General features: G+C 49.6%; 2 protein-coding genes across 5 annotated transcripts; both read left to right on the top strand.

Moving 5' to 3' along the window:
- Nucleotides 1-6151: 6151 nt before the first annotated feature.
- On the top strand, nt 6152-13389 carry ZNF853 (zinc finger protein 853). 3 transcript variants are annotated; one of them, XM_063090846.1, is made up of 3 exons: nt 6152-6624; nt 7286-7403; nt 9988-13389. In XM_063090846.1, the coding sequence occupies exons 1-3, from the start codon at nt 6613-6615 to the stop codon at nt 11991-11993; spliced, it is 2136 nt and encodes a 711-aa protein (XP_062946916.1). In that variant the 5' UTR covers nt 6152-6612; the 3' UTR covers nt 11994-13389. The 3 variants fall into 3 exon arrangements, with proteins under 3 accessions (XP_062946916.1, XP_062946917.1, XP_062946915.1); XM_063090847.1 differs by having other exon boundaries at nt 7281-7403; XM_063090845.1 differs by lacking the exon at nt 6152-6624 and adding an exon at nt 8056-8173 and having other exon boundaries at nt 7292-7403.
- A 21384-nt stretch (nt 13390-34773) lies between these two features.
- Nucleotides 34774-52022, top strand: ZNF316 (zinc finger protein 316). 2 transcript variants are annotated; one of them, XM_063091441.1, is made up of 7 exons: nt 34774-34869; nt 38260-38438; nt 38900-39411; nt 39646-39761; nt 40606-40732; nt 41290-41403; nt 47839-52022. In XM_063091441.1, exons 3-7 carry the CDS (start codon nt 38928-38930, stop codon nt 50112-50114), a joined length of 3117 nt encoding a protein of 1038 aa, XP_062947511.1. In that variant the 5' UTR covers nt 34774-34869; nt 38260-38438; nt 38900-38927; the 3' UTR covers nt 50115-52022. The 2 variants fall into 2 exon arrangements, with proteins under 2 accessions (XP_062947511.1, XP_062947510.1); XM_063091440.1 differs by lacking the exon at nt 38260-38438.
- Nucleotides 52023-69934: the final 17912 nt, after the last annotated feature.

Here is a 69934-nt window from a genome sequence, read left to right as displayed (position 1 = left end):
AAGGTGCCTCTATTTGTCAGTTCAACCCAGCCACCTTTGGTTCCAGTGTGCCTCAGCTCTAGGTTCCTGGGAGGGAGAGAGAGTGGTTTGCCCATCTTTGGTCAGATGCCCTACTTGTGTGCACACTGAATAGTTTTTGCTACATTAGTAGGTGTAACATGGTATCTCCAATTTGACTTCATCTGTTAATTCATTCAACAAATACTTACCGGTACTGGGCGTCACTCTGAACTTATTCTGTTTCTGGCAGCTGCCTGGAAAAACAAAAACAAAAACAGAAAACTTATTGGTACTAAGTACTGGAGAGATGAGAGTGACCAACCCAGATAAACTCCCTGCCCTGTGTAGCTGGCAGTCTTGTAAGGGAGGCAGACCCCAATCAGATTGTAAAGTCAGAATCATGCAAGTGTGCATTAACCTATTTGGGCTGCTATAATAAACTAGCAAACACTGAGTGGCTTAGAAACAGCAAAAATTTATTTCTTACAGTTCTGGAGGCTGGGGAGCAAAGCGCCAGCAGATTCAGTGTCTGGTGAGGACCTGCTTCCTGGTTCACAGGTGGCTGCCTTCTTGCTGTGTTCTCACACGTTGGTAAGAGAGTGAGATGGCTCTCTAGGGGCCTCTTTCATGGGGGCAGTAATCCCATTCATGAGGTCTCCACCCTCATGACCTAAACATCTCCCAATTGCCCCAGCCCCTAAAACCATCACATTGGGCGATAGATTTCAACATGTAAATGTTGGGAGGACACAAACATTCACTCCATAGCAAAGTGCTACAGGTACTTGGTGCTTTGAGAGTGAACACCGGAGAGTTGACCTGAGGAGTGATGTCTGACATTGTGCACCAGACCCCCACCAAAACGTGCTTTGACACGCGTGCTGGGCACTCGGTGCCATTCCCCAGTCTGCCGCTCTTCCCCAGAGTGTATTCCAAACCTTCTCCATCATCTCCAGTGGGAGATAAACTTCTTGGAGTCCCACAGCTAGAGTTTGGATGCAGCTCTAAGTCTACCACATTCCACTCCCCCTCAAGGTCCCTGCTCCCGGACTGGTGGCCTTTCTTCTCGTACGCAAAGAATCAGGAGTCAAAATGGCACAGGACTTGCCGAACAGCAAGCAACACTGGAAGCTAAAAGACAGTGAGGCAGTGTCTTTAAAATTCTGAGGGGAAACAATTGCCAATCTATAATCCACACCAAGTCTAATGTAAGAACAAAGACTTCTTAGACGTGATGCATATTAGTCAGGGATCTCCAGAACCAGTAGGATATGTATATATTATGTATATGGTATCTATCCATCGAGAGGGATATTTGTTATAAGGAATTGGTCCACACACTTATGGAGGCTGAGAAGTCCTAAGATCTGCAGTTAGCAGACTGGAGACCCAGGATTGCCGACGTGCAGTTTCAGTCTAAGTCCAAATGCCTGAGAGCCAGGAGAGCTGCTGGTGCAGCTTCCAGTCCGAGAGCCAGCAGACTTGAGATCCAAGCAGAGCCAATGTTTCTGTTTGAGTCTGAAGCCTGGAGAAGACCGATGTCCCAGCTCGAGCAGTCAGGCAGGAGGAGTTCCTTCTTCTTCACCTTTTGTTCTGCTCAGGTCTTGGGTTGTTTGGATGAGGCCACCCACGTCAGTGAGGGCAATCTGCTTTACTGAGAGTGCTGATTAAAATGTCAATCTCATCCAGAATCACCCTCACAGACACACCCAGAATAATGTTCTGCCGATGTCTGGACACCCCATGGCCCAATCAAGTCAACACACGCAATCAACCATCACATGAAGTTTCTCAGAAATGTACTTGCCATATACCTTTTCTCAGAAGAACACTAAAGAACGCGCTCTACCGCAGTGAAGGTCAGGGTCATCAGTGCTAGCTGCAGCATGAGTCTCAGTGGCTTTGCCCCAAAATGTCTCCATTTCCACATGGGGTGGCAGGGGGCTCAGTCACAAAATGTGCCAGTTATTTGTTGCCTCTAGGCAGGGGGTGGAAGACCTCAAACTACATTTCCCAGACTCCCTTGCCAGCTGGCTTCTGGCTAGATTCTGCTAATGGGAAGCACTAATGAGGAATCAGAAGTCTGGATGGGAGAAAAGACATTTCCGGCTTCTGGTGGTTCCTCCAGTGGTGACCGGTGAGTCTGGGCTCGGGGTCCTCGGTATCACAGTTCCAACAGTCGCCACAGCAGCCTCAGTGATGCGGCACCTGCAGCTCTGTAACATCACTTTTCCCTGTTGCTTCTCTCGCCTTAGAGTACTCATCTCCGGTGGTTCCACCTTCCCTATGTGATACTCCAGCCCTTTCAACACACTTGCAAACATTTCTCCGAATTAAATGTTCTGATTAGTCACCTAAGTGTTCTTCTGCTTCCCTGACTGGACTTCGCAGCTCAGGCCGACTGAGGTTCCACTACATTGTAGTTGTACCATCTGGAATGCATTTCCTCCAGTGCCACCATGGCAGGGGAGCAGGGAGATGGGGGTGGCCCCTTCATGCTTTGTCTCAGAAGGAGTGTATGTCACTTCCTGTCATAGCCCATTGGCCAAATCAGTCATTTAATTTCCCTGTATGGAAGACTTGGAAATATAGGGGAACACGTGGAAAACTTGGTGAGTACTAAGTGTCTCTGTCACAATGAGTTCATCAAGAAAGAAAGAGAAAGAAATGGTGTGAGAAAACAGATTAATGCAAGAGAGAGTGAAGGAGAGACCAAGGAAAGTCCCCGAATGATTGCAACGGAGAGTCCCATGCTGCCAGCTGGGCAGTGGCCTTGAGGGCAATCTGCCAAATTTGAGTCCAGAGGAAGAAGGCTCCAGAAGGGATGTCCTCAGGAAACAAAATGAAACAAATAGATTTCTGACCAGTTTGACTAGGTGGAAAGTTGGGTTAAGGAGCCAAAGGAGGATGAAGGAAGACTTAAGAGATTCTAAGAAGGAATCAAAGCAAATAAGAAGAAGAAAAAGAGGGGGGAAGTGATTAACTCCAGAAAGAGCTAGGAGTTTGACAAGAAGGAAATTAATAAAAATACCTTATTGGGATTAGCAGTAATGATATTTACCTAGATATAATTATGGAAACATTAAAATTGGATCTAACCAAAACTGCAATAAAACTGTATTGAGCAGTGCCGCACTGCAGTGCAGCCCTGATGCTAACTGCCGGAGTTAGTGCACGCTCCACAGGTTAGGGCACCATCCTCAATGAGACTGCCCTTACTTTAGACACCACCTGCAAGTTCCAGGGTCCCCAGGCCACTTGCACTTCTGACCAACTGGTTACAAATTCAGGGTTCCCATGACCCACTCTGGTTTGATAATTCTCTAGATCAACTCACAGAATTCAGGAAAGCATTATGGTTATGATTACACTTTTATTATAAAGGACACAAATCAGGACCAGCCATGGTCCATGAAGAGACCCATAGACTGAGGTCTGGGAGGGTCCTGTACGTGGAGCTTCTGTGTTCTCATCCCATGGAATCAAGACGCATCACCCTCCCAGCACAATGGTGTTATCATAGGCCAGGAAGCTCGCCAAGCCCTGAGTGCAGAGTTTTTATTAGTTTCTTTACGTAGCCATGATTGATTCACTGGCCACCCAATTGAACTCAATCTCTAGGCCCCCTCCTTTACCAAACCCATCGGCATGAATGGTCCTTCTGGTATGACCAGCCCCCATCCTGAAGCTGTCTAGGGGACCACCAGGAGTCATCTCTTTTTCATAAACTCAGGAGGGGGCCCACCATGAATAACAAAGACACTCCTCTCACTGGGGAAATTCCAAGGGTTTTAGAAGCTTTGTCCCAGGAACCCAGGGCAAAGACCACACAAATTCTTTATTGCACAACAGCAGGGTGAGAGGAAAACTGTGCAGGTGTATGTGTGCTTTAAAGAGTTAAATGTTCATCTTCCAAAGTGGATGTCAATAGACACTATACAAAATGGAAAAAATCAAGTAATAGCATTATAAGCATGTTATTTAAAAATACGGCAACAAATACCAGAAAACATAACAGTGGACTCAGAAATAAATAAGAGAGATTGTTGCTGTTGCTAAGAGCCTTTTATGGAACTACTTGACTTATTTGACTAGGTGTATGTATTACCTTGATAAAAGTTAAAAGAAGGGCCGGCCCGTGGCTCACTTGGGAGAGCGTGGTGCTGATGACACCAAGTCAAGGGTTAAGATCCCCTTACCGGTCATCTTTAAAAAAAAAAAAAATTAAAGGGAAAAAAGGAAGAAAAGTGGTGGCCCTTGAATCAGGTATAGACAGGAGAAAAACTCATGGGGAGAAAACTGTTGATTGATTTGATAAGACCCCTGACTGCACATTTTAATTACGCAACTGTGAGCAACGAGCCAGGTGAGGGAAGCAGAGCCCGCAAGGGATGTGGCACTGGCCTAGTTGAAGAAGGGAAGGAGGGATTGGCAGACAGAGATATGGACAAAGGAAGTTTGGCCACCGAGGGCAAGAGAGAGACGTGTTTTTAGGATGGGAGATCCTGAGGATGTGCAAATGCTGCTGGAAAGCAGCTAGCAGTGGGAGAGTTTAAATATCAAGGAGTGCGGGGATCCCCAGGGCGTGAGGTGTCCCAAGGAGGCAGGAGGGCGCAGAGAGACAGCTCTGCTCCCAGCCCTCCCAGGGGAGGGGAAGGTGCACACTCGTCTTTATCCTTGTATTTCTCATCTCACCTTCCATGTCTGCTTGCTTATCTTCATATTTCACAGGTGGAAGGGAATCATTTGTATCAAGTTACCCAGCTGCAAGAGGTCCCTGTGACCCCACATTATTCTTCCTCCAAAGCCAGGTTCTCGTGGCTGCACTTGTTCCCTGATGAGTCAGACCTGGTTCTCTGCCCTCCAGAGCTCCCAGTCTGGGGGTGAAGCCGCCAGCGTGCAGCCTTTCCAAACAACGGCCAGGGGGGAAGCCAAACTCCAGTGCCTCTGGGGGCCAGGAAGAATCCAAAAATGGGACAAGGCAGGCTCCTGTGTGATGGCAATGTAAGTGGGAGACAGGAAGGAGGGGAGGGGGCTGTGACCCCGTGACAGCTCTTGTCCCCTTCCAGAGGGGCACTCCTACTCCACCCCAGGGGCAGCTCTCTTTTGCCAGATCTTTGGGTTTTTCAAGAGAATCTAAGCAGCCTGATTTCCATGTGAATTCTCCAGATTAGAGAGGTCTGTGCTCTGAGGATGGTAATGCAAAGTCGTGGGCTATGGAGATGGTCAGCGAAGGCCCCCCTGGGGAGGAGACCCCCAACCCAGGCAGGAAGCAGCTTGGCATCTAGAAAAAGAAAGAAACCAGGAGGCCAAGGCGCAGAGGAGCTGGGGAGACAGGCCTGGAGGAGGGGAGGGTGGGGGAGCACGGAGGGCCTGACCACCGGGATCCGTGGCCAGAGTAAGGGAGCAGCGGCAGGGGAGGGACGAGCCAGTTTGCCAGGTGGCCCCGATGGCCCATTTGATCCATGTGGGTCACTGCCCACTGACCCAGTTGGCACAAACGCCTCGTCCGCCTGCCCTCCCCAGCCCGGGGGCCCAGGAGGAGGGTTCGAGGTGTGGACGGGTTGGCCTCTTCAAAGCCTGCTCAGCCCAGGATGGGGCCTCCTCATTAGCAGCGTGTCATCTAATTGAGTACTAATTAGCCACAATTCGCACGCCGGCCAGCGGCGCCCTGAGGCCATGCCCACTCTTCAGGGGATGGCGGGGACCCGGCCGGGAGCCCCCGCCCCCTACACACACACAGCGACAGCCGCCGACCGCGGCGCGCGGATACGCGCACTGGGGATGCGGCACAGCGCGCGCTGCTCTCGGCCCCCGCCGGCCCGCGACGCACGCACGGTCCCGCGTCCTGTCCCCCGGCCCGGGTGAGTGGCCGGGCCGGGAAGGGTTAAGCCCACCGAGCTGGCGGCGGCCTAGAGCGGCGGCGGCGGCGGCAGCGGGGGCGGCGGGGGCCGGGGCGCGGGGGCGCGGCGGGAGGCAGGGGAGGGGGACAGGATGCGGATGCCGGGGGGACTTCCTGTGCCGGCCCCCGCGCCCCCGCCTCCGGCCCGGCCCGCGGCCCGCACGGACGCACGCGCGGGCGGGCGGGCGAGCGAACGGGGACCCGGCCCGGCCGCCGCGCCCGCCCCCCGCCCCGGCCCGCGCGGCCCGGCCCGGCCCAGACCGCCCGCGGGCTCCGGGCACCTGTGGCCGCGGGCCGCCCAGGACCCGTGTCGCCCGGCGCCCGCCGGACCAGGACTAGGCCACCCCGCGGTGCCGACCTAGGGCTCCGGCCTGGACCCCGCTGCCCGCCATGGTCCCGCCCGGCCAGCCCTGAGCCCCGCGCCGGATTCGGGGCTCTGCCTCCGGCCCCCAGCCCCGCCCGAGAGTCTCCACCAACTTCTGCTCGGAAACTCCACTCTGCCCCTTCTTTTGGCCCAGGGCGACCTCGGGAGCCCTGACAGCACAGACCCTCCGGAATACCCAGAAAGGGCCCCAGGGTGGTCAGGCGCCTCCCTGGCTCTTTCTGGATGGAGGCGCCTCCGGAAGGACCCGGCTGAATGCTTTGGCCTTCACCTGGCGGCCTCTGCTGACCACACCTCCCCGAGTGCAGAGGCTGCCTGGGAGCAGAAAATGCTGTACCAGGTGAGGCCTGGTGGGTAGCTAGCTACAGGTATCTGACGACTGTTTGGGAGAGAGGGGGGTACTGGATGTGGGGCCACCTCTTCAAGGAGCAGGGTGGACTCTCAGGAGCGCCTGGGCACAGGGCCAGACCCCAGCTGACTACTAGACACCCGCCTTCCCAGGGAACTGGGGTGGCACCTGACACATGTGGCCTGCTGTGGCCTTGGGAGGTTGGGCGAGCCCCCAGAGCAGTCTGGGAGGCACGAGGCCATGGAGGCCGACAGAATTGACCATACTTTGAAGGGAGTAGGGGAGATGAGAGATGGACGAGTCTCTCTTTTGTCTGAGAGCTCCCCCAGATGTCCCTTCTGGGTCTCCAGTCCCGCTCCCTTGTGAGGGGCCAATCCCCAACTGCACCACCGCCCCTAGTTTCCATCCCTTGGCACTGAGCTGAGATGGAGCCCTGTGAAAAGTTAGGAGAAGCAGCTCTGCCTCTGTGCAGAAGCAGACACTGAGCGTCATAGCTGCCTGCACACTCCCTTCCCTGCTGTGGCCTGCACTGTCCCGCTCGGGGGTGGCCTGAGGCAGAGGTGGAGAGCTCTTTGAGGTCAGTGACACCCTGGCTGGGGGACTGCAGCACTCCTACCCATCTGAGCAGCTTCATTTCTCCCTCTCAGCACAGCTGGTTCCTGGCGATCCCAGTCTGACTGCCAGGATGGAGCTGGGGCCAGCAACCGAGACCTTTGTGTTGGAGCTGAGATGTCTTGAGGATGGGGGTCCAGCGCCTGACACCTTCTCAGGTGAGCCCCAGCAAGGGTCCTTTTTTTTTTTTTTTTTTTTTTTTTTTTTTTGTCGTTTTTTCGTGACCGGCACTCAGCCAGTGAGTGCACCGATCAGACCTATATAGGATCCGAACCCGCGGCGGGAGCGTCGCCACGCTCCCAGCGCAGCACTCTACCAAGTGCGCCACGGGCTCGGCCCAGCAAGGGTCCTTTGACAGAGCCCCGGGCTGCTGTGGCAGAGAGGCCCGAGGGTGGAGTGGTGGGTGGCTTGCTGTCTGGAGGTGGAGCGGCTCACACCAGCCAACTTCAGTTGCCTTTAGTAACAGTGGCAGGTTTGCCTTGGGATTTTCCGAGGTGGCTCTGACAGGCTGAGGTCTCCCATGAGAGGGGCCCCTGGCAGTATCGATAGCCTCAGCCCTGACCCCCACATATGTGCTGCCTGGAACCTCCTGCTCTGCTTCCCTAGCAGTCAGGTGGCTTCCCCTGGCTGCCTATCTGGCCCTGGATCCCGACTCAAGTTCCCAGATGGAATTCAGGGGCTGAAGGGCTCTCTTCCTCTGCCCTCGTGCCTCAGATATTAGCTCCATGGCTTCTTTTCCCTGAAGCCTCTAACCTTGTCCGCTATTCCTCAATCTCTGCTTTCACCTGTTTTCATCTACCTGATGCCAAGAAGCCAATGTGGTCCTGCAGAACCTTCCAAGACCTCTCCCTCTGGTGCCCACTCTGGGCAAACCCTCTGTGGTGGCCACACTTAAGAGATTCCGTTTCCCATTCTGTGCTTTGGGGAGGTGAGTGAGGGGCTGGGGCAGGGTTGAACAGAGCTTTAAAAGGACCAAAGGAACTGGAGGGGTCGGATGGGGGTGTGTGGACTAAACAAGGACTCTAATGACTTGTAGATTTAACTGACAAAAATTTGGCAAGAGTATATACATCAGACAACACTTAACTGTATGTTTACTAAAATGCCTTTGTTAAACATGCTGAAATTGCTTCCCCAGGATGTCAGTGACCATATGGGCAAGCACTGTGCTAGAATTTAGGAGGTTCTCACAGAGGCATGATCTGTCCCCTGTTGCACCCAGAGAAGGTGGGAGAAGGGAGTGTCTATGAGACACTGGATTTGCTAGGGGGACAGATTTTCGTGGCTGTTTTCATCCACCTCCTGCATGCTCCCAGCTGGTGTGAGTGTCTATGAAAAATGCACTCACTGATCCGTTAGCCTAACCAAAGATTATTAGGGATATTTTCCTAAAAGGTAATTATATACATGTAGATATCATTTTGGTTTTATTAAATCAATATATTCCAGAAAAGTGTCCTGAAAGCAAAATTTTGTAAATCAAATTATTGCTTTCTATTACAAAATTGAAAACATGTTGCTGTAGGAAGAACAGATGTAGAAGTCAGACTTGGGAATGGAGAAAGCCTCCTAGGATCACATATGTAAAGCAGAATTAGGATTTTCTGATAGCAGAATAGTAATAGTACAAATGAGAAAGTGAATGTGGACATTGTGCAGAACAGGAAACATGGCAGTGGAGTGACTCCTGTTTATGCAGGGCTTACTCTGTGCCTCGCATAACAGTGGACCTCTACATTTATCCTCTTTAATTCTCACAACATCCCTGGGAAACTGAGGTTCCCAAAGATTAAGTAATTGACCAGTCAGTGTTGATTTGAGGCTTTAAGTTAGTCCTTTCCATTCCTGAATGACAATCTAAGATCATCCCAGTCTTTAAGCTGTTTCAAATGGAGCTAGTTGTATACTTGGTTATTTCCAAACTGGTTGTTACTTTGCAAACTAATTCCTAACCTGTGGGGAGAGGGAATTTTCAAGCACCTACGAGGTTCTAGGGAACATGCCAGGACCCTTCTTATTTTATTCCTTAAGTTGACAGTGTGGGTGTAGGTATCATTAAGCTATTTTACAGATGCGGCTGTGAGCCTGCAGGAGGCTGGACAGCTGCTAACTGGTTAGAGTTAGGTTCTGGACTGAGAACTTCCCACTTGAAACCTAGTGGTCTGACACTTTGGTAAATTTTAGAAACTATTTGTGGTAACACTTCCAGGCAGCTTTACAGAAATTCTTTGTTATTTACAGAGAAGGCGAGTTTCATTTATTTAAGGTGTGACTGTAACTGAAGTCAGAGTTCACCATGGGGTTGATGGCCGACTGTTAGGATGGCCAGTTCACTGATTTCCACTGGATGGTGATAAGCACAACAGACTTCTCAGGGAATGGTGTTGGGGATCCCCAGGCACCCGTGCTGGTACCTGGTATCAGTGCCAAGATCTAAGCATGGACCTTGTGTAAAGGGAGGCCCAGAGGAGGGGTCAGGGAACTGCAGTCCAGAGTAAGTTGACCGAAGTCCCTTGGGCACATTTCTAAGCCAACCTCTCCCCTCCTTCCCCCCAGGGCATTTCAGTTTTACCATGTTGCCATTGTCATTTGATCCAGTGCTTTTGGGTCCCTAATGAGATCTCATTAGTCTATCCTTGAGTGGTTGTACATGGGCAGGGTAAGGGGGCAGGTTCTGGGGGCCTGGACCAGAGAGCTACCTGTAGATCTTTCTCTCCTGGTTTCCTGCCATTTCCACTACAGGTGGCAGTGGCGGGAACGAGAGTCAGGAGGAGGAAGAGGCTCAGGAAGGGAGCAGCAGCCCACAACAGCCAGCAGTCTCAGCGCCAATAGCAGCCAATGAAATCACTGAGGAAGCCCAGCTGGGACAACACGAGTTGCAACTGCAGCAGTTAGAACAGCAGCCAGAGATGCAGCCACAGCCACAGCATGAGCAGCTGCAACAGCAGCAACCACAAAACCAACTATTGGGACATCAGCCAGCATTGCAACAGCAGCAGCAGTCTCAACTACAACAGGAATTACATGAAAATCACCAGTCAATACAACATCAGGAACTGAAACCACGACTGCAGCAGCAGCAACAGCAGGAACAGTTACAGCAGCAGCAAGTGCAAGAGCAACAGCTATTGCAGCAGCAGCAACAGCAGGAACAGTTACAGCAGCAGCAAGTGCGAGAGCAACAGCTGTTGCAGCAGCAGCAACAGCAGGAACAGTTACAGCAGCAGCAAGTGCAAGAGCAACAGCTGTTGCAGCAGCAGCAGCAGGAACAGTTACAGCAGCAGCAAGTGCGAGAGCAACAGCTGTTGCAGCAGCAGCAGCAGGAACAGTTACAGCAGCAGCAAGTGCAAGAGCAACAACTATTGCACCAACAGCAAGAACAGTTACAGCAGCAACAAGTGCAAGAACAACAGCTGTTGCACCAACAGCGGATACAGCAGCAGCAGCTGCTACAACAGCAGGAACAATTACAGCAGCAACAGTTCCAACAGCAACAGCAGTTACTGTTGCTGCAGCAGCAGGAACAATTACAACAGCATCAGCAAGCACAATTACAGCAGCAGTTGCTGCAGCAGCAGCAAGCACAGTTACAGCAGCAGCTATTGCTGCAGCATCAGGAACAGTTGCAGCAGCAACAACAGCAACAGCTGTTGCAGCAGCAGCAGGAACAGTTGCAACAGCAGCAGCTGCAGCCTCATCCACTGGAGCCAGAGGAGGAGGAAGAGGTGGAGCTGGAGCTTATGCCAGTGGACCTGGGGTCAGAGCAGGAACTGGAGCAGCAGCGGCAGGAACTGGAGCGGCAGCAGGAGCTGGAGCGGCAGCAGGAGCAGCGGCAGCTGCAGCTCAAACTGCAGGAGCAGCTGCAGCAGCTGGAGCAGCAGTTGGAGCAGCAGCAGCTGGAGCAGCAGCAGCTGGAGCAGCAGGAGGTGCAGCTGGAGCTGACCCCCGTGGAGCTGGGTGCCCAGCAGCAGGAGGTGCAGCTGGAGCTGACCCCTGTGCAGCCCGAGCTGCAGCTGGAGCTGGTGCCTGCCGGAGGGGGTGGTGGGGCAGCGGTCCCCGGGGCTCCGGCTGCAGTCGTGGTGGCCCCTCCGGGCTATGTGGTGCTGCAGGAGCTCATGGTGCTGCCCGCCGTGGCCGCGCCAACCGTGGTGGCCATCCCGGGCCCAGCGGGCAGCGCGGCGCTGACACCCGCTCGGCAACGGAGGCGGCGACGCGCCCGGGACCGGCCAACCATCTGCGGGGAGTGCGGCAAGGGCTTCAGCCGCAGCACAGATCTGGTGCGCCACCAGGCCACGCACACAGGCGAGCGGCCGCACCGTTGCGGCGAGTGCGGCAAGGGCTTCTCGCAGCACTCGAACCTGGTGACGCACCAGCGCATCCACACGGGCGAGAAGCCCTACGCCTGCTCTTACTGCGCCAAGCGCTTCAGCGAGAGCTCGGCGCTCGTGCAGCACCAGCGCACGCACACCGGCGAGCGGCCCTACGCCTGCGGCGACTGCGGCAAGCGCTTCAGCGTCTCCTCCAACCTGCTGCGCCACCGGCGCACGCACTCGGGCGAGCGGCCCTACGTCTGCGAGGACTGCGGCGAGCGCTTCCGCCACAAGGTGCAGATCCGCCGCCACGAGCGCCAGCTGCACGGCGCGGGCCGCTCGCGGGGCCTCGGTTTGCTGCGCAGCGCGCGGCCCCCGGTCCCCAGCGGCCCACAGCGCGCCGAGCCGGCCGCCACGGCCGCGGACAAGGCACCGTGAGGCCGCGGGACCCGGAGCCAGGCGGGGCGGGCCGGGTTGGGAAGCTCGCGGGGCTGAGGCAGGGGCATAGGCGGTGATCGTCCGCCTGGGAAGTACCGTGCGGAGTGGGACGCATGCCCGACCCCGGTTCATAGTCTCAAGACATCCTGGAATAGCCCTGGGAGTGGGGCGGGAGGGAGGCTCCCATCAACTCCCGGATTCCTTGAGAAGTGCCAGGTTCACAGATGAACCCCCAGATACCATCCACAGAGAAAAGCCGACCGTGGCCGAAGCAGCACGTGGGAAACATTGGCTATTGAGAACCGAGATTGCCAAGAGGGTCGCCACATACCCCCGACCCCCAGAGAAAACTGGACTTCGGAGAAATGAGAGTCAATAGAGAAAACTCCCAGTGACAGGAAATTGGTGACATTGACGCGGACTGAACACTAACCGGGTAATCAAATGCATGTGGTGAACCGCAGATGGAAAAGATTTGATCCTGGTGAAAATTATTTCAAGGAGAAAAACGGGGAAAAAGGAAACTTATCTGCACTATGTAGAAAACTGATGAAGGCGTTGAATTGTCCTCAGTGGCATTTGCCTTGAAAATACTTTCTAGGATGAAAATTCATCAGGGTGGATATCATTCTGATGAATAGGCCTGTGTTCATAAACACAGGGTCAGAGTGTCCACGGGGTCAGTGTGCAAATAAATGCCGGGAAGCCCTGCTCTGGGCTGAAGGTAAGACCTTCCCTCCAGGGGAACCCAGGGTTCCGGCAGGTGTTGGGGCAGGTTCTAGGCCTCCGTTGCCATGTTCCCAAGCCCATTGTGGCCCTTTAACGTCCTCATGAGTAAAAGCCTGTGGCTGAAGCAGAGGGCACTTGGGGGTGCTCTCCAAGGTCCAGGAGAGGGGTCCCCCCAGAATGAGCTCGGGGCAGCCCCCCCCCCACCGGCCTCCCTGGGATCCACCAGCTCTAGGCTTCTCAGATGCTGTCCAGAAGTTGGCTCCTTAAGACCCAAGGGTGGTGCTGTCCTGGCCCAGGCTACGGAGGGGAGCAGGGCTGCCCAGGCAGACCCTGCCTCGTGGCTGGGGCTGAGGGAGGAATGTTGGGGACAAGGACTGGGGGCAACAGAAATGCTCTTTACTGCGTTTACCAAATCGTCTGGGGCAGGGGGCTGTAAGAGCAGCAGCAGTGGCTGATGCCTTGTGGGAAGGTGGGGCTGTGGAGGAGTCGGCCACCCCCTGGCCCCCAAGCACTTCCCGCTCCATCTGACTTCCAACGTTGTGGCTGCCTAGTTCCTGCCCCTCTTCCCTCCCTCCTTCTCCTTTACTAACACAGCCTGCTACGTTTTACACATGTGTTGGTAAGTGAGAAACAAAAAATGAAAAATAAATTAAAATGAAGAAATACAGTATCCTGTCTTTGTGTTTTCACCTCTGGATTTTGTGTCGTTTCAAAGGAAAACTTTCCTGGTTATTCTAGAGTAAAGAAGTTATCATTCAGGCCCATTGCCCAGTGCTCCTCACCCAGACCCTTCCTTCCAGCCTGAGGCCCTTGGCTGGGGAAGAGATTTATTCAGTAAAACCCTCGTGAGAGGGATGGGGACTGGAGGGTAAATGCTTGAGAAAGCCAGTTCTGACGTATTGTAAGGATGAGCTTCGCATCAGTTCAGCCCAACTGCAGCCTGGAACGCTGCGAGGGTCAGTTCACCACTATTGACCCATCCCAGCCCAGAGAGTCCTTGATTGGAAGACTCAACCAGCTGGATGCTCTCAGATCCTGTTTGCCATTCTTTTGTCCCCCTGTTCCCCAGCTTTCACATCCAGCAGTCTGCACCATTCAACTCTTCTTTGGAGGATGACCCTTTGGCTGCTGGAGCCCTCTGACTCACCTGTGCAGAGGGCTGGGTGTACCTGAGAATTGCTTCCCCCATGGTGGCCCTTAACCCATGAAGACAGGGGAGATTGCAAGCCAAGCCCCTGCTTCTGGTCAGGATGGCATGGAGGCGTGAATCACACTTGAGTTTGCTTGCAGGATCCTATTGAAGCATCCTTTGCAGGATTATGCTTGAGACTTTCCCTTACTTTGCTTCCTCTCCTTCCTGGTCCCACTTCTCTTACTCCAGCACCCCCTAAGAGCATGTCCTTAATAAATCACTCGCACCTTATCAGGTCCGCCGCCAGCCGACCTGAACAGCCCTAGCCTTGTTCCTTTTGGTGGGCAAGCAAATGGCTCAGATTCCTCTTTCCCTCTGGTCCCTGTTGGAAGGAGATGGGGGAAGAGAGCTGTGAAGAGAGGTGAGCACAGCCGCCGGCCCCAACCAGCCCGGTTAAAGGACACTCAGATGCGGTGGGGGTTCTGTCAAGCAGTTCCATTTATTATCACACAAGCACTTGCTTTTAAAGGCAAATGGGGAAGGGAGGTTTTTACATCCTCCAATCAGCTTAAAGGTTACGAGAACATGCATCCTGTCTCAGTGCCTAGTTATTGCAACCACACAGTGTTCACGAGTGCGGAAGCGCATATTTGGCCAATAAGGGCTAAGGCAAGGTTCCTGCAGACACTCCCACCCTACTTCCTGCCGGCGCTGTCTTAGGCTGCCACGTTAATACGCCCTTGTGGGCCCATAATGGCGCCGCTTGTAATGTCACTTAAGGTGGCGTTAGTTTTTAAGGCCCGACAGCACCTAAATCCTTATTTCAAGATCTGCTCCCTGGAACCCCCCACCCTCAAGACGGATGATGTTGACAGTAGTCCTGGGAAGTGGAGCCTAAAGGTGGGATTCTGGGCTTGGGTTACTTGTCCATCAGGTAGCAACATGGACCCCTTTGTGGGTAGTGAGTGGTGGCTGCTGTACTGATGTACCTCTGGCTGCTGTATGGATGAATACATAGGACAGGATACTGGTTGAGGGGACACTCCAGCTCATGGAGTACCTTGAGCACTTGAGATATGTGGGAGAAAGAGTTACTATAAGGACTGTGGAATTCATCGGTTCTGCTGAGCACAGTTAATGCCATGATGAAGAAACATGAGAAGTGTCAGGACTGGGACCCTCTGGCTTGGATTTGGTTTATCTGGGTGATGTGCTTAAGGACACTGAGCCCCCACATTCCTCCAACCCTGTAGACCTGAAGAAGTGGCCCATTTTCCCTTGCTAAAGATAGCAGCTTTCCAACTCCCAACCCCCACCTTGCCTGAAGACCATGGAGAGGCCATTGAGGCAGATGTCTTCTAAGGCAATACTTGTTCTCCTTGAGGTCTGCCCGCATCTCCCTTCCTGGCCACTAGACCTATAACAAGGTTTTAGTCCAAGCATGGCCTGGCTGGGGCAGTGCTGACTCTGAGAAGGGAGGAAAGGGATTGTTCACCAAGGGAGCTGCAAGACCTGGCTAACATGCACCTGCAGGAAGCAGTAGAACAGGCCTGGGACGATGCTTCCTCCACTGAGGAGATCAGGAATGTGCAGGCGAGGGACACTGGCCTCAGCGAGAAGCTCGGCAGTGGCTCTTCTCTGTGGGTAGACCAGGACTGACACTAGAGATGCTGTCATGAAACTGGACTCCCTTGTGTCGATGGGAATGGCAGGATCCCAGAGTAACCGGGGACAAGATAGACCTAATTACTGAAATGGCAGTAAGGTTGGAATGGCAACCTGGAGGCCCAGTCCCGAGGGGGGTCTATTGTGATGGGTAATAAACCAGGGTGTTCCCAAGGGCAAGAGAGCGGCAGCCAACAAGGCTATTGCTTGACTTCTATATCCCCCCAAAAGAGGTCAAGTGGTGTTCTTGAAGGCCATTGTCAGCTTTCTCAATGGAAAGCCACAATCTCTTTCTTAGTTTCCAGACTGAGCCGGTTCTCAGAGCCAGAGTCCAATGATAACAGGAGATGCTGGGTCCCCTGAGGGACTTTACCATGCCACTGTATACGGTATATGTAGACAGTAGTGATTTTCTCTGCCCTTCCCCAAATGGACCCAGAGCCATTTACCTGAATAAAACTCACCAAGGAGATGGAACATCCGGATCTTTCAGCCAGAGGCTCTGACCCCACAGGGGGAAAGTTTGAGTCACCCCAGGGGACCAGCCCCCTGGACCAGCAGAAGAGCTGAAGGCAGGGGAATCTAGACTGGGGTGATGGGGGGATGAGGAGTCTCAGTTGTGGCCTCAGGGACAACTGCAAGTGCAGGGCTGTAATTGGTCCCTCTTCTTTGATAAGTGTTCTCAACCTGGAGTGGAGTCTATGTGAGACGTGAGTGGATCTGAGCAGGGCAAGGAGTGGCCTGGAACAGATGCTGATCTCTGCCCACATCTGTCTGAATGGCTCCTTTGGATGGGTGAGTGGGCTCCCCCAACCCCGGCTTCAGGGCACGTGGCTTTCAGGAATGCCTGCTCCTACATTTCTTCCACACATGCAGAAAAGGGGAAGCATCTGAGAGCAGATATCCCTGGAGTGGCCCTTAACCAAACACTGGAGTGTGGGCATGGGAAAAGCCAGCTCCCTTGCCTGCAGTCGGGACAACTGTGAGGCATTACTTCTGCTCCAAGATGGGATCCGATGGAAGGTTCCCTCCGTGGGACTCTTTCTGAGCCTCTCACCCTTCCTTCCCTGTCCTGTGTTCCCCTCTCTCACTAGCTCCCTGGCTGCATTTCCTTGATTAAGCACTTGCACATCAATGGTCTTCTAAGGTCTGCTTCTGGGAAGCCTGCCTTAAGATGCCAGGATAGGGTCGATGGGCAAAATTTTGTCTTAGACAGAGAGGAAGAGCCCAGCCTCATTCCAGGTGAAGGCCAGGCAGGCCCCGAAGGGCATTCGCTGAAGAGCTCCCAGTGGGAGAGGGGGACACAGATAAGTGATCATGTCACGTAATTGGCGATGGACAGAGCAATCAACTCTGCCCTGGGGAGCCAAGTGATCTCCTAGGAGAATCTTGATGGATCAGAGGCATTTGCAAGGTGAAGACTGGAGAGACTGGAGGAGAGACATTCCAGACAGAAGTCACACTATGTGCAAAGGATCAAAGCCAGAGAAGGGCCTGGTGTGGGTAGGAGCAGTGAGAGTGTCAGGTCGGCTGGGAGGCGGGTACTATGGGAAACAGATGGTGGAATGTGGGGGAGAGCTAGGCAGGGGCTAAATTTTGTGGGAGCACATGATTCAAGCCAACGAGTTGGTGTTTAATCCTATTGGTAAATATTTTGTATGCTTTGGTCATTTGCATATTATATTCATTATATTCACCTAGACTGCTATGGACTTCATACTCTTCTTAAATGACCTATATAAGTTCTAAATAGATATATTTAAAACAGGAACTTTGCGTTACCACTAGAGTGGAAGACCAGTGGGGTAGCATTATAGTGAATGTGTCAACATGGCTAAGCCAATGTGTTTCCCAGAGTTCCCTTTCTCTTCTGGTCAAGGTTGGTAATACTGGGGTGCTTGCTATGGACAGAAGATACAGACAAGGCATGCCACCAGACAGCTGTAAATATCAGCTGTGACCACGTGACCAGTTGCAAAAATGAGGGCTGTAATAGCTATGAGAACTTCATCCTTATTTTTATATAAATCTATTTATTACATATTAACCTTTTTTCTCTTTCCCTCTTCCATTCCCCAAACACCTAACATACAATGAATGAATAGTAGTTAACTTTATACCTCAGTATTTAAGTGACTGGAAATTTAAGGCGGAACATGTCTCAGTGAGAAGAGGACTGACATCTCCCAAAGATGGATAAAAGGACTTTGTATCCTCTTTTGGGGAGAGTCTGCATGGTTTTGGTCACACGAGGGTGGCCACAGCATGTTAGGTAAGCTGCTGTCTTTATTTGGAAGTTAAGTATGTTTGGTTACTTTGGTTTCAAACATACCTGAGGCCATATTCATGACTGCCTTGTACTCCATTTCCATCACAGTCCTCTGCCTTACACTTTTAAAATCCCGTATTAAACCACTGATCCATGATGAGTTGCACAGGATAAAAGCAGCCAGTTACACTTACAAGTAGAGAGCACAAGTCTGACTTTAATTCCCGATGAATCGACATATGCATACCTCACATCTCAGCAATTGCCTTCAGGAGGTGGTGTGTTCACTTCTCACTGGAAGGAGGTAGGCAGTGCTGAGTGTGGAAATTCATGAAGCTTCTGCAGGTTGTCCCACTCCTGCGGATTCCCACCTGTGGAGAAACCCACCACATGTTGCCACCCTGGGTCTCTGGGTGCAGAGGCACTTCCTCTGTCCTGGAAGTTTTCCCGTCTTCTCTCCCAGAGGGGCACCTTTACCCACCAACTGGTGGGCTTCCAGCAGCATCCATAAAGGTCACTGGAGGGTTGAGATTGGAAGAGTTTTCTTACTCATATGGACAACCCCCCCCCAAAAGCCCAGCCGTGAACAATCTCAGGGGCCTCTCTTTTTCCATCTCCCTTGATGGTTTTTCTGTGCTCAGATGGCAAATGTGGGTGAGTCCCAAGGCCTGTACTGTGTCTGTTTCTTCTATGTCCACATCCTTATCCCAGGTGGCCCCAACCCATTTGCCCAAGATTCAAATTCCTGTCTGCAGCCCTGACGTCTCCCCAGAACTCCACGGCATCTCTCCCACCCCTCTTTGGCTTCTCCACTTCAATAGGCTTCTTAGACCAACTAGGCCCTCCCTCTATGCCCTGTCCCCAAGGTGACTCCTGAGTCCTGAGGCCCAGCCAAGTTTGGACCTTGGAAGTCCCATGAGTGAGGCCCTGCCCCTGGGGCCCCTGCCCAACCCTGATCCTCTCCTTCCTCACTGCGGCCCTCCCCCACCCTTGCTCTTGTCTTCTAACCACAGCCCAGCCCAGTCCCCAGCTGTCCTCACTGCACCCACCCCCTGTCAACAGTCTGGGTGGCAGGGACAGGAGCAGGCATCATCTTCCACACCTTAGAGGGACAAGAGCCACCTCCTCTGAGTCATCTCTCACCCCTGCACCTTGGCCTAGAATAAATGTCAAGGGTGGATCCATCGTGGGGGCTATGGGTGGCACGGTCTCATCTGCCCTACCAGAGTCCCTAGGGCCTCTGCCTACTGCCCCACCCTAGCTGTCCTGCATCCTGAGCCTTGTCCTTGTGGCCCAGAAGTCACCCTCAACTCATCCTGCATTCACAGCTCCCCAGGCCAGTGGGTCCCAGACTCGGATTCCTATGTCAGGAGTACGGGAATGTCAGTTGCAGCGACACATGACACTCCCCCATCTGCTAATCCCTGGAAGAGAAATCAGAGGGAGATAGGACTGAAGGGAGGAGAGAGTGTCACAACAGTGAATGACTGAGACCCAGGGGGAGACCTGGCTCATGATGCAGTGCCTGAAGGCTGGGGGGCCAGGGCTGGGAGAGACCTCCAGTCACAGACCCCCACCTCCCCACCATGGCAGCAGTGGCCTCTTAGGTTGTAACCCAAACAGCCAGGGGACACCAGGCAATTTTAGGTGGGAAACAGGGTCCATATATATATATATATATATATATATATATATATATATATATTTTTTTTTTTAAGATGACTAGTAAGGGGATCTTAACCCTTGACGTGCTGTTGTCAGCACCACGCTCTCCCAAGTGAGCCATGGGCCAGCACAGGGGCCAGATTAAGTAACTTTCTATCACATGGTGGTTTTGCTGTTGTTATATGGGGCATATAAAGGTATTGCCATTTGAATTATGTTTTTGTCCTTTTGTTTTCCGCCTAGTATTTCCAAGTTTCCTGGTCACGTGAATCCCGGAATCTTGCAGCATCCTCTGATCTCCAGAGGTTCTCCACCCGAGGAAGCAGCTCAGGAACTCTCTGGATATTTTTGCTAACCAGACACATGGCCACATGGCCAGAAAACACATCTCTACAGTCTGTTTGGGCCTGAGGGCAGGAGCCTCACAGCCCTGTCCTCCTCCTGACTTGCTGACCCCCAGAGCAAACGATTTGAAGCGTGAAGATGAGTGCATCCAGGGCCCATGCCAACTGTCTGGTGGCTTTGTAAATTTTCACAATGTTTCCCTCTTCGCAGTGGAGACAGCCCACCTGAGGACCCAGGCCTTTGTGGGCGAAGATGAGCCAGATCACCTTAGGCTCCCTTACCCCTGGCCCTGGCAAGGGCTCCACCTCTACCTTCCCACCCGCAGTTTCAGCCACATCAAGTGGTTCTTAGACCTGAATCAATTTTTGCTCTTCCACCCTTGCTCATGGCAGCGGAACTCTGCTTTTCTGTTTGGGTCACATTTCTGCCATTCTGTGCTGGCAGCCAGTTAGGCCTGACTGATTCATATGTGTTGGAACATAGAGCATTAAAAAAAGAAGTTTTACTTGGGAAGAAAGGAGTCCAGGCCTCAGAAGTCTGGCTCACCAAGTGTGAAAATAAAATAGGATTAAAAAAAAAAAAACTCCAAAAGTTACCAAGAGCATAAAAAGTCTTCATTTTTCCTATGGTAATCATATTTGCAAGGGTTTGTAAAAGTTAGGGGTAAGGTTGTTTTTTGTGAGGGAGTCAGGAAAGGGCTTAGGGCTGTATCTATTATTGGGACTAGTGCTAGACAGAGGGACACAGGGGTGGTCCTTCCTGCCCCTCTGTGATGTTTAGTCATCATAATGGCAGTCGGGCTTTCTTAGCAATTAGGTAAATATCTCTTTGGGCTCACCCTTGGGTTGTATTTGTGCCACGTCAGGGGGTTGGCTGACTAATCCCAGAATTCTCTGGTAAAATGGAGAATTTCCTGGGAATAAGATGAAGTCAAATCTATAAAACACAAAAGAGCTCCACTCATTATTGGTCTTTTCTCCCTTTGAGTCAGCTGTGGTATCTTTTAGGAAATAGTGATGGCCCTCCAGTGAGGACTTGGGAATCGGAGTCCTGGCCAGTGATTGCTGTGTAACAAGTTTCCTTGCCTGTAAAGTGGGAGCAGCAGTGTCTATTGTTCTGAGTTGGGCAAAGCAATATATGCAAATGGGCCTGGCTCACGGAACATGTTTGTTGCATCTGAAGCAAGGAAGAGTCCAACATCTTCTCTTTGCTCTGGTTGGGTTTCCTATGAGATCAGGCTTTCTGCTAGGCCATGGCTAAAACGTTTAGACATTGCAGATTAAGACTTTGTGAGGACCCCAGGTGGCAGAGTGATGACTTTAGGAACTTCCCTTGCAGAGGAGAATCCTCTCTCATGGGGTCTGGAAGTGATGCCATCCAAGCCTATGACATCAGCCACCACCCAGACATCTGTCCTAAGCCCTGGACCTGAGGAATTATCTGTCTCCCAGAGTTAGATGTTCCAAAGGTCTAAAGCTCAATAGAGCCACATGGAGCTCTCAATCCCTGGCCAAGCCGGCAACTCCTGTTTTCTCCCTTCAGTGGTTGGCAAGACCATCCACATGGAGACTTGAGTCAAAAACTCAGTCCTTCTATATGTCTTCTGCTTCTCTCTCTCTCTTTTTTTTTTTTTCTGTCTTTTTTGTGACCGGCACTCAGCCAGTGAGTGCACTGGCCATTCCTATATAGGATCCGAACCCACGGCGGGAGCGTCGCCGCACTCCCAGCGCCGCACTCTCCCGAGTGCGCCGCGGGCTCGGCCCGTCTCCTGCTTCTCTTAATGCCTTCTGTTTCAGTTAACTATCACTGTGCAATACACTGCCCCCCAAACAGTCACTTAAAACAACAAATATTTTATTATTTCTCATGGTTCTGCAAGTTGCCTAGGCTCAGCTGAGCGCTTCGTCTGCTCCATGTGGTGTTAGCTGGGGCTGTGTCATCTGAGAGATCAGTGTGGCTGGAATGCCCAAAAAGGTTCATCTCAAGGCTGGTGGTTGATTCTGGTGGTCAGCTGGGAGCTCAGTGGGGTTGTTCACTGAAGCACCTACACGTAACCTCTCCATGTGGCCTGGGCATCTCTCTGAAGATTGGCTGGGTCCCGAGAGAGAGCATTCCGAGAGACCTGGACTTGGAAACTGCAAGGCTTCTATGATCGTGCCTTGGAAGTTGTGTTACATCACTTCTGCCAAACTCTATTTATCTAAGTGGGCCACAGGCCCAGCTCAGATCAAGGAGAGGGAAATAGACTCGACCTCTCAACGGGAGTAATAGCAAACAATTTTCAGTCATCTTTTACCTACCACATATCCCATTCAATTGTGCACCAAGTTTTGCCTTGAAATTAAGCCCAAAATGTTCATCCTAACTCCTTTCTGGATTGATATTTCTTCAGTATTCAGGACTCACACTGAGAGTTGGGCTAAGAGCAGTGAACACAGGTCTATGCTGTCGCTGTGCGTATCTGGGCCCCCATTCCACTGCTACTCCCTTAGGTCAGGCCCCAAAAGTCTTAGGACAAAGTACAGAAATCCTCATCACACCCTTCTCATGCCCAATCCTACCCCCTCCTCCTTTTCAATTATTTTTGATGTTCCTTCTGATATTTATGTAACAATTTCTAAGTAACATGCCTATACTTCATTTCTTGATATCATTTTAGATACTATCTATTGACTCCCTCTAATTGTAGATGAGGATCTAGCTCTGTTATACTATCCTCCGATTTCCTTTCTTGCATCTTCTCAATCTAGTTCTTTCACCATGTTTGATAAACCAGTAGTCGGCACTTACCCTGCTGAGTGGAACAGTGTACTGTGACTGTGTTTTTTTCTTGCACATCTTTTTGTTGTTCTGGTTTGCCCTTTTCTCCCACTCACTTGGTTATTGCTCCATCACCTTTCTCTGTCAAAGGACTGCAATCTTTTTTCCTTAAATGATCTAATGTATGAGATCTCTCAGTTCCATGTATCCCACTGGAGACCCACATTCTGGAGCCTTCTAACTCTCTCCTAAAATCTGGGCTATTGGTCTCTAGGCTTGGTGCTGAGTGGTCATTCTGGACCTCTCTTCACTATTTCCAGTGTTGGTTTTCTGGATTTGGGGGGTACATGAGGGGTAGATTATACCTCCTTATCTTTCTTGAATTATTCTCTTATTTTGCTAGAATACATCCTCCAAAGCTTCCTAATAGAGAAGTGTAGAAATTAAGGTTTTTATTGTTCTACATACTATAGAGGGTTAACATCTTGTGATATGTTCTGCTAAGAGGACGGCCATGACCTCTGGCCACAGCCAGAAGAGACACATGGCGCCAGTACCCATGTGGGACATTCTGCACACAGTGTTTCTCAAGATGATAACACCAGCTGTTAGAAACTGCTGCAGCCTTGAACTCAAGGGAATATGCAGTATAGTCTATTCAAATAAGATCTCAGGAGGCTCTGCCCCAGGGACTCCGCCACCTTTATCCCTGTTCGCATACTTTTCTCATGGCTTTCATAATAAATATCCCTTGGACTTTGGCTCTAGGCCTTCACTAGCTTAGTGAACAGTCAGTCACTCCTGGTCCCTAGGTTGCAACTGCCATTGTCTTTGAGTAGATCATCATTACTGTCTCCGCTTCAACATTTGCCATGACATACCTTTTATAAAATGTCATTTTTCTATCCTCGTAATTGATAGTTTAGCTGGATATAAAAAATCATTTTTCTCAGAATTTTGAAGGCAGTGCTTTTCAAGAGATCTATTATCCAATATGATGGCTGTTATACAACATGGTATAGTTAATAACAATATATGATGTTCCTTTTTTTTTTTTTTTTTTTGGTGGCTGGCTGGTATAGGGATCTTGAACCCTTGACCTTGGTGTTATAACACTACACTCTAACTGACTGAGCTAACTGGCCAATTCTAACAATATATTGCATTCTTGAAAATTGCTGAGAGTAGATTTTAAGTGCTCTCACCACAAAAAAATGGTATGTGAGGTAATGCATATGTTAATTAGCTTGACTTAGCCATTCCACAATGTCTACATATTTCAAAACAACATATTGTACATGATAAACATATACAATTTTTATTTGTCAATTAAAAACAAATTTTAAAAACAAAAAACCAAAAACGTGACATATTATCTGCTGTTCATCTTCTTTCTCAGACAACTGAGTGTAGGTACACATCATAATGCTTGTTCTCACTCCTAGTTAAAAATAATGGTAAGCTATGGAAAAACAAAAGAAATAACTTGAGGCTCCAAAGTAAAGCAAAAACCTTGAATAAATCTAAATTCCTTAAACAAATAAAATAAAATTTAGTTCTTCTTTAGTCCACTAGTTTAAGTGATTGAGGAACTAAAATTTAAAATTGTATGTAATTGCAATTAATTTAAACCTAAATTTAAATAGCCACATGTAGCTAGTGATTACCGAATTGGACAGCGCAGAATTAGAGAATGTGGGAGAGGGGGCTAGTTTTATTCTGTTCTCTGCATTTCCAAGTTCCTTTTTTTCCCCCCCAGTTGGTTAATTTTGATCTCTTGTTCCTACTGAAGGCCTTCTTTAAAGGGTCTTGTGTTCTTTAGCTACCTGTTCATGGTTAAGAGTGAAGCACTAAAATACTAACTAGAAGTTCTGGGACTGGGGGCAGGGCTTGTCAACCAGGGAGATTTACTGTGGGGGAATTGCTGGTAAGCTGGGTGGGGACCATAATATGTCAGTTTCTAGTGATAGTATTTTTTCCTGGGGCCATTTAGTTCCCAAGTGAATTCTTCAAACCCCTTATGAGGTCATATGCCGAGCTAGTGTCATGCTGGACCATGGAGAAAAGTGTTTGTGGGTATGAGGTGGGCAGGCAGGGGGCTAAATGTGGTTCTCATCATTTAGAATGCAAACTCTTTCCCCTCTTCCAGTATGAGCTCTGGGCCTTCTCCTGCCCTCCACCACCTGGGGTCTGGTCTCCTGCTTCACATTTCCTTTCTGGTCATTAGTACCTCAAGGTCTGAGGCTTTCTGGGCTGCCTCAGTTTGCTTCTCATTTATGTTCCCTCCACAAGTGCTTACCATGGCCTCTTTCTCTATCCCATCCACTCTCCTTTCCTTTCTGGCTCCAAACATGTGTTGGAATTTCTCATCCACCTTCTGTTCTCTTTGTCCTTGAGGATTTAGACCTTTTTTTCCTCCTTTACTATACTTTTAGTGGCATTTTGGGAGGGAAATGTTATAATACATGAAGTCAGTTCTCCATATTTAATCAGAAATACCTACCTTCAGTTTCTGGCACCTTCTAACCCATCCTCCCCAGTGTTGCTGTGATGATGGTTCGAAAACTCCAACCTGACGTTCCCTCCTCTGGTTAAATTCCTTCTGTGGCTACTTCCTTCTGGACCAATGCTTTGTGACTTCAGTTGTGCTTATCATATCTACATACCGATTGTACTGTCACTTAACATTTTTCTTTAAACCCATTCGCTTTTTAGCAGAAATAAATTTAAAGTGGTTATTGATACAGTTGGATTAGTATCTACCATATTTCTTACTGTTTTCTATTCATTGCCTTTGTTCTTTTTCTTTTTTCTTTTTTTTTTTTCTTTTCTTTTTGTCTTCCACTCTTTTTCTACCTTTTCTGGTTTTAAGTGAGAATTTTATATGATTCCATTGTTTCTTCCTTCTTAGTATATCATTATATTTCTTTTAAAAAAATTTAGTGGTTGCCCTTGATTTTATTTTATTTATTTATTTTAAAAGGATGACTGGTAAGGGAATCTTAACCCTTGACTTGATGTTGTCAGCACCACGCTCACCCAAGTGAGCCATAGGCCAGCCTGCTTGATTTTAAATATACATTTATAACTAATCAAAATCTCCTTTCAAATAACACTATACTGATTCACATGTAATTCAGGTACTCTATTCCAGAGTATTCCTAATTCCTCCCTCCTATCCCTTACACATCACTGTCATCCATTTCACTTATCCATAAGCAATAATCACAGAATATATTGATGCTATTATTATTTTGAAAAAACTATTATCCATTAGATCAGTTAAGAATAAGAAAAAAATAAAATGCTTCTTTCTAATGTTTTTCCTTTCCTTATGTAGATCTGAGTTTATGATCTATATAATTTTCCTTCTTTCTGAAGAACTTCTTTTAACACTTATTGCAAAGCAGGTCTACTGGTGACAAATTCTCTCAGTTTTTGTTTGCCTGAGAAAGTCTTTATTTCTTCTTCACTTTTGAAGGATAATTGTACTGGATACAGAATTCTAGGTTGGTGTGTTTTTCTTTCAATACTTTAAATATTTCATGCCACTCTATTCTTGCTTGCATGGTTTCTGTAGAAGTCTGACACAATATCCTTCCTCTTCTGTAGGTGAGGTGGATTTTTTTTCCTCTGGCTTCTTTCAAGATTTTCTCTTTGTCTTTGGTTTTCTGCAGTTTGAATATGATATGCCAACTTGTAGATTTTTTAATATTTATCCTACTTGATGTCTCGGAACTTCCTGGATCTATGTTTTGGTGTTTCCCATTAATTTTGGAAATTTCTCAGCCATTATTACTTCAAGTATTTCTTCTGTTCCTTTCTCTCTTTCTTCTCCTCCTGGTATTTCATTATACTTATGTTACACCTTTTGTAATTGTCCTCTTCTTCTTGGATATTCTGTTCTATTTTTTTTTTCATTCAGCATTTTAATTTTGGAAGCTTCTATTGATTTTTTTAAAGCTCACCGATTCTTTCCTCAGTTGTGTCTAGTCTATTGTTGAGCCCATCAAAGGCATTCTTTATTGCTGTTACCTCATTTTTGATATCTAGCATTTCCTTTTGATTCTTTCTTAGAGTTTCCATCTCTCTGCTTATACTGCCTATCTTTTCTTACATGTTGTCCACTTTTACCATTACAACTCTTAACATGTTTATCATACCAGTTTTAAATTACCAGTCTGATAATTTCAACCTCTCTGCCATATCTAAGTCTGTCTCTTCAAGCTGTGTTTTTGTCTTGTAGTATGCCTTGTAATTTTTTGTTGAAAGCCAAACACAATGTACTGGGTAAAAGGAACTGAGTTAAATTGGCTTTTATGTGATGTTTTGTTTATCTGGCTAGGCATTAGGCTTTGTTTTCTGTTTGCTGCAGCTTTAGGTGTTAAGAGACTAAACTTTCCTCTGGTCTCCTTGTTTTTAACTCCCATATTATCTTTTTATTTCTTTAGATGTTTCTTAAATAAGGTCTGAGGCATGCAGTTTATTCATTGTATTTCCCTGTTATTTTGATACAGCAGTAAGGTTTAAGGGGAGAGGAAGCATTCTACAATTTTAAGTCTGAAGTTTTTAACTTTCAGACTAGTCCTCAATTGAGCCTTCAGGAATGTTTTCAATTACAGTTAAACTTTTTCTACTCCAGTGCAGACTCCCGTGGCAGTTCCTGCTCCTAGGCTTTTGGTTCAGTAAGCTGTAATTCTCTGAATCCACCTGTATGTGCCTCCAATTTTTAGGCCAGTGGTTTGCCCTGTGACCTCAGTTCTCTGAAGACTTGAAGTTGAGTTGTCAATTTTCAGTCTGTTTAGATTTTTTTCTTGTTGTGAGGACACACTGGCAACTTCGAAGCTCCTTACATGTTGAACTGGAGATCAGAAGTCCAGCTAAACTTATTTTAAAAGACAATCTAAATACTGTAAATGGAAAACCAGTGTCACTTGGGGGTAAGTAAAAGGTAGCTGTAAAAATAAATACAATGGAAACAAAACAATTTTGTTACATTATGGTGAGATCCAGTTGCCTGCTGAAAGTTCTGAATTCAAGGCCTGCTTGCTCTTTGTTTACAAGGGAGAGGAGCAAGTATGAGAGAGGTGTTGAAGTCCAGCTAATCCCAGATAGAGACTTTCTCTTTGATGTTATCAGAAGAAGTGAAGGAGAGTGAAAAGGTACCTGCTTTAGAATGGAATTCAGTGTTATTGAATGTCCTTTCCCAGCACCTCCTAAAATTACCTCTACCCCACATGACCTAAAAGAGAAAATCTGAATTCCTTAGCTTAGCATAAAAGGCTTTTTAGACTCTCTCTGGACCCTTTCTACCTTCTAGGCTCTTTCCTACAACATTCCAAAAGGCACTAAAAATTCTGGCCATAAATCTATTTTACCCTCCCAATTTACTCTCAAGATAGTTGCCTGCTTTAGAATAAGTAAACAATGAATAGTGCAATAACATATAAACACAAACCAATCTTGAATAATGCAATTAAAAGCTGCCCACCCATGATTTTTGCCTCTTGCTCCTAGCAGCACAGCTGAGGAGGTTGCTCAGTGACCAACTGAAGGGAGGGTAAGGGACAGACAGAGGTGGGAGGGGGGTTTAGGTTGTCCATGCCCTTGGGGAGCTGCTGGACCAGCACTAGACCACCCCCCTCGGGATGACTCTTACCTGAGGACACTTGGTTGGTGTAAAGTGTCACTTAGTTGGACTTTCCTGTTAATCACTGCTGAACTCAATCTTAAAAGATTTCCCCAAATTCACCTGGGGAAAAAGAATGTAATTTTAAAGTAGTTACATCAAAATAAGATGTAAGACATCGACTGGGCTCCAAAAAGTAAATCATACACTTCTTGTACTAACATAATTCCCACGTCACTCATATATCTATCAACAGTTTTGGGGGGTGGGGGTGGAAGTGGGGAAAATATCCAAATGTATTCATGAAACAGAGTTCACCAGGGTTGTCCTCTGTCCAGTTCCTGCTCTGCCCTGCACAGTGGACGCTGGTTGCGAGTAGGCTGTCTGCCGGCTCATTCTGTGCATCAGCCTTCCTGTGGCTCACCAGCAGGGACATGCGGGTAGTGAGGAGGTAGGAGGCATGTGGGGGCATTTGGAATTCTGTGAGGCCAAGGATGTATTCCTTTGAGCACATGGCTTTGGGCCAGCTCTGAGTCTGCACAGCCCCAGCTGCAGACGTGTGCTACCCTTCAGGGACTGGCCCCTTGGCTGGGCAGAGCTCCCTCCCACTCAGCTCTCAGGACTTGCACAGCTGTCTGCTCCTACAGGAAGCCCTCTTGGGAGCCTCTTGAGATCTCACACCCAGGGAAGGCAAGGAGCCTGGCACAGAGGGGTGCTGATTGGTGTCCCCACCTAGCCCCCACATCCCCAGAGTGAGCATGGGGCAGTAGTGTCCCTGTTAAAAAAAACCCAGAGCTGGACAGTAAAGTGGAAAAACTGATTTTATTCAGGGACTATTGCAATTGGAGAAAAGAGATCGCAGTATAGAACTTGGCTCAGTTCAGAATAGGGCAGGGCAAGTGGGGATTTATAGCCAAGGAGCAGGCTGGGGGGGTGGGAAATGTCAGTGGATGGAAAAATACTAAAGGAGGCAGATTCTGTTTAAACAGACTAGCAGAATTCTTGCTGAAGGTGGGCCAGGGTGATCAGACATCACCTGGGGGTGGTGGGAAATGAGGGATTTGATCAGATATTGAGGGTGGGTATTCTGGCTAAACTGACTTGACAGGATTTTTGCTACAACTGGGTGATGCAAAGATGGGCACAGAAGCTCAAAGGTTGAGGCCGAGATGAGAAGAGGCTCAGAGGAGCCTGGAGTTTGGTCAGGAGAGAGAGCCTTTGTCACCAGCCCCTCTTGCTGCCCCTGTCTGCAGTCGAGACCCCACCCCTGCCTGTTCCTTTCCACTTTGTTGCAGGCACCTGGACTTGATCTGGCCCTGCCTGGTGGACATTTTTGTCCTCTCTGTCTGCTCCTCCTTTCTGCCCCCTGAGAGCTCCTGGGCCCAGTGGCCACTGGTCCCAGCACACCCTGTAGCTGTCTGGGTGGGAGGTTGTGATGGACTCGGCACCTGGGGGACATGAGCATCCGAGGGAGGGGCTGGGGCAGGCAGGAGGGGCTCCCTCTAGAAGGGCGACAGGCAGACCGAATCTGGTTTTTCACAAAGACGTCAGGGATCACAAAGCCAAGCCACGTGGCTCCCCATGTCGATGCTTCCAAAGGGATCAGTTTCCTGCTGAACAACAATTCCCATTTTCACAGCTAAACCATGTCAACTTGTCACCTTGAAGCTTTGTCACCTTCCATCTGAGTTACCTCAACAGCCTTTGGATGGGTGCCTGCCACCCACTTGGACCCCCTGCCGGGCTCCCATCTGTCTTGGCAAATCATGACCCTCCCCTGCCATGGGACTCCCATGGGGTTGTGAAGCTCCAGCCATGGGACCGCCTGGCCACCCGGACTTGCCCCAAGCTCCCACCTTGGGCTGTTGCTCTGACCAAGTGTCCCCTGCCCCACTGTGTCCCATCTATGGCCACTTTTCAGGCTTGGCTAAAATGTCACCTGTCCTGTGAAGGCAGGGAACCTCCTCACCTCTGCTTCTCTTCAGCTCCCAGCCCGTGGCTCTCAGGCTGCAGCTCACAGTCGGGACTCCAGGACTGACCCTACCCCAGGCCTGACACCCTGAGGTTGGGGCTCCGGGGCCCGCACTGCCTTGTCATACCTCCCCCTGCCCAGACCTGCCAGTGCCGTGGTGCAGGAGGAGCTCAAGCTGAGACTGAGAGGGCCTGCTGCCACTCTCTTCCCAAACTCACCTCTGTCAGCTGACCCCCCCGACCCCCCAAAAAACTGGGCCCAGCAGCAACATCCACCAGGGTATTTGTTTTTCTTGTTCTTGCTGCTTCCTGATCTCTCAGGGTACACAGGTCCAGGCAGGCCTTGCCCCAGGGCAGGCTGCCAACCACCTCTGCTCTCTTCTTTGGCTGGTGTAAGGAGCTGGGTGGCAAGTGGACCAGCCCCTCATACCAGCAGGCTAGCTTGCCCTCCCAGGCCACCTCCTGCTGGCAGAAGGCCTCAAGCCCTTCATAGGTGAGGTATCAGGGGCACTGTCTGCTTTCAGTTTTTAATGGAGTGGGATGGGTTTCCTTCTCTGATGTTCTTTGGGTTTCCAGTCCCCAGGTGCCTGGCAGGGAGGCAGACAATTGGTGTATCTAGATCCCAGCCCATCATGTCAAAAAGCAGCATCAGATCACCCCAGCTCCCAATCCTCCATAACATGGAATACCAACACCCTGTCTACGTTTATCGTTGTTATCAAAGCACTCTATCACTGCCAGGCAGGACTGTAATTTTGAGTTCTGAGAGTCCTCTGGTAAGTTCCAATGGCCCTAAATCGCATCTCCCTGCAAGTGGGGGCAGGGCCTTAGCTGAAGCTGGATTCATGAGTTTGGTCACCTCAGGCTGTCCTGGAGCGCAATGAGCCCTTTAGGCTGTCTGGCTTTTCATCTTGTTGTGACCCTCCCTGTGGACATCCCCCAACCCTGCATCCCACAGCCCTGAGACCCCTACCGAGTTTTTATATCCTTCAGCACATGGTTCCCAGAGTGTGGTGAGCCACGTGGCTCCCATTTGAAGGCCTCTGTCTCTGCCCCCTCTCCCTGCCACACAACTTGAGAGTGGGGCCTGAGCTCTTCAGAGATCCTGGTGAATGAGCTCAGGGCCTGGCACATGGCAGGTGTGTGATGCACTTGGGCTGACTGTGAATACATCATCATGGAGACTGCGCACAAGTATGCATGTGAACATGTGCCCCATTGAGAATGAAGGAAAAGCAGAGAGTGTGTGTGTGTGTGTGTGTGTGTGTGTGAGCTGGGAGCCTGCTGGCCTCAGAGGTGGGGAGGGGTGCAGTTTTGGTCCCTGAGAACCCACAGGGAGGGGTGGCCAGAGACGGCCAATGGCGAGGACTTGCCTGGGACTGTGAGATTCATGAAACCCAAGTAATAGGACTACATGATGCTTTCAGGAATGTCGCTGCTGCATAAGAGTTTCAGAAAGATGCTGTGAGGTAAGGGGGAAGGAAGGAGAGGGCCAAGGCCAGAACCTGGGTCTCACCAAGCAGAGAGGCCCACCTGGCAGGTGCTCTGCCCCACGGTAGTGTCCAGGGCCCATGCCTACAGCTTCCTGGGGCAGCCAGCCCTGACCCCTGGCAGTTCTGGACTTAGGTGGCCGGAAGGTTCGGGTTTCAGAACAAGCATGGGCCATTTGGGACAGCCTAGCACTGCCAGTACCAATTAGGCAGATGACGCTGGGCCTTGGGGAGGGTTGTCTGCTGAGGCTTGGCCGGTTTGAGGCTATTGGCAAGACCCACACCCCAGTATCCAATGTGGGTCCAGTGGAGAGCAGAGCCAATGGAAAGGGTCGGGTGGGGGTTGCAAGAGAGGGGAAGTGTATTTATTTGACTGTAAATAAACACTGATACTAGGGCCGGCCCGTAGCTCACTTGGGAGAGTGTGGTGCTGATAACACCCAGGCCACGGGTTTGGATCCCTATATAGAGATGACCGGTTAGCTCACTGGGTGAGCATGGTGCTGACAACACCAAGTCAAGGGTTAAGATCCCCTTACCGGTCATCTTAAAAAAAAAACAAAAAAACCCACTGACACTAAGTGTCCTATCATGAGGCTTCGCTTTAATTCTCACAGAATGGTGAGCAGTCCGCCTGAACACACTTTGTTCCTAAAGTCACAGGTGCAGGGCAGGAGAGAGGGTCACCTCTGGGGAGCAGGCCTAATTTTGACCTGGGATATGCTGAGCTTGGTGAGCTGGGGGCTTCAGCCCAGCTGAACCACTCAGAGTCCTGAGTGAGACACTTTGGGGACTCTGTCACAGGGCAGCAGAAAGGAGAGGTGACCCTCACCGATAGTGGGGGGGAAACCAAGGGTCCAAGGAGTGGCAGCCTCTCTGCTCGGCCTCTACCGTGGAAAAGGGCAATGGGCTGAGTGGGGAGACTCAGGCAGGGAACAGAGCTGAAGCTCCAGCCTTCCTTGTTGAGTGGGGAGAGTCTGGTGGACTCCACCTTTGAAAATCTCTGCAGAAAAGGAAGAGGAAGAAATGGAGCTTTGGATTTGGTATCATGTAGGGACGGGCCAAGAGGAGATGCTGAGGAGATTTGAGGAGATGCTGGGGTCCCTGCCTGACAAAAGTGGAGGTCCAAAGGCAGAGACAGAGCTGCTGATTTGCTGTTATCCACCCCTCCCCCAATTTGTTCTCTACCTGGCTCTGGGCCCCGGGAGACTGACCCCTGAGGGCTGTATCCCCCAGGGTCCCTTGCCCTCCACGTTACAGATGGATCTGGCCAATGGAAAGCACTGGTAGGTGACAGGGTATGGGAGGGCAAGGTTGAGTATTTTCCCCTGGCAACACTGTCCCTCCATAATCACAGTTCCCACCAGGTGACCACATCTCCACACCTCCTGCTCTCTCCAGACTTGACAACATTTTGGCCTCCCCTGCTCCTTCAGGTCTAAGGGTGGCAAAGGCTGCCAGTCTCTGTGCCTCCAGATTCCTGTTACTTCCCTTTACCTGGCCAACACTGCACGTGGTTAGTTAATTATCCTGCAGTCAGAGTCCTTCATTGGAACCACCTTGGGGCTAATGCAGCTTCCTGCTGAACCTGACAGGTCAGGTAGGCTGGGGAAGGGTGTAAGCTAGGGGTCCAGGTTGCAAAAGCTTAGATATGCACAGGACCAGGTGGTGCCATGCAGAGGCGGGCCAGGACAAAGGTGGTGGGGAGTGGTGGGCACTGAGGAGAATGGTGAAGCCCAGTCTCATCCAAGGGGTCACTTCTCAGGCCCAACTGACCGCTGGCATGCAAACCACAGGCTCTGTGTTGCCAGAACTTGTGATTTTTCAATGTATTTTAAATAAGAGTGGAACTCAATTTTTAAACGTTAATTATTAACTTCAGAACATTTAAAAACACCAAGAACCAAGCATAGTCATTGTGAGGCGTCAGACTCAGCTGGTAGGCAGGCAGTTGTTGTTTGGGAAAGGCAAGGCTTTGTGGGGGGTTGCACCCCTCTGCGGGACAGAGGTTTAAGTCTTCGGTGGGCCTGAAAAGCTCACCAGCCAGGGGTTGAGGTTCTGGAGGGGAGGCAGGTGGGAAGCTACTTCTAGCCCAGTCAGGTTTGCTGCCCTGTCTTGAGGGTCCAAGTTGGAGGGTACACCACAGAAAAGTCCTAAGAATTTAATGGTACGGGTGGGGTGGGAGCCGAGCCACACCATTCCAGGCTGAAAAAAGGCCCCAGACTTCTGCAGGTGCCAGAGCTCACTATCGGACCCCAGTTGCGTTCCCTGGGGTGGATGTAGACAGGTTTTGGGGAGGGCTTCGGCTGGTGGCTGACTCCCACGTCCCTCCCCGCAGCTCCTATGGCTGCCTGTCACCTATGCCTCTGCACTGGTTATCCCTCTGCTAGGACAGCCCTTCCCTCCTCATGACCCCACCACACGTTCCTCCGAGTGCGGCCTCTGCAACCCCAAGCCCTTCCTGCATTCTGCTGCCCCGGCCCACCCGACGCCCTTCGTCCTTGGCCACATCTGTCCATCCGCCCTCCCCACCCCCAGACGTTCCCCAGCGTGAGCCCCGGGTCACTAGTGACCCGGGAAGTGGGTCTGGCCCACCTGCTCCAGTCCTGCTTCTACATCACCGGCAAGGGATACGCTCCCCTTCCCCCACTCGCCCCTGACCACGTCAGGGTCTGACTGCACGAGAGCCGGACGCCCCCAAGAGGCCCCGAAGGGGGTCATCGCCGCCCTCCAGCGTCTTGGGGTCCGGGGAGGGTCACCGGACGGGCGGGGCGGGCCTAGCACGGGTCCCGGCACTCAGACTCCCTGAAGGTGGGTGAACGAGGAGGACGCCGGGTTTGGGGGACGGGGTACCGGGGCGGCTGGACCTCGCGGGCGTCCCTAGGGGCGGGCCAGGGCCTCCGGGGTGGGGCCGGGGGCCGTGGGGTCCCGGATGCCCACGAGTGTGGCTTCCGTTCCCTCCACGCACGCCCCCTGCGAGCCCCCAGCAGCAGTCCCGCAGCACCCCGCGACCCGCTGCGACGCGCCGGCGGACCCGCGTGACCGGAAGTGCCCCCCCGTGGGCACGGGCGGGGCGGGGTCGGCCGGCGGCACTTCCGGTGCCCACGCGCCGCCGCCGCGCAGCTCCGGGGCCGTCACTTTGTGTAGCGCGGGGCCCGCCGCCGGCCCGCAGGCCCTGGCCCCGGCGTCCGGCCTGAGGCTCGGCCGGCCCGGCACTCGCGGTGAGTGGGTCGCGCGGAGCTGGCGGGCGGCGGCGGCGCGGGCGGCAGGTGCGGGCGGGTAGGGTCCGGGGGCGGCGGCGGGTCGGGCCGCCCCTCGACGCCTGGCGCGGGGAGGCCGTGGTGGGGCCGCGGCGCTCGTTAGGGCCGGGGCCTGGCGGGGCAGGAGCCGCGCGCGGGCCGGGCCGTCAGCGGCAGCGCCCACGCCCCGGGGGGTCCGTGCACCCTCCCCGTCCGGGCCTGCGCGTTGGGGCTGGGCTCTGACCCCCCAGGGCCGGTCCAAGCAGGGAGCGCGGAGTGGGCGTGCTGGGAGGACACGCGACGCCTCGGGAGGTGCCCGCGGTCTCCTTGGCTGCAGGGGCGGGGGCTGGGCTGTGGCCGCCCCCGGGACACACCCATCCCGGAGGGGATGTCACCACCTTGGCCTCTGCAGGTGGAGGCCTGATAAGTCCCCTGGAAGGATGGAAGCAGCTTGCCCTGAGGTCCCCACGAGCCTGCTTTGTGACCTTGGGGGGCTTTGCTGGAGGCTTCATCTGTTAAATGGAAGCCCCCTGTGAGTTGCTATGCTAAGTCTTGTGCTGCGGGGAGGTGGGTAGGGGAACTCATCTCTAGTGCTGGATGGGGTTAGGGCTGCCCTATGTGGCAGCAGAGGTGGGAGAGAGGCAGGCCTTTGGTTAAGTACAGATTGATGGGCGCAAGGGGAGGTGCAGGTACCAGGAGAATCGGGCCCCTAGCTCTAACTCTGTGGGGAGACCTTGGCACTTGATTTGGTTCAACAAGTGTTGGCAGATCTGGGGAGCTAGGCGGGGTGGTGAGAGGGCTGCCCTTGAGGATCTGGGATGGCCACCGTGAATACACCTGCACCAGAAGCAAACCCAGAAGAGCAGGGGAAGCCGAAATCTGTGAACAGACAGTGAGGATCATGGTGGTCAGGGAAAGAAGTTTTCTTGGAGGACATGAAGACCTGAACGGCCTTGAGGTCAGTGGGGCCACCCAGAGGACTAGATAAAAGTGCACCCACAGATCTCCTCCTCCCCTACACGGGTTTCCCTGGATTTGGGACTTCTGTGGAGAGTTTCTAACAGTTTTCAAATTTTGCCACTTCTTTTTGACCTCGCTTCTCCCTCCCTTCTACTCTCGGAGCCGTCTTGTCACCCCAGTTCTAAATGTCTGTGGCACTGTATCCTAGGGGGTAGGGCCCCAGCAGAAATGATGGTCTGGGATGACCCAGGGGTTTACATTGATGCGGCTGCTTACCTGAACCCCTGTGGCTTCTGACCTGGAATCAGATACCATCGGAGAAGTGAGCAAAGTGAGTTCCCAGTGGGCTGACAGGCTGGAAAGAAAAGAGGACAGCATGTGGATCTGGGGGAGGCAGAGAACCCAGGGCCCAGGTTGCAGGAATATAAACTCTGACCTGCTCCTGAGGTCCATTTTCCAAAGCATTCTGTTCTGAATCTTGCGCTGGGACACATGGGGTGTCTGGCTGTCTGCTGACCTCTGCAGGGGCTGGACCTCCCCTTTCTCTGCTTATCTGTGGGTGGACTTCTTGGAAGAAGAGGCTTTACCTGGTATTCTCTTTGGAGGTAGGGACTCTCCACTGCTTCTGGGGTGGGTTCCAGTTCCAAGGACCTCCCATCAGTGGTCAGCCTGTTCTGGAACATGACAATAGGGCCCAAATGTTGAATTTTAAAAAACTCATGTCCACATTGACCATAGACTTTAGAGTCATTTCTTCCGTAAGTATCTGAATGCTTACTGTGTGTCTGGCATCGGGGGATTCAGAGATGAGTGAAGGGAGCTCTCACTATCCTGGCGTTGACTGTACTCAGAGAGAGAGAGACAATAAGACATTTTCATAAGTATATAAAAAAATGTGGTGGGTGCCTCAAGGGAAGAGTACAGGGAACTGCATAGCAGGGGCCCAGTGGGGCTACCTCTGGAAGATCATTAAAGAAGATGGGGAAGAGAGTTCCAGGAACGGGGACTGGCATGTGTAAAGGTCCTGAGATAGGATGATCATGGGGCCACTATATTCCAAAGGTATGAAGCTTGCTTCTTTTGTTGGGTCCTCATGTATGGTGCCTGGCCTGTGGGAGTCTGATATTGCTGCTCTGGGCGGTGGCCAGGCTGGAGACAGCTCTGCTGGGCTTGGCATGGCGTCTGGGCTCAGCCTGCATTTGCAGCCTGAGGCCTGAGAAAAGACCTCCTCTGGGCCTGAGGTGGGTTGCGGTTGGGCAACTGCTGCCCTGAGTGCTGGGCAAGGCCGCATCCTCCTGGAGGTGGCTAGGGTAACACACAGCACACGTGTTTCTGTGCTTCAGGCATCTTCATGCACCAGAGAGCCATGAGACCCAGGAAGTAGGCTTCTTGGAGAGCCTGGAGGCTGGGGTGGCCCTCCTGGGCATAGTTCTGTGACCTGTGTCCTTAGGGCCAGTGATTGGGATCTAGCTTGGGGGATGGGGTGAGTGATGGGGGAAGTGTGATGGTTGGGACCCAGCCCTGGACTTGGGCGGGCCCACATCAATGCTCGGAGTTTCCTGGCTATTAAAATGTGGATTCTCAAGCAGCTGCTTAAAGCATTTCAGAAAATGAGTGTATGCTGTCATGTCAATATATCAGTGATAGGTTACAAAGTCATTCCTGATCACTGAGTGGTTTTCTCATATGTCTCCGAAAGAACAGTGGACCCAGTGGTCTGAACTGTTCTCATCATCTGGGGCATCTTTATACAGGGAACCCCATCATGTTTCAGGTGTTCTGTGGTGGACACTGTCCACTGGCAGATCCAGATGAGCTGGTGTGGGTCCCACTACCCAGTGTGGCTGTGTGGCCGTGTGGCCCGGTACATCAGGATCCTTCCGGGGTTCATGCCCTTACCCCCAGGATTCTGGGGTGGGCATGGCTCACTTTGGAAATGGTCCTGTTCAGGCCTGACACTGATGGGCCAGGTGTTGGATGGTGGACCCAGTCTCAGGTTTATACCCCATAAGAAGCCACAGAAACTAATCTATCAAAACTGTGACTCTGTAGTTCCTTTGGGACTCCCCAGGGGCTGGTGGAGGATGTGCTGCTGGGAGAGAGGAGCGGCCTCCCATACCCCCGGGCTCTGAACCTTGTGGCACCATGGCTGTGTCTCCCCTGAACACTTGGGTTGAGCCATTTATGATGTCGGTGGGAGAGTAGGACCCTATGAGCCTCTGGAGCTTTGGTAATTTGGCCCTTAGGATTCTCTGATCCCCAAACTTAAAGAAATTTCACAGGGCATTTTATATCATCTGTGTTGGTCTTACGACGAGCCAGGTCTCCGTGATCTGCTGAGCTTTTCCCAAATGTGCTAGTGAGGGGTAAGGCTAATCTTACTCATGGCCTCTTCTCTTGCACGTCTAACAGGAAGGAGCTTGGCCTGCTGGTTTCTCAGTGCTGGTCTTACCTCTTACCTGAAGAAACCGGCGAAGCTGCCTCACCCTCCTCCCCGCTGCATGGTACTTCACAAGTGCCGCACCCTGTCCGTGCTTAGTCCGCTCCTCCAACATTCCCTGCTGACTTGGTTCATGTGTGTTGAGGCCTGGGTAAGATTCTGTCTGTTCTGTGTATCAGCTGGGCTGTTCCTTGCAGACTGTACTCATCCTTTTCATCTAAAAAAACAAACCACCTTTGGTCTGTGTTGCATGGCCTTGATGCTTCTCCTGGCCCTGAGGATAAAGACTCTGGGATAAATGCCCAATTTACTCCAAGAAAGAGCAGACATTCATAACATGTGTGTAGTTGTGGGCAAGAAAGAGCTGAGACCCACACCTCAGGGGCTCACGGGGAGGAGCTCTTTGGGCAGCCATTCTGGGTACAGAATGTCTTGGTTGCACAGCATTAGATAGTGGAGAGTGCCCTGATTCACCCTCAGCTCTAATGCCTTCATCTACACAGCGGAAGGAGTAAATCCTGCCTCCCTCAGAGGCTGGTGGGAGGCCCTGTGAAGGGATGTGTGTGAGTGTGCTGCGAGCAGCCCGTCACTGTGCGCTCGTCTGTGTTGCAGGCCAAGTGGAGGCTCACTCCCAGGGAAGATGGCAGCCCTTCACACAACCCCTGACTGCCCCGCCGCCCAGCTGGAGAGGGTGGAGGATGGGTCGGAATGTGATCCTGACCAGGAGGAGGAAGAGGAGGAAGAAAAGGGGGAAGAGGTGAAGGATGTGGAGGAGGAGGAGGAGGAGGTGGAGATAGTAGTGGAAGAAGAGGAGGAGGACGTGGTGGAGGTGGAAGAGGAGGAGCAGGTGGAGAAGGCCGAGGTGCAGGTGCAGGAGGTGGCACAGGTGCAGGAGGTGGCGCAGGTGCAGGAGGTGGTGCAGGTGCAGGGTGTGGCAGAAGCAGAGGTGGACGAGGTGGAGGCAGAGGTGGACGAGGTGGCGGAGGTGGAGGTGGTGGAGGAGAACGAGGATGATGACGACGACGTGGAAGAGGTGCTGGCAGAGGAGCAGAGTCTGGCATTGGGGACCCAGGAACGACTTAACCATGGTGGTGATGCCAAGTCCCCAGTTCTTCAGGAGAAGGGTAAGAAAAAGGAGCCAACCTTTGGGAGAGGAAATAAAGGGGGCTTGGGTGGGCCAGGCCAGGGACAGGGAGAACTCTTGGGCCTGATAGGGTGAAACTGGAGCTGGAGTGTCACAGCCCAGTTTTTGAGATGAGGGAGTAGCTGGGAGCTCCTGTTGCTGCTTGCTGGCTGAGCAGAGGTGGCCAGGCTGGGTGCTGCAGGGCAAGTGGCACCTAAGAGATCTTTCCCCTCAGCCCTGCAGGCCTCCAGGGTTCTGGCTGCTCCTAGGGATGAGGACCTGGAGGAAGAGGAAGAGGAGGAAGAGGAGGAAGAAGAGGATGAGGATGATTTACAGATAGCTGGATCTCAGGTGAGCTGCCTGCTCTTGTTTGGAGCTCAGGTAACCTGGGCAGGGTTTCCCCAGGGGGTCCTTTCTGCTGTCCTGGAGAACCCTGTCAGCAGCGGCACTGGGATCCTCAGGCTGGGCCAGGTTCTGAGCCAGGATGGGGCTGCAGAGAGTGGCTGAGCATCCAGCCCCAAGTCCTGGTGATATGATTCTGCTTTCCTGGTGCCCAACACTTCCCAGGCCATAGGACTGTCCTGATGGTTTTGGCTGCCACCCACTCAACTGCACTGTGCACAGTGACTTCAGAGCCTGGCATTCCTTCAAGGTCAGGCTGCTCCACTCACCTGGAGTGCCTCGTCCTCTCACATGGTCACCTGTCCAGTGTCTGGCTTCCTGCTGCCAAGTCACATGAGGAGCCAGCACCCACACTCAGTTTATTTGGTGCTACTCGTCCACCCAGGCAGGAGTGGGTCCTCGTGGGGCTGATGTAGCCACAGCATCTGCTTGAGCCAGACTGGGTGAAGTAGGGGCCATGGGGCTTGGGCTTAGTTGTGTCCTGACCTCAGTGTGAGTCCTGCCTCTGCCCCATACAAGCTAGCTTGGTTGATGACTCTCTCTGAGTCCTTAATCTCTGGATGGGAATGGGGTCTCTGCCTTCCAGGGCTGTGGCTCTGCCCAAAGCCCTCAGTACTACCTTGGCACCTGTAGGCCCATTGATAATGGGGTGCCGGACTGTGTCCCCATGAGATCCATGTTGTGGGGCCTCAGTACATTCTCCCCGACTGAATCTGCCATGGCTATGTGGAGAGCTCCCTCAGCCTCTTACAGGGGCAGCTGAGGGCAGTGTTCTGGGTTCCATGTTTTCCAGGGGCTGGTGACCTTTGAAGACGTGGCTGTGTACTTCTCCCTGGAGGAGTGGGAAAGGCTGGACGTGGACCAGCGGGCCCTCTACCAGGAAGTCATGCAGGAGAACTATGGGATCCTGGTGTCCTTGGGTAAGGAAGGGGCCTTTTGTCTCCAAGGGGCAGACTGGTGAGGTGGCTGCTAGGGGCTTAGCCATCTGAGAGGGGGCTTCTTGAGCCCTCAAGTCTTGGAGAAGGTGAATTCTGGGGCCAGCACACCTCCCAGGGAAGCCCTAGGCACCATCCTGGCTTCTGGGCAGGGTAGAGGGTGTCCTGGGCCCCACTGTGGCCCAACAGCACACTGAGCTAGGTGGACACGTTCTGTGGAGCTGCCAGTCCCACTCTGGTCTCTGTGCTGTGCATTCCCCAGAAGCCTAGAGGAGTGAGGGGGCAGGTGAAGAGGGGAGAAGTGTGGGTGTCCTGCAGGGAAAGGTGGGAGGGGCTTGGTGGGAGAATGAGCATAGTCAGGGCAAGGCTCAGACAGAAGGGAATGTGGAATCTCCCAGAGCAGAGGGAGGTGGGTAGGGCTGGTCCTGGGAAGGATGGAGAAGAGGAACTGAGCAGTGGATGGTGACAGAGCTGTGTGGTGAGAGGGCCAGGGACCTGCCAGGAGCTGCCCTGCAGCTGCCGTCTGTTCTTCTCTTGGGCAGGATACCCAATCCCCAAGCCAGATCTGATCTTCCGGCTGGAACAAGGGGAAGAACCCTGGGTCTCAGATAGCCCCCGTCCCGAGGAGGGAGATATCGTCACTGGCGTCTACACAGGTGAGCATAAGACGGAATTTCATGGCACTTCTGCCAACACAGCTGCTCAGAACTATTGTCAGACTTTGGCCTTTGCCCTAGCTTTCTGCAGACCTGGTCTCTCCAGATGCTGCCTCTGACAGTCTCAGCATGGACCATCTGGGCTGTGACATGGGCTCTGTGGAGACAGGGGGGACATCACGTGCTTACCTTTAGTGCCACTTGGCTCCAGCTTTGTAGAGGCCTGAGGGCTGGAAGGTCCTTAGAGATTCCTTTCAGATCCCCGTGCAGGCCAACCGCGCGCGCGCGCGCGCACACACACACACACACACACACACACACACACACACACACACACTCTCTCTCTCTCTCTCTCTCTCTCTCTCTCTCTCTCTCTCCCCCTCTCTCCCTCTCTCTCCCTCTCTCTCCCTCTCTCTCCCTCTCTCTCCCTCTCTCTCCCTCTCTCTCCCTCTCTCTCCCTCTCTCTCCCTCTCTCTCCCTCTCCCTCTCCCTCTCCCTCTCCCTCTCCCTCTCCTTGTCTCCACCTTGAAGCTTATGATTTTTTTAATAAGTGAGGGGCCAGTTGTCAGATTGTGGGCTTAGAGCCATGGCTAGCAGACTGTTGGTATGGATTTTCTGATTCTAAGATATTAGCCTGTCATCTGGCCTCTCTATCCATTTGGCCATCTCTGCAAAAAGGGTCCCACTCAGCCTTCCCTGCCCATGGGCAGGCCTCTGACCTGGGGGTGCATTTCCGGGCCTTTTGGAGAGGAGATTTTGGAGTTACATGTACAGAAGGCATTAGGGGTAGTGAATTTCTCTGGAATTCTCGGTCCTGTCTCTGGCTGTCATCCTTCAACTTTCTGAGCCTCACTTACTCATCTGGAGAATAAAGAATTTGAACTAAACCTGTAGTTTCCAACCTGAGGATGTTGGACTTTTGGTTGTGTTGAAGTACTTCGGGGAGTCTTATCAGGGTTATGAGTTATTCTCAGGGTTTCAGAAAGCTCAGGGGAGGCCCTTGTTCCCTGCAGGTGTCTGTGTCTTGGGGCTGGAGTGACACCAGCCTAGGGTGGGGCATTGGGTAGACTCAGAGCAGCTCATAGACGTGTTTTAAAATAAAAATGCAGAAAAACACAAAGCCAATAATATGCTCAGGTGTGGACTCTTCAGTGCATTTTCACCTGACAGCTCTGTGAAGGAGCAGGGAGGGGTTGCTGGCCTCGCTTTACATGTGAGGAACTTGACTTTTAAACTAGTTGTTAAGATGGGTCGGGCTCAGGTCTGTTTTCAGGGTGGTGTTGCAGGGTGCCCTTCCTGCCCAGGTCTCCAGATTCTCTGGAACCGTCTTGGAATCTTTCCTGAGCTTCCAAATTGGGAGGGCTCTGGCTGACACAAAATATTGCTGCTGCCTCCAGCATGGGGCTGGGATATAGGTGGTATTCTCAGAGGACCTTAATGGGAGGTATGCCCTATTTATGGGCTTAGCACAGAAAAGCTGCCTTAAGGGGAAGGGGCCACAGGCCTATGTTGGCCAGTCTCTCAGCACATGGTCTAGGTGTGCCCATTCTCTATGCCTCTTGGAGGGTCCTGAGGTCAAGCCTTCTGCAGGCTTGAGCCTGGATGTTCCCTTCAGTTTGGGTGACACATACTGTATGACCCCTGTGCCTGGCAGGGGTTTGAGAGCTCTCTGAGGGGGCTGGCTAGCTGGGCCAGTGCCCCTCTGCCTTCCCCCTGTGGCTTGTCATGGTGTTGGGGCTGGTGGGGCTGGGATGCCCCCCAGCCCTGACTGCAGAGCCCTTGGGTGTGTGACCGAGGCAGTCTTGGATGTGTCACATGCCTGCATTCATTTCTGTTAAGCTGAGCCAGATGAAAATTGAGAATGGCTGGGTCTGGGCTGGACAGATGCAAACTAACTGTGCCAAGACTGGCAGTTTCTGTATTTCCGGACTGTAGTCTTGTGAGACACAAGTGTATCCCTCTCATGTTCCTTGACAAGTTGGTTCACACATGATGTCTGGACTCTGGCCGTATTCCCCGACTCAGGTGTCCCCATTGCCCTTTAGCCCCTGCTCCAGGGCCACCATGGCCACCTGCCTTTAGCTCACTGGTGCTTGTCCACCCTCTTGCCTCTTCCAACCTCACCCCTTTCCTACCTTTCTTTCTCCTTACCTGGCTCAGACTGCAAGGCCCCTACTTCCTTGGGAGTGCCCAGTGTGGCCACCTGTCAGATCCCTGTCCTGGTGGCCCCCAGTCTGCACTGTAGCAGAGAACGTGGGCATGTCTCTGCCTTGACCTGTTGGTTCGGCCTTGTGCCCTGTGGGGCTGGCTTTGCTGCTTTCTGGGGTGGATCCCTTGGCCCGTTTCCCTGCTGCCCTCCTGGCTGCTGCTCCCCAGCTGCTTTCTCCATCTGCCCTCACTTGTTTACAGGCTCTGGGACAGCCCTGGGTCCTCTTTCTTCTCCCCCTAGGTGATCTCAAACAGTGCCAGGTCTTTAAGTGCCAGTTATGCTCTGTACTGTCCATCCCTAGACATTTCTCTCTAGCCCTGATCGTGTCTGTCCAACTGTGCACTTAACCTCTCTACTTGGGTATCTGATGGGCATCTCAGAGTGCACCTGAATCTGAAGTGTGACTACTCCTGGCCCAGCCCCTCCTGCAGCATCCCTAGCACCCAAGTGGTCCTTGTCCCTCTGCCTCTCTCACCCCATCCACAGCCCAGGCTGGCATGCTTGTGGCCACAAGGTGTCCTTCAGTTGCCTTACCCTTTACAGGCTTCCTCAAACATTTGGGACCATAGCTGAGCTCTCCGTGTGGCCTTAAAGGCTCCTCAGGCTCAGCTCCACCGACAGCCTTTCTCTGCAAGCTCTTGCCTGCCTCAGGGCCTCATACCTGCTGTTTGCTCTGCCAGGAATGCTGACACCCTTCAGTGGCTGGCTCACCTCTTAGATTCCCCTTGAGTCATGTGTTTTCTGACCTTGACTTCAGGAGCCCTCACCCCCTGGCCCCCACCATCACTCCAGGACATTCACAGCATTCATAGCCCTCAACACAGTCAGAAATGAGCATGCCTAGGTGTTTGCTTCCTTGTTTCCTGCCCACCTTCTCTAACAGACTGGTCTTCATAAGAGCAGGCAGTGTTTTGTCCACCCCGTGTGTATCCATGGTGCTCAGGGTATGCATGGTGAGTCAGGTGGCAGCTTCCAGCAGCCTCCAGGTGCTATGTCAGCCAGAGGCAGGCCCTGGCACCATGGGTGTGGTTGTCAGAGGGGGCTGGCTGGTGACACCCCCTGCCCCCAGCCACTCCTTCCTAACCTCCTCATCTGAAAATGAAGTATAGAAGAAACATACAGCACACAGGATTAAAACTGGCTTAAACGCTACATAGGAAATGATAAAGTTTAAAAAGCAGTAAGAGGTAAAGACTAAGGTGTGAGAATCCAATGGTCTCTGTGAAAGCACAGTGGTTCTGGAGAGGAACTCAGAACAGCAGCTGCTGAGTGCACAGGACCCCTCGTGTGGCCCACCTGCCTCCCCTGCCCCGGACACTAGCAGGTAGAGGCTGGTGCCATCCTGCTAGTAGTTTCTACCCAAACAGCACCCTGCTGGGCCTGCCTTTCCTTGGAGGGCTAGTCTGTCGTGTGGAGCTTCCCTTCACTTTGCCATGCCCTGGGGACCTTTGAGGTCACTGAATCCTCCTTTTCTGGTCCTAGCCAGGGGACAAGGAGCTTAGGTCCTGTCTTGCCTTAGACTCCTGGGCTTGGAACAGGTAGAAGAGGAGGAGTGAGGAGACATCCTGGCTGAGAGGTGGGATTCTTGAGTGCCCTGGTGCAAAGGGCTTGGTCACGTTTCAGAGGTGATGGAGGCACAGGATGAGGGCAGGTGGGAGGGGGTGCAGGTGGCATCCCCTGGCCTGGGGGTGCTTTTGTCTTCCAATATTGCATGTGAGGAAGGGCCTTGGCTTCCTGTTAATATTTAGTCCTTGGTATCATGTCCACAAGTTATACACGAGGGATTGAGGCCAGAGAGGTTGCTGATCCTTCTGAGGTCACCTACCAGTGATGAGGGGGCTGGCGCAGTGCCTGTCCTCAGGAGGGCCGCCTCCTCACAGACCTGTCAACCTGACAGGACCATGCAACCAGGAGGACAGATCCCAGTGCAGAAAGCAGGCTGTGCCTGGGAGCCACCTCCCCCAAGCTGGAGCCCAGCCGTGCTGGGCCGATGCTGCTGTCATCCTCCTGGCAGCCCCAGCAGGAAGGGAGGCTGCTGATGCATACGGACTGGATTTGGGCACATCACTGTTGTCCACCTCCTCCCTTTGTGACTGTCCCCAGTGGGGAAAGGGTCTCTCCTTGAGCCCATCTTGAGTTTCTGTGTCTGAGTGAGGCAGTTTCAGGGGGTGAGGAGGCACACACGTGGTGAGGGTTGGGAACAGGGTTCTGACTTTACTCAGGGGACTGACTTCCAGGGCCTGCACTTAGGTCCTGGCCCCAGTGGGGATGGGTTGTCAGATGGAGGGAAAACGGAACTGTTCAGTCAGTAAACCCATGTCCCTGACTTGCCATGAGGCCTGGGCCAAGTTGGACCTGGAGGGCAGGTCAGGGGTGGGAGTCAAGCCCATGTGTATGTGACATGATGAACCGCCACCACAGCAGCTCAGGGGAGCTGTGTCTCCCATGCCAGGTGTATACCTTGAGGCCGCCATCTTCCCCATGCCACTTTTATGATTGACCTACACAGGCCCCTGCCCTGGGCAGGACACTTACTGGGAGTGTGTGTGTTGGGGGGTGGGAAGGGTGAGGTTTTGCTGACAGGCCACTGGTTGACTCCTGGGATTATCACCAGCAGTCAGAGTGTGATAACCAGCCTCCCACACAGTTAAACCAGGGCCCGGGGACAGAAGCTGGGGAGCCGTTCTGTTTATAGGATTTTGGATAAACTTACAACTTTTGTTAAGTGGAAGACCACTGTTACCATATTCTGGGATGGCTGTGCATCCAGAGCCTCCTTTAGGGAGACATGAAACAGCACCGGCTACTGGTGACCAGGAAGCCCCTAGTGTGAGCTGGAGGATGGGTTCAAGCACCTAGTGCCCCCACCCCCATGGCCTCCCCACCCTCTGTCCCTGCTTGTCCAGTCAAGGAGGTGGCCTAAGAGAGAAGTGACCCACCCAGAGGCACAGAGCTAGTTAGTGGCCTGTCTAGGGTTAGAGATTGGGGCCCAGTCTTATACAGAAAAGGCTGTAAGTGAAGATCTGTGACCACCCGTGCCTGACAATAGGAAAGGGGTATAGCCTAGTATTTGAAGGACAACCTGAGTAATGACAAACAGGGAAAACAAAGATAAACCACAGGGGGATGCCTTGGAGAATCTACAGTGACACATGGCAGTAGGGGCCACTGCCACCACTGTAATAATAGTAATACTTCTGTAGCACCATTGTAGATGGTTTATGGCTATTCATTTATTGAATCCTTGCAACAATCCCACAAAGTGGGATTACAGGTGCTATTATAAGCCTACTTTACAGATGAGGAAACTGAACTTAAATGATTTGCTCAAGGTCAAGTAAGTGATATAAGTGGGATTAGCTTAGGTCCTGTCTTATCCTAGATCCCTGGGCTTGGAACAGGTGGAAGAGGAGGAGTGAGGAGACATCTGTCTGAGAGGCAGGATTCTTGAGTGCCCTGGTGCAAAGGGCCTGGTCACGTTTCAGAGGTGATGGAGGCACAAGATGAGGGCAGATGAGAGGGGGAATGGGTGGCATCTCCTCTCCTGGGGGTGCTTTTGTCTTCCAATATTGCATGTGAGGAAGGGCCAATAAGCGTTAGAAGTGGGATTCAGACCCAGGCAGAGCCCAGGTGCTCAAGCTGCCTCTCCAGATAAAGCCATGGGAGAGGTGGTGAAGGATCCTGACCTGGCCATGCTGCCTTTGGCTAAGCAGGCCAGGGAGGTGGGGTTTTCCAGAGACAAGGGGCTCTGGGGAAAAGAGCCCCAGTGTCTCTCTTTTTTGGGCACAGGGTCTGCTATGGGCTTAGCCTTGGATCTCACAGCAACCTGTGGACAAGCTCACCCATTTTTTACAGTCTTGGGTTCCTCACTGAGTGGCAGGCCCTGCTGGGAGCTGGTGATCTGGAAGTGGTATTACAGGACAGCCCAAGAGGAACCCTGCCTTCCTAGGAAGGACATCCACACGTGCACGCCTCATGTCTGCATAGTTCCTAACTGTGGGAGGCCATGGTTTTACTGCCCCTGGGGCCCTTCAAGCTGGCGGTGGGGCGTGGACAACCTCTCACTTTGGTGAATGGGGGTGCCCTGTCCACAACTGGAGGGAGCCCCCGTGCTTGGAGAGTTTAGGGTGCCCCAGAAGCCACGATTTCTCGGGGCAGGAATCTTCTGGGGTTCCTGTCACGTCCTCTTACCTCTCTCTTTTAAAGCCTTCCTTTGTTTCCTTCAGGAGCCTGGTTCTGGACTGATGACATAGAGGACCATGAGGAGGAAGATGACGAGGACTTCCTGGCGGAGGTGGCTGAGGAGGAGAACGAACCCCCGGGGCTGTGGTCAGCGGCTTATGGCGTGGGGGACGTGCCTGGGACATGGGGTCCCGATGACTCGGATTCGGCACAGACTCCAGAGGGATGGGGGCCTGACCCAGGCGGCCTTGGGGTCCTGGCGGAGGGGTCAGAGGTGAAGCCCTTCCTGCCTGGCCGGGAGCCTGGTACGCACCTGCTGGCGCCCTGGGCGTTCTCGGCTGTGGTGGCTGCCCCGGCCGGGCGGCCCGAGACCACATGCGATGTGTGCGGCAAAGTGTTCCCCCATCGGTCGCGGCTGGCCAAGCACCAGCGCTATCACGCGGCCGTCAAGCCCTTCGGCTGTGATGAGTGTGGCAAGGGTTTCGTGTACCGCTCGCACCTGGCCATCCACCAGCGCACGCACACGGGCGAGAAGCCCTTCCCCTGTCCGGACTGCGGCAAGCGCTTCGTCTACAAGTCGCACCTGGTCACGCACCGGCGCATCCACACGGGCGAGCGGCCGTACCGCTGCGCTTTTTGCGGTGCGGGCTTCGGGCGCCGCTCCTACCTGGTGACGCACCAGCGCACACACACGGGCGAGCGGCCCTACCCGTGCCCGCACTGCGGCCGCAGCTTCAGCCAGAGCTCGGCGCTCGCGCGTCACCAGGCCGTGCACACGGCCGACCGGCCGCACTGCTGCCCCGATTGCGGCCAGGCCTTCCGCCTCCGCGCCGACTTCCAGCGCCACCGGCGCGGCGGCGGCTGCATAGAGCCTGGGGGCGACGGCCTTCGGCGGGAACCCAGCGAGGCGCCAGTCGCGGCGGAGCCCGAGGAAGGCGAGGCGGACGGCGAGGCTGAGGCGACAGAGGAGGTGGCAGCGGAGGCGCCCACTCCCAGGAACAAGGAGGACCCCGAGCCGGACAGGCGGTTCCTTGAGCTGGGAAACGGCCTGGGGGAGGGGGAGGGCCCCTCCTCCCACCCGCTCGGCTTCCACTTTCCCGTGCACCCCAAAACTTGGCTCCACCCGGACGGCTTCCCGATCCTGGGCCTTCCCGACTTTGGGGAGCGGCTGCCGGCCGACAGGCGGCCCCTCCCGGGACCGCTGGGGGGCCCGCTCTCCCTGGTGGAAGGTGCGGGGCTGGACTGCGACCCCTTCGGAGGCGGCGGGGGAGGAAGCGGCGGCGGCTTGCGCGCGTTTGGGCCCGCTGTCGGGGGACTGCTGACGGAACCGGCGCCCGCCGCGCTGGCCGAGGAGGAGAACCCGTGGATCTGCTCCGATTGCGGCAAGACGTTCGGGCGTCGCGCCGCGCTGGCCAAGCACCAGCGCTACCACGCGGGCGAGCGGCCGCACCGCTGCGCGGACTGCGGCAAGAGCTTCGTGTACGGCTCGCATCTGGCGCGCCACCGGCGCACGCACACGGGCGAGCGGCCCTTCCCGTGCCCCGAGTGCGGCGCGCGCTTCGCCCGTGGCTCGCACCTGGCGGCGCACGTGCGCGGCCACACGGGTGAGAAGCCCTTCGTGTGTGGCGTGTGTGGCGCGGGCTTCAGCCGCCGCGCGCACCTGACGGCGCACGGGCGCGCGCACACGGGCGAGCGGCCATACGCGTGCGGCGAGTGCGGCCGCCGCTTCGGGCAGAGCGCGGCGCTGACGCGGCACCAGTGGGCGCACGCCGAGGAGAAGCCGCACCGGTGCCCCGACTGCGGCAAGGGCTTCGGCCACAGCTCGGACTTCAAGCGGCATCGGCGCACGCACACGGGAGAGAAGCCCTTCCGCTGTGCCGACTGCGGCCGCGGCTTCGCGCAGCGCTCTAACCTGGCCAAGCACCGGCGCGGCCATACGGGCGAGCGGCCCTTCCCTTGCCCCGAGTGCGGCAAGCGCTTCTCGCAGCGCTCGGTGCTCGTGACGCACCAGCGCACGCACACGGGCGAGCGGCCCTACGCCTGCGCCAACTGCGGCCGCCGCTTCTCGCAGAGCTCGCACCTGCTCACCCACATGAAGACGCACCGGGGCGCGGTCAGCGCGCCCGGACAGGCGGCGGCGGCGGCTCCCGCGCCCAAGGCCCAGGCGCCCGCCAAGGGGCCGCCGGGCGCGGGCACGAGTACCGGGCTGGGGGAGCGCGGCAGCACCCTGCTGGAGTTCGCGGGCGGGACGAGCTTCAGCTCCGACTCTTCTGCCGCATTTGCGGGGCCCTCTGGAGCCTACGAGGAGAGCATCATGTGAAGGGCCCGAGGCCGACGGAAGCGCAGCCCTCTAGGCCACCGGCTCTTCCCCTGGGCGGTTCGGGCGCAGGCCGCTGCGTGCCGGCCCCTTGCTCCTATGGCCTCGGAGGGGCTGAGGGTCCCAGTCCTGGGTGCGGTGCCTTCCCTCAGCCCTCGGCGCACCACCCCCGCCCCTACGGTCTCGGGTTTCCTTGCCACCCGGCCCCAGAGAACGGGCCATCGCGCCCAAGCTCGCACGGTGGTGTGGGGAGCGCTCGGGGAGAGGAGAGTAGCTCGCGGGGCGGCCACCCCGACAGACTGCAACATTCCTGGGTCTGTGCTGTGAAGCAAAGCGGTAGGGATGGCAGGCGATGCTATTTATTTTACTAGGATTCCGATTGGGGTGGCCAAAGGAACAAGTGACTTAAGAGTTTGTAACCGGGTTGTACAGCAAGGGAGGGGAAGCCTTTGCGTCAAGGGAAGTGGCGTGGTCGCGGGAAGATCCTCTGGCTACTCGGTGGGTCTGCGCTGATGTCTGGGTTGCTGGTGGTTTGACTCACGACTTCTTCCTGTTCGTCAGTGGGGAGACTTCAGGGACCTTCTGGTCATTTGAGTGTGTCTGGGAAGTTTTAAGACCTGTGCGTGTAGCGAGGGGAAGCCTTGTAGGTTTCCAGAGGACGGTGTTCCTAACCCAGGAGGATGGAGATGCGAATGGTAAAGCTTTTATTCTGTAGACTGTGGATATGTATTTCCACCTCTTGTATGGCTTGAAGAATCTAGGAGGAGGAGAAAAAGCCAGAAACCAAATTTGTGGCCGGGGCGGATGGGTTGCGGGTGTTTGCAGGGTCCCGAGGGAATTTGAAGCCTTATTCTCCGGAGTCGCTCACTCTCCTTACCCCACCTGAGCACTGAGATTAGCCAGGCAAGGCGAACGGTTCGGTCTCAGTCTTAGCTTCCTTTGTCCTTTGGTACTCTCACCTCTAGCAACTGGAGATGGCATACTCAGACATCCTTGGAGGTCCACCAGCTTCAGATTCCTGAGTTGCCACCTCTCCTGGAGCAGGTGGACACATGGAGCTCCACCCTTCTGGGCCCAACACTCATTTAGTGTAAAGCGACTGAGGTTGGTCAAAGGATCTTTCCCAACATCTCATATTTAGGGCCCTGCAACTCCACAGGTCCCTTTAACTCTCCTGTCACTTTTTTACACTAGAGGCAAGTAGCGTTTCTGTTTAGATTCCCATTTCAGATTGATCAGTGGAGGCACGGAGGGCCTGGCGGTTTGTTCAGTGGCTGTCTACGTCTGGGGGTTGTGGACCTGAGCCCATGGTTAAATGATAAACCAAGCACGCAGGTATGTAAGGCCTCTGCCTGGTGGGCACCCCACCCTCTGGACTGGGTGCAGCTGAGGCATGGCTCATGTGAGGCTTCCTTCCTTTCATGCTTTTTGGGCCAGTGTGAGTGGGACCAGAAAAAGATTTTGAAGCAACTGCATTCCCTTTTAGACCTAGTTCCTTCCATTTTAGCGTAGACATGGCCTTGGGGGCTGAGGGCCAGCAGCCAGGCTGCTAGGGGCTGGGGGTGGGTAGGAGACACGGTAGTCGTGGGTGGGAAGAGGGCCTGGGTGGTGGCGGTGAGGATTAGCCCAGCTGCGTGAGGTTACGGGATGGGGTGGCGAGTGGGCAGGGGCCCTAGAGAGGCGTCAGGTGTGCTGGGTGATTGCCTTTCTGTCCTGGGTTTCACCTCTGCTGGTGGGACAGTAGCCTCAAAAGGGCCAAGGGCAAGGTGGGCTGGGGGACTTGGGGCATCTCAGGCCTACCACTGTGTGGTCAGGGTCTGGCACTGTCCCTGTCCTTCCTGGGCCCCAGCTGCTTCTGCTCTGCAGCTGTTGGCAAGAGGACCTAGCTTTAATAAAGAGTGGAGAAACAGCTGTCTGACTGGATTCCATGTTGTTGCCGCTCCTTGGTGCCCATCAGAGGCTCCACAAAGCCACAGGTGCATCTTGTTGCTGCAAACGTTTTTTAGGAGTTTCTCTTAAGAAACTGGAATTGGTCCCAGGATGGCCCGTGAGGAGTCAGCCCAAGATGTTTTGCTCTGTGTCCACCAGGTCCTAGTGGGGCTCCCCACACTGCCACACACTTGCTATAATACGTGCACCTATGTATAGGATTGTTTTGGCCAACCTCCCACTGGACAGAGAGAAGGGCAAGGTCCCTTCCTGATGTTCCAGACACATCCCCAGGCCTTTCCTTGGAGGCCATAACATCACGTGGATTTATCCAGGGCTCATCTGCTCCAATGCCATGGCAAGGTGCACCTCCCCAGGGCCCCAAACACCTTCCGTTAATCTGATTTATTGACTTTTTAATTTGACCCACTATCAGATATGACTCTCCCATCCTTTCTCTATGGATTTGAAAAATACAAATGATGAAGTAAGTTTTCCTTTCAAATGTAATTTGGAGGCATCAGAACAGAGAAACTTAACATTTCAATTTAAAACAACCAGACTTTTGAGTGGCAGGTAAATACTAAGACCTAGTTAAAAATGGATGGCTTTGAGAATCTTAACATTTATTTAGAAAACCTAAATTATGTCCTGATAGAGCTTACAATTGATTGTCCAGCAAAATATTTTCTTATGGCGGTGGTGGGGTGGGGGTGGGGGGGATCCAATCCTATGGTCACAGAACAAAGTAAATACCCTTCATTGCCAAGGAGGAATGAAACCCCAGTGACCTGTGAAATGTGACATACAAAATGTGGCACTTAAGAGTCACAAGGCCCTGAGCATCCCTATCCCCTTCCACCCATCTTTATCTTCCTGTCTTTTGCCCGTTTCCCCAGTCTTCCTTTCTCGATTCCTTCTCCTGACCTGAAAAGAAGAACATTTCCTTCTCTTTTTTTTTTCTTTCTCTAATTGGCTACATATGGAATAAAGTATTTTGAAATTTTTGGTTATATCTATAAATAAAGCTTTATGATCCTTGTTAAATTTTTTCCTGATTATAAAATGCATGCTAGTTGTAAAAAATTACAAAAATGTGTCAAGTACACTATATCTCCTAAAGAGTCATACAACATATTGTGACCGTGCGCCACTAGACACATTTCTTCTCCGTGTGGAAACGTTTTAAAACTAGGAACATACTTTACATATTACCTCGCAACATACTTCATTTACTGATATATCACAAAAATTCTTTTCTACCTGACAGAAAGCTACCTCGTTCATTTAACTGCTCTGTCATAGCATTTCATTCTGTGGATGTACCGTAATTTATGTAACTGCTCCTTGGTTAATGGGTATTTGTTTCCAGCTTATCACTACTGCAAACAATGCTGCAATGTAGATTTGTTTACATGTGTCTTTGTGCAGTTATGTAGATTTTTAATATATTGGTGTATATGAGATAAAATCTTAGAAGTGGTGTTGCTGGGTCAAAGGGCATGCACAGTTAAGTTTTTGGATACAGGGATGTTGCCACCGAGAAAGGCTAACTCTGGTCACACAGCACGTACTGCCAGCACGGGGAGGGTGCTGGTAGTCCCACCACCTCGCCCGTGCTGCATGTCAACAATCATTTTAATCTTTGCTCCATCCTTCATTTTGCAGAGAGGTGAATGGCTTACATTTCTCGATTTCTTTTCAACACGTAAATAGGTTATTTTAAAAACTCATGATCTTTGCTTAGGTATTTCTGTGCCTGCCAATACAAAATACTGCAGTCCAAGTTAGCATTGCTCAGATTATGGATTTCTCACTATTCCTGTGTTCATGTCCTGCTTCCTGCTATAACCTCTCCCACAGTTCCAAAGGGGCCCTGAATCAGGTGAGGGGCCAATAGGAGGTTGCATTTCCTTCTGTTCATTGATTTGTTTATTCAGCAAAATTCCTGAGACCCTCCCCTGGGCAGAGTTCCTACCGTAGGTCTCCTCAGTGTGGCCGTACTGGGGCATGTCTAATGGCTTCAATGCCTGAGCCCATTAAAACATCCTAATTCTCTAACATGGTGACTGTCAAAACTTTTAACTAGTGATCCACAGTGAAAAATCCATTTTACATCATTGTGACCTAGTGCCTACACGCGTGCACACACACATTTAATGAACCAATACTTACCTTTATTGCATTTTTAATTCCACTTCATTTAACCCATTTTGATTTTTTTTTAAAAAAAGGCTGACCACCCATGATGAGTCATGACGTACCGTGTGGAACCAGGGTTTGAATTCCTATAAAACTATAGCTCATCAGACCCCCTTTGAGTGGGGAGATGTAATAACAGCAGCTAACACTTGTGTCCCAGGTACTGTTCTGAGAGCTTTATGTGAATTAATTCAATTTAATCTTCACAAAAAGTCTATTATTGTTAATCTCATTTTGCAGATGAGGAAACTGAGGCATAGAAAGGTTAAGTCATCTGCCCAATGTTTGCATGGTGTGTGACCTCAACATGCTGTGGGTTCTTCCAAAGGTGCTCTGAATGTGGCTGTGCAAAGCCCAGGTTACTCAAGTGTGGCAGTCACACACAGGAGCCTGTGCAGCCAGGCTGTGTTTGCTGCAGGCTTGTGGCTCTGAGTGGTGGTGGAAGAAGAGGATTAGAAGATGTCTCTTGTCCGTTGTTTCAGTTACTCCTGCTGTGTTACAAATGATCCCCTGTTCCTACACACTTGGTGGTTTAACACAGCAGCCATTTGATTATGTTCATGGATTCTGGGGACCAGGAATTCGGATGGCCACAGTAGGGCTGGCTTTCCTCTGTTCTTTGACTTCTGGGATCTCAGCTGGGAAGGGACTTGGCAGTTGGAATCATGAACCTGGAACTTGGTCTGGAATAACTCGGAGATTAGGACTGTCAGCTGGCACGTGCGCAGGTGGCCTCCACATGTGGCATGGCTTTGTCACAGCATGCTGGCCTCAGAATGGTTGTATTTCTTATACAGCAGTCCTGAGATCTGAGCACATCCCACAAACAAGGCAGAAGCTACATAGCCTTTTATGACCTCACATTAGAAGTCACATACCATCACTTCCACCATATTCTACTAGTTGAAACCCCTTAAAAGGGAGGGACACAGACCCCAATTCTCAATGGAAGGAATGTCAAACAATTTCACAGTCATTATTTTTATTTTTTGGCAGCTGGCTGGTACAGGGATCAAATCTTAGACCTTGATGTTATCAGTACCACGTTCTAACCAACTGCACTACCCGGCCAGCTCAGGTCACTGTTTTTTAATTGCCACGCCTGTCATCCCTCATATGGGCGTTAGCTCCCGAGAATAAAAGCACCTTCACTGGGCTTTTTGCGGGACCCTCAGCAGAATGACTGTCTCCCTGTCTGCTCATCCTAAAGGGAGACTGACTAGCCATTTGTCAACATATGTGTTTCCAGGCAACCTTTCTGGTACTCAACCAAGAAGGGTCAACCAAGGACCACCACAGATTTGAAGGAAGGCTGCTAGATGAAAGCAAACCACCAAAATAAACAGAAAAAAAGTGAAAAGTGATATAAGAGGAAACAGAGATAATTCAGGAAACAGATGAGAACTTTTAGAGATTTAAAAATTAGTATCTTTCAAGACTCAGGAAGACATTGCCTGTCTAAAATAAGAACCGGATGTTGGGGAAAAGGGAAATCAGAGAACAAAAAAAAAAAAAAAAAAACTTGGAAATTAAACATAATGGCCCAAAAGAAAAACAAAAGAAAGATGAGAAGGTCAAGTTTATCTCTTAGAATATAGAGCCAAAGGAAAAAAAAAAAGAAAAGCAGAAATAATGACACAGAGGATTAACACAAGAATGTCCACACTCAGCTAGTAGGAATTCCAGGAAGAGAAAAAAAAAAAAAAAAAAAAAATGGAGGTTAGAAAAATAACAGAAGTAATAGAAGAAAACTTCCCAGAGTTGATGGATAAAGGTCTTCAGAATGAAAAGATCCATCCGGTGCTGGGCAGGATGCACTCTCACGAAAACCCAGAGCAACAGGTAGAAGATGGTAAAAGGATCTAGAGAGGACAAATTGGTCAATTGCAGAGGAACAAGGATGACGGGCATCCGATTTCTCATTAGCCCACCTGGAGCAACGCCTCCGACCTTTTTAGGAAAATAATTTTCTTTTTATTTTGAGATTATAAAAAATTTTAAATATGTAAAAAACGTGAAAGAACAATATACTGATTCCATTGCATCTACCACCTGCCGTCAAGAATTGTCAACTTACGGCCAAGTTTGCTTCATCTGTGTCCCTACTTACTCCCCACTGTCCCAGCACCTCAATTATTTTGAGGCAAATTCCAGACATCATATCATTTCCTGTCATTTCATCTGTGACAAGTTGAGTGTATATCTCTAAAACGTAGGAATTCTTAAAGAAGCATAAAACATAATACCATTTTCATGTCCAAAATTGCCCACAATAATTCTCTGATATCATTGAGTATTCAGTGTTCAGAGTCTATTTTAATCTATACGTACCCCTCATCTTTTTTTCCCCCTAGAATTTACTGGATAGGCTAGGTGCTTTGTTCTGTAGAGGTTCCCACAGTCTGAACTTTGCTGACTGCAGACTTGTGGTGTCATTAACGTGTTCGCTTGTTCACCACGTTTTCTGAAAATTGATAGATTAAGAAGTTTGATCAACTTTAGGTTCTTTTTCTCCCCACCAAGACTACTTCATTGATGGTGATGTGTACTTTCATCAGGGGGCACACACGTGTCTGGGTGTTTCTCTTATTGTAATATCAGCATCATTGCTAACTATTGCATAGATCCAATAATTGACTAGGGCTTACAAAATGGTGGTAATTTAACACTTCTTTCTCATGTATTAGCTGGATTACTTCCATAAATAGAAATTTTCCCTCATTAACCATTGGTAAGTTGAGGCATAGTTTGTATAGCAAAGGCAAGATAAATGCTTGATTCTTTTCATCAGGTTTCTTTATCAGTTCTCTAGCATCCTCCAAAGGTGTTCAAAGAGTTGATTTTTTGAAGATAATTTCAACCCATTACAGTTTTTGTTTTTATTAATGCTCAAATTGCACTATCTTTGGCTAATGGGAGCCTCTTGAAGTTAGCCCCTGTCTGTTTTTGCTCAACATTAATAATCTTTCATAGCTTCCACTTTCTGGTATGACAAGATGTTCCAGGCTTACCTTGAAATCTCCCTACTCCAAAGCTGTAATCAGCCAAATCTCCAAGGAGCTTTAGTGGGAAATGATATTTAGGGGCCACAATTTGGATGCTAGGGTGCTCAATGCTTCTGGGTTGATTTCTTTTCCCCTAAGGAAAAAATAACTTTCCATTTAGGATTCTATATGCAGCCAAGCTATTCTTCAATTTATGAGGAAAAATAATGATATTTTTAGAGATGCAAGAATTCAGAAAATGTATCTTCCATTAACCGTTCTTAGGAGGCATGTCAAAAAATGAAAGAATCAACCAAGAAAGAGGAATATTTGGGACGTATGAAATAGTGGAGCCAATCCAGGAGAAAGAACTGTCCAGGATGTCAGCTACACATCAATCATATTGGAGCAAAAGGATGGCAGCTGCAGGAAGTAGGTCTCTGTAGAACGGGGAAACTGACAGAGTAGAAAATATGACCGAGAGTCTGGACATGGAGTGGCAGAGCTGTGGTGAAAGGCAGGTCAGAAGGGGAAAGGAGGATTCGACTGGGAACAAAGTGGGAACATCTCAGGGTCATTATGGGAGCTCTCTTCAGGCACAAACCGGGTCATGGAGAAAGCAGAATCTTGTTCCCACCTTGACACAGAATGTGACTGCTGATGCCACCTCCCATGTCTTCAGTTTTTGTTTTGTAATTTCTTCTTTTAACTTTGAAGTTGTATCTTCACTTGTCTCTGAACACCCCAAACATACTTATTTAAACTCCTGCCATATTGTCCCCTGAACTTAATTTCCATCTGGAAAGAATTCATACTTTGATTGGTTAATTTGTTGATTATTTTTCTTGGCAGTAGATTTCTTAGTATTTTGGAAATTTATTTTGTAGGCTCATTTTGAGTCAGAGTTTGTTTTTTGCCGGTGTTTGGGTTTCATTCTCCTTCTCCCCTGTCCATCAGTCTTTGGTCACCTTGGTGGAGACCAAGTGATATGATAACAGTGCTCTGAGATGCTTCTCCGTGATGATGTTGTAGACCTGGGCAATGAGGGGGCATGCAGGTGGGCTGAATTCCTGGTCAGAAAGCTCGCTATCAGTCCCCTTTGCCTACCTCCCTAGGTCTGAAGCTCCTGGTGAGCCACAGGCCCCAGCAGCAGGTGGGGAGTCCTTGTTCCCAGCTCTGTTTCACTCAATGTGTTTAACTTGGGTCCTTTTCTCACGAGGAGCCCTTAAGGTGCCCTTTCCCTCCTGAACTGAGCTCCCAGTGACCCCAGCTCACTTCTAAGGCCCATGAGGCTTTCAGTTCTAACCACTCACATTGTTGCTGCTCAGTTCTTGTCCTCAGAGATATTTGGCTTACTTTTTGAGTCTGGCTTTGTCTTTTTAATTATCTATTTTAAAATTTTACCTTTCACTGCTATGTGATTGAAGCAAAGGGGATATGTTGAATGCAAATTTGCTATGCTGTCTTGCCCAAGATCTATGTTATTTTTATTACTTTATTCCCCTTACCCTCTCTAGTTGTCCACCCTATATCCATGCTCCCCTTCTTTTTTCTAACAGAATCCCTATATTGCTGGGGGTGCTGATGTGTCCTACTACATTTCCCAACCTCCCTTGCAGACAGAAGTGTTGAATTAGATATAAGGAAAAAATCATTATGTGTGGCTTCCAGAAAAGCTCTTTAAATGGGGCTGATTCCACAGGGAGGTATGCTTTTTTGCTCTTTGACTCTTCTTTTTCTTATGCCTGGAATGTAGATGTGATGGCTACAGTCCAGCAGCCATCCTGGGACAGTGAGGTACCTTCAAGGCTGGAAGCTACATGCTGAGAATGACTGGGCAGAAAAATAGCAGCTGGGTCCCTATGACTTTGCAGAGCTGTTGTATAAGCCTTGGACTGATTATCCTCAGACTTCTCACTTAATTTGTTAGGCCAGTAGGGTCAAATCCCTTACTAGTATCTAAAGCCAATTCCTAACTGATACACCCCCTGACCATCTCAAAGAAGGCTGGAAGACCCTGAGACCATGAATTAAGGCTGGTTGATTGGCCGTAAACTTAGTTTGTATGTGATTACCTTTTCTAGAACACCCAAAACATCACCCTGAGCTGCAGCAAATGCATATGGAGGCAGCAGTGCTACAGCAAGTTCCCCTAGGTGGTCATTATCCTGACTTAGTCTAGAGTTTTGGATACAATCAAGAAAATGTAATTTGGGCCAACTTAGGCAGAAAAGGAATTCAGTGGAAGGATATGGGGTAGTTTGCAGAATTAGTGTAAAGTCTAGACAAATAAGCTTAGAAATGGAGCATGATCCAAGGTGGGCTGGGCAGTGGGGACAGAGCCGAGGTCCTGCCCCAAGGACTGCCAGTTAGGATGACCAATTAGCTCTGCTCAACTGGTGCTCCATACTACTTCTGCTGAAGGACTCCAGTTGCTGCTTCCAGGAGTCATTTCTCAACTGATCCTCTATACTTGCGTCACTCCCTCAAAATTCAAAGTCCCAGGTGGAAACACTGGATTGGGCTTGGCCATTTCCAAGCTGCCAGGAGGTGGAGAATACCTGGTCTCTTTTGCATCTGTACTGCAATGTGGGCACTGCCTTCCACTAACACCTACAACAAGGGACCCTGCAGAATCAAAAACCATGAGTAACTTCTGCTGTGCCCCGGTAGCAACTAACAGATCTGAGAAGTCTCTGGCCCGGAGTTCCCCCTCCTGACCAGGTGAGCTGTGGCTCTTTTCTAGCCACTGCCAGGTTGGATAGGAAGAGAACACACAGGGACAGGCTCAGATCTTTGCAGCCATCCCTGCCTTTCCAGGTCTTCCTTATTCTCCAGCATCCAGGCTCTCTCCTGCAAATCCTGGGGATGACTCTTTTATCCTGGTCTCTGGCATCTTGGGCTTTATCTCCACCTAATCTTGGTATCTCTTCACAGTTCCCCTATCCTGAACCTGGCCTTTTACCACATCAAATGCACACAGGCTTGGCTGTAGCATCCTTCAAGGATTTCCCTTCCAGATGATCAGCCCATTCTTAGAGGGGCAGGTGTTGCCCAGCTAGTTTTGCCCCTCAGTGTTGATGAGGTGAAAATCATCACTGGGACCGTCATGCCTTCGTGAACCACTGTGCTGAGATGCCAGTTCTCATGCCCTGTCCCCCTCAGGATTTCTTTCCAAGTGGAGATGGCAACATGCAGGACAAGTGACCGGAATGTGGACTTGGTTTATTTCCACTTGTCATGCCCATTTATGGAGCTGGTGGATGGACACCGGATAGCCTGCAAAAAAAGCCAATGTCCTCATGACTGTGTTTGCCAACACAATGCTCAAAGCAGCAGGAAGGTTTCTGCCTCCGTTTGCCAAATTGTACACAGGTGCCTCTAACAGGCAGAGCCTAATTGCAGAAGGGTGTCTGGGAAATGAAGGATTTAGCCTCCCAGCCTCAGTGGTTCTGGAAGGCACACTGAGGGGGAGCGAGACAGGGTGTGTGTGCCTTCTCACCTTATCCTTACCCCTGCCACCGACAGGTAACCCTATAGGAGCCAGGCTTGCTGACACCAGGATTTGTGTGGTGTAGCTGCCACCTGGTCCCTGATATTGAGCCGTCAACCAGGCACAGACCAGAGATGAAGCTACCTGCTGATGACCAGAAAACACTGTGATTTCCTCACATAGAAGTTGGTAACTAGATGATTCTGGGTCTGTCTGCATGAATCATCCCAGGAGGCTAACTACCATCAACCCAATATCTGTGTTACTTACCGTTATCTCTTCTGGGAGTATCAACAGACCGTTAAAGAACCCTGGAGAGAGTATGGAATCAGAGCCATCTGTCTTTCTCCTCCCAGACATTACTCACTACTTTATCCAGAGGCTCTTCTGAATGTCCTGGATCCTTGCAGTCGAATCACACTCAGATTTATTTTATTTATTTACTTATTTTAAAGATGACTGGTAAGGGGATCTTAACCCTTGACTTGGAGTTGTCAGCATGAGGCTCTCCCAAGTGAGCTAACCGGCCATCCCTATATAGGGATCCGAACCCATGGCCTTGGTGTTGTCAGCACCACACTCTCCCAAGTGAGCCATGGGCCGGCCCTCAGATTTTTTTTAATTGAAGTGAAATTTGCATAACATAAAGTTAACCATTTTAAAGTGTACAGTTCAGTGGCATTTAGTGCATTCACAAGGTTATGCAACCACCACCTCTATCCAGTTCCAAAATACAGTTTTCAAAACAGTCTTGAAAACACAGTTTTTGTCATCCCCAAAGGAAACCCCATACTCATTAAACAGTTATTTTCCATTTTTCCTCCCCGCAACTCCTGGCAACCACCAATCTGCTTTCTCTTTGTGGATTTGCCTATTCTGAACATTTAGTATACACGAAATCACACAATATGTGACCTTTGGTGCCTGGTATAGTCACTTAGCCATGTCATTTAGCATAATATTTTCAAAGTTCTTCCATGCTACAGAATATATCAGTATTCCCTCACTCTTTTATGGCTGAATAATATTCCATTATGTATATTTGCCACAATCTATTTATCCATTCATCTGCAGACAGACATTTGGACTGTTTTTACCTTTTGGCTATTGTAAATAGTACCGTTTTAAACATTTGTGTGCATGTATTTGAGTACCTGTTTCAAGTCTTTTGGGTAGAAGTCTAGGAGTGGAGTTGCTGAGTCATATAGTAATTCTTTTCGACTTGGTGAAGAACTACCAAACTGTATTCCAATGTGGCTGCACCATTTTATATTCCTACCAGCAATGTACAAGGGTTCCAATTTCTCCACATCTTTGCTGGCATTTCTTATTTTCTTTACTTTTCAAAAGAATTACAGCCATCTTAGTGGACGTATATAGATTCTTAATAAGCACTGATAACCATGGCCTGAGCATGAGGACTTTCTGTCCGTAAACAAGAGGGATGAGGAAAATTTGACAGGGGTCACATCTTATTCAACAGCCTTCCAACAGATTTCTCTATGGGACAAAATTATATCCCAGTGATCTGAAGGAGAAAAGTATCACCTAAGATCTATCTCTGCCTCATTTCCTGTTTGACATGGAAGAAAATGGTGCACATTTTGGATGGAATGTCCAGTGAACTAATAGGTTTGCAACTAGGGAAAGTAAAGATTTGTTTTTTCCCTCCCTAGTTATGCCTGGGCAGGACCTTTCCCTTAGCAAGGGCTGGAGCCCACCATTTAGATCAGAGGTTAAGTATTTCCTGGGACAGGAAGGCTTCCCTGGTGCTTTGTGAAGCTTGTGTGACTTGAATTAGTTCTCTGACATAGGAAGACATTGGCTTTGGGTATGCAAACCTGGAACTTGACTTCTCGGGGTGCCAAACAGGAACTTGTACATAATGTTGCTTCTTAGGTTCAAACCACATTTAACTATATGGACCTGGAAACAAACTCAGGTATGGTTTAAGCAACAAGTTTATTTGAACTAAATATGAGTGACTGCAGCCTGGGACATGCTCCAAAGTCTCCTTGGGAGATGCTCTGGAGAAACAAAGAAAAAGTTTGGGCTTATAAAGGAAAAACGACCAATCAGAAGAGGAGATGGTTACAAAAGTTGTTTGTCAAACATTTCAATCTTTTAGTAGTCTTGGCAGTAAGGGATTGGCTATAACAGTCTGTGACACAGTCCTCAGCTAGAAATTTTTCAGTTTGACAGGAGGTATGTGGAATAACAAGTCAATGGGTGGTTGGCAGATGTGTTAGTTATTACTCTTCCATGTATTTTTTCAGACCACAATGGATTAAAATTAGAAATCAATAACAAACAAAATTCTGGAAACTATACAAACACATGGAAATTAAATAGCATTCTACTTAATGATATATGGGTCCAAGAAGAAATCAAGCAGGAAATCAAAAAATTTATTGAAACTAATGAAAACAATGATACATCATACCAAAACCTGTGGGATACTGCAAAAGCAGTACTAAGGGGGAAATTTATCACATTAAATGCTTACTTCAGAAGAATGGAAAGATGGCAAGTGAACAACCTAACACTTTACCTTAAAGAACTAGAAAAACAAGAACAATCCAAACCTAAAGTTAGCAGACGGAAAGAAATCATTAAGATCACAGCAGAACTTAATGAAATTTAAACCCAAAAAACAATACAAAAGATCAACAAATCAAGAAGTTGATTTTTTAAAAAGATAAATAAAATTGACAAACCATTAGCATGGCTAACTAAAAAAAGAAGAGAGAAGATTCAAATAACAAAAATTAGAAATGAAAAAGGTGATATTACAACTGATACATCTGAAATACAAGGAATCATTTGAGACTATGATAAACAGAAATCAAAAGGGTTTTAGGACAATACTAGGAATAACTGCTGGTCAACAGATTAGACCATCTAGATGAAATGAATGAATTCCTAGAAAGACACCACCTACCAATACTAAATTATGAAAAAACAGAATTTGAACTGAACTATAGCTAGTAAGATGAATGATTATCATTTTTTGGATTCCTGATGCAGAATTCCCTTAAAGACTTCTTGTAGGGTTGGTTGTGTGGTGGTGAACTCCCACAGTTTTTATATGTCTGGAGAATACATTATTTCATCCTCATTTCTGAAGGATAGCCTTGCTGGCAGTTTTTTTCTTTTTTTCTTTTGGTGCTTTGAATATATCATTCCATTTTCTTCTGGCCTGCAGAGTTCCTGTTGAAAAGTCTGCTGTTAGTCTAATAGGGGCTCCCTTATGGTGACTTGATGCTTTTCTCTTGTTTTCTTTAAGATTCTCTCTTTGTCTTTGAGCTTTGCCAGTTTGACTATAATGTGTCTTGGAGAGGATTTTTTAGGTTGAATCTATATGGGAATCTTTGAATCTCCAGGATTAGATCGTCTGTGTCTCTGCCTATACCTGGGAAGTTTTCCATTACTATTTTGTTGAATAGGTTTTCCGTGCCTTTTCCTTTCTCCTCCCCTTCTGGAACACTCGTGATTCAAACGTTTGTGTGCTTAAGGTTGTCTGCTAGCTCTCTTAGATTTTCTTCATTTTTTAAAATTCCTTTTTCCTTTTTTTTGCCTGTCTGGGTTATTTCTAAAAAACTACCTTCAAGATCAGAAATTCTTTCTTCTGCTTGTTCTAGCTTGATGCTTAAGCTATTGGTTGTGTTTTTTTATTTCACTGAGTGAATCTTCCAGTGCCACGAGTTCTGCTGCATTCTTTTTTAAGGGATTAATCTTTTTGTAAATTTCCTGCTTCATATCCTGGATTTTTTTCTCATTTCATTATGTTGTCTAACTGAGTCTTCTCATATCTCAGTGAGATTCCTTAAGGTTGTTGCTTGGAATTCTTTTTCAGTTATTTCAAGGGTTTCCTTCTCTATAGGGTCTGGTATTTGAGAATAACTGTATTCTTTGGGTGGTGCTGTATTTTCTTGGATTTTTGTATTTCTACTATCTCTATGTTGATGTCTAGTCACCTGGTAGAGCAGTTGCTTCTTCTATTCCTCTGGAGTGGGCTTTGAGGAGAGAGATGGCCTCTTCTTTTTCCAGTCTCTGCTGGTGACTCTCCTTGTGTCAGTGCAGTCAAGTATCTGATGGGCTGCCTGCACAGCAGCTGTGGTTACTGCTGTGGCATCAAGCCATTTTGGCAGTGGCTGTGGCTGTGGTGGTGACTGTGGTGTGCCACCTGTGTGGAAGTTGTGTTTTAGGCATATTCCTTGCCTGATTCTGGTTGGGGGATGCTGTCTTCAGCTCCTGCCTAGGACTCCATATGTTCTCTGCTGCTTGCCTGCTTCTGCCTACTGCTCTGATTTCTTTTTTTCCCTCATAGTATCTTTTTCTTTCCTATTCTCATGGCTTATCCCCAAATTACCATCCTTAGCTCCCTTATCCTTTCACTATGCCAGTCCTTCTTGAATATTTCATGCCCTCTGTGGTGGTAACACCCATGCATCTCTCTAGCCTGGGCTGTTCCCTTATGTCTTACCCATCTCTGTACAGATGTATACAGGCTCCTCATTTTCAGTAGTTCCATTAATTTATTATTTACAAGCCTACCCCCCAGCTAGTCTTGCTCCTCCATTCCCAGCCAAGTGATGGTTAATAACAGGCAGAATTGATGAAGCCACCAAAATGGAATTTATCCTAGACTCTTCCCTCTCTCTGACCCTTGACCTCATCCTGTCTGGCATCTAGGTTTTGCTACTTTTAAGATGTTAACATTTCTTAAACCTATTCTTTCTCTTTAATTTCTACTCCCCTTATCAGAGCTTTATTTTCTCTCCCCTGGGCTATTGGAACAGCTTCTTGAGTAGTCTTGCTTCTTTCTCCCCTAGATTAAGTCTGCCCTCCTCCTTAGTAATTAACCTAAAATGCTGTTCAGATGATGTCACTTTTATATGGAAACCCTTGAATAGCTCCCCACCTTCCACAGGGGCAAGGCTAAGCCCCTTATTATAAAATTAAGGCTATTGGGAACATGACTACTTTTTATTTCTCTTCATTGTTGTTGTTCTTTATTTATATTTATAAAATTTATAAATAAATTATATATATATATATAGTGTGTGTGTGTGTGTGGCTGGCTGGTTTGGTGATCCAAACCCTTGATCTTGGCATTACAGCACCACACTCTTACCAACTGAGCCAGCAAGAAATGAAATTTATTTCTTACAATTTTGTAGGCTGGGAAGTCCCTGGTCCAGGGGACACATTTGGTAAGGGCCTTCTTCTTAGTAGTGACTCTCTATAGGGTCCTGTTGCAATGCAGGGTGTCACATGGCAAGAATCTCCATTGTTGTTCCTTAAATTCTAATAGTCATTACATTTTACTCAACAGTTGTTTATTGGGCAGTTGTTCAGTGTGCCAGGTAGTGAGCTGTGTGCCACAGACAGCTCAAACAGTACAGAGACTGGTCCCTTTTTAAATTCTTTATGTTTTTTTAAATAAAGACATAATTTTTTAAGAGAAGTTTTAGGTTCACCGAAAAAATTGAGAGGAAGGTACAGAGATTTTCCATAGACCCCCACCCCTGCCCACCCCTGCACAGCCTCCCCACTATCAACATCCTCCACTGTACATTGTACTTGAGAAATCTTTTCCAAGGCCTCTTAGATTTTCTCTCAAGTTTTCTTCTAGCAGTTTTTATGATTTTACCTGTTACATTAAAATCTGTGTTCCATTTTGAGTTCATTTTTGTATGTGATGAGAGGTAGGGTCAAGGTTCTTTTTTTTTTTTTTCAGTTGGCTTTCCAATTTTTCTAGTAACATTTCTTGAAAATATTATCCTTATTCCAGTGAATTGCCTTTGCCCCTTTGTGCAAAGGGCATGGGGCTTGAACATCTTCTCTCAAATGTATCCCTAAGTATTTCATATTTTTTGATACTACTATAAATGGTATTTAATTTCAATTTATGATTGTTCGTTGCTAGTATATAAAATACAGTTAAATTTTCTATATTGGAATTTTATCCTGCAACCTTATTTAATGAACTTACTAGTTCTGGTAGCTTTTTGTAGGTTCTGTAGAAATTTCTACATAGACAATCATGTTGTTTGCTAATAAGAGTTTTACTTCTTTTCCAATCTGTATGTCTTTTCATTTTCTCATTTTATTGTATTGACTAGAACCTTCAGTACAATGTTGAATAGAAGTGGTGAGATGGGACATCTTTGCCTTTTTTTGTTGTTATTGTTATATTAGGGGACCAGCATTAAGTCTTTCATCAATACTGTGATGGCACTTGTAGGTTTTTCATAGGTATCTTTTATTAGATTGAAAAAGTTCCCTTTTGTTTTTAAACTATTTGCTGAAACTTTTTTTTTAAATCAGGAATCAGTATTGGGTTTTGTCAAATCCGTTTTTGGTATCTATTGAGAAAATTAAATGGTTTTCCTTTTTCAATCTGTTAGTATTGTAAATTATGTTTGATTTTTAAATATTAAATTAACCTTGCATGCCAGGAGTAAATCCCACTTGGTCACCCTTTATTATCATTTTTATATATTGTTGTATTTGCTAAAAATTTGTTAAGGAGTTATTGCATCTGTGGTCTTGAGGAATATTGGTCTCTAGTTTTCTGTTCTTGTAATGCCTATGGATGATTTTAATATAAAGTAACGCTGGCTTCATAGAATGAGTTGGGAAGTGTTCCCTCCTTCATTTCTCTGGAAAATTTTATATAAAATTGATATTATTTCTCCTTTAAATGTTTGCTACAATTCCTCTGTGAAATTATCTGGGCCTGGAGATTTCTTTGTGGAAAGGAAATTAACTACAAATTCAATTTTTTTTTTTAATACAAAGAGGACTATTCAGATGACTTTTTCTTTAGTGATCTCTGATAGTTTGTGTATTACAAGTCATTATTTTATCTACAGTCTTCACTTGGCATAAAGTTGTCCTAATGTTTTCTTAACCTTCTTATATCTGTAGAATTTCTAGTGATGTCACCTGATATTGATAATTTTTTGTTGCTGCCTCTTCCTCCTCTTTTCTCTCTTTCTCTTATTGGTGTAGCTAGAGGTTTGAAAGTTGTATTGCTGTTGCCCAAAACCAAGTTGATATTTCATTGATTTTATCTGTTTTTTGTTCTCTATTTGTTGTTTTCTATTCTCATCTCTTTTACTTTTCTTCTGATTAGTTGGGTTTAATTTGCTCTTTTCCTAGTTTCTTAAGATGGAAGGTGAGGTTGCTGACTTTGGATCTTTTTTTATTCTAATATAGGCATTTTACTGCTATAAATTTCCCTCTATGCATTGTTTAGGTGCATCCCACACATTTTTTTGTAATTTTATTTTTTGTTGTTGTACATGTTTGTGAGGTACAGTTTGTTGTTTCAATATATGCATATATCATACAATGATCTAATCAGAATAGTTACCACAAATCTTTATATATTGCATTTTCATTTTTCTTCAGTTCAGAATGCTTTTTTATTTTCTGGTATTTTTTTCCTTTGACACTTGGGTTCAAAATACTTGGAGATTTTTCAGGTTTTTTTTTGTTATCTATGTTTCAATTTGTTATTGATTTCTAATTATGTGATCAGAGAACATATTTCATATGATTTGAATCTTTTTATATTTACTTAGACTTGTTTTATAGTTCACAACTATGATCTGTCTTGGAGAATGTTCCAGGTACAATTTAAAAGAATATATACTCTAGTTATTTCCACATTAAAAAGAAAAAAAATAAAAGAACATGTATTCTGTTGTTGGGTGGAGTGTTCTGTAATGTTATGAGTTAGGTCAGGTTGGTTGAGAGTATTGTTCAAGTCTTATACATTTCTGAAAACTTTTTATCTACTGTAAACTACTGAGAGACAGGTGTTCAGGTCTCCTGTTATAATTGTGAATATGCCCACTTTTGTATTCAAGTTTATTAGTTTTTGGTTCATATATCCTGAATCTCTGTTGTTACGTTCATACACATTTAACATTGTTATGTCCACTTGCTAAACTGACCCTTCTACCCCTCTTTAATCCTGAGAATTTTCTTGTTTTGAAATCTCATTAGGTTGATAATAATATAGACACTATAGCTTCTTTTGATTTGTATTTGTCTCATGTCTTTTTCTAACCTTTTTAACCTTCTCTTCATTTTTGTATTTAAAATGGGTTTCTTGTAGACAGTATATAGTGGGGTCTTGTGCTTTTATTGTGTCTAATGATCACTGCCATTAATAGGAGTGTTATTTTTCACTCTTCTTTAAGTAGTATTATACACTTCATATATAGAGATAGAATCTTACAATGGTATACCTTCATTTTCTCCTTTCTTTTCTTTTGTATAATTGTTATTATGCCTTTAATTCCTAGAAATATTTTGGTGTTATTATTATTGTTATTGCTTTATGTTGTCAAATATCTTTTAAAAAGCTTGAAAATTAGGAGAAATGGTTTTTATATTTAAACATATGTTTAGCCTTTTGTTCCTCTTCATTTCTTTTTGAAGATGCAAATTTCCATCTGATATCATTTTTTCATTTCATTTCCTTTAACATTTCCTGTAGTGCAAATCTGATGGCAATGAGTTCTCTCAGATACTGCTTGTCTGAAAAAGTCTATTTCGTATTAATTTTTTTGAAAGATATTTTTTTGCTGGATATTTAATTCTAGGTTACCAGGGTTTTTTTCTTCAGCATTTTGAATATGCTACTCTGTTGAAATGTAGCTTTCTTTATTTCTGACAAGAAGTCTGCTGTCGTTCTTATGTTTTTTTTTTTTTTTTCTGTGTATAAAGCCTTTATTTTCTCTGGCTACTTCTAAGAATTTTCTCTTTGTCACTGATTTTCAGCAGTTTTATTTTGCATGTGTTAATGTGGTTTTATTTATGTTCATTCTCCTTAGGGTTCTTTGAACTTCTTGAACCTGTGGATTTATAATTTTCATTAAATTTGGAAAATTTTTGGCAATAATTTCTTCAAATATTTTTTCTCCCTCTCCCCCTCTCCCCCTCTCCCCTTTTTCTGGGTTTTCAATGATTTGGATAGCCTGCTTGCTAATGTCGCACAGGTCAGTGGTGCTCTGTTAATTATTTTCTTTTTTTTTTTTTCTGTGTGCTTCATTTTGAATACAGTCTATTGCCATGTCTTTTGGTTCTTTCAATTTAATGTTTTGAAGTATCTAATTTGCTGTTAATCCCTTTTGTGTTTCAATGTACTTTTTTTCATCTCTAGAAATTTTCTTTTGTTTCTGTCATTATTCTCA

This window comes from Cynocephalus volans, chromosome 3 (genome assembly GCF_027409185.1).
Source record: "Cynocephalus volans isolate mCynVol1 chromosome 3, mCynVol1.pri, whole genome shotgun sequence".
Classification (NCBI taxonomy): Eukaryota; Metazoa; Chordata; class Mammalia; order Dermoptera; family Cynocephalidae; genus Cynocephalus; species Cynocephalus volans.
This window is presented reverse-complemented; position numbering and strand designations above follow the sequence as displayed.

What these genes read in the sequence shown, in the direction of transcription:
- ZNF853 (XM_063090845.1), top strand. Translation starts at nt 7,374, where the DNA reads ATGGGGGTCCAGCGCCTGACACCTTCTCAG. An exon ending in AGCGCCTGACACCTTCTCAG is followed by an intron (nt 7,404 to 8,055) that starts GTGAGCCCCAGC and finishes CCTGATGCCAAG; the next exon opens with AAGCCAATGTGGTCCTGCAG. An exon ending in CCATTCTGTGCTTTGGGGAG is followed by an intron (nt 8,174 to 9,987) that starts GTGAGTGAGGGG and finishes TTTCCACTACAG; the next exon opens with GTGGCAGTGGCGGGAACGAG.
- ZNF316 (XM_063091440.1), top strand. Translation starts at nt 38,928, where the DNA reads ATGGCAGCCCTTCACACAACCCCTGACTGCCCCGCCGCCCAGCTGGAG. An exon ending in TACAGATAGCTGGATCTCAG is followed by an intron (nt 39,762 to 40,605) that starts GTGAGCTGCCTG and finishes CATGTTTTCCAG; the next exon opens with GGGCTGGTGACCTTTGAAGA. An exon ending in CGTCACTGGCGTCTACACAG is followed by an intron (nt 41,404 to 47,838) that starts GTGAGCATAAGA and finishes TGTTTCCTTCAG; the next exon opens with GAGCCTGGTTCTGGACTGAT.